The sequence below is a fragment of the Rhinatrema bivittatum genome, chromosome 1, assembly GCF_901001135.1.
Source record: "Rhinatrema bivittatum chromosome 1, aRhiBiv1.1, whole genome shotgun sequence".
Taxonomy (NCBI): domain Eukaryota; kingdom Metazoa; phylum Chordata; class Amphibia; order Gymnophiona; family Rhinatrematidae; genus Rhinatrema; species Rhinatrema bivittatum.
Window position 1 is genome coordinate 245,815,190 of NC_042615.1, and position 72,089 is coordinate 245,887,278.

Here is a 72,089-nt window from a genome sequence, read left to right on the forward strand (position 1 = left end):
CACTTTCTTCTCCATCTCACACGTCGCCGGGAACTTCGACCCACTCGCTCGCTCTTTGAGCATTTTTGCACGGGAGCAGACAAGCTCACTAAGGTCGCTTCCAAGATTTATGGTCTTCTGAACACAGCACCCCCCGCGCTCCCACCCCATCTTCGTCAGTGGGAAAAAGACTTGGGAGAATCGCTGGACCCAAGAGAATGGAGCTCCATTTTTGCGATGGCCAGCCGTTGCTCCATATCGGCGAGGCTCCAGGAAAATTGCTTCAAGCTGCTTTTTCGGTGGCACTTAACACCACAACGTCTGCACACCATCTCGGCTAAATACTCTTCCCTCTGCTGGCGCAACTGCGGGTTCGAGGGTAGCTTTTGGCACATCTGGTGGACCTGCCCCCATGTAGCTAGATTCTGGTCGGACCTGCAGCATTGGTTTGCTGACCTTTTACAGATTTCTGTCACTTTGCTAAGGCGGTGCTTTTGGATGGACGGCTTGTGGGGTTGGATAGAGACCAGCGGAAGTTTGGAAGTCAAGTTTGGATTGCAGCGAGACTTTTGATAGCCAAATATTGGAAGAGCGATCGCTTACCCACGGTGGCAGAGGTCACAGGCCTTGTACGGCATCACAAGCGGTTGGATTATCTCACGGCCCTTCGTCACAAGCGACTTGACTCTCACCGGAGGACCTGGACCTTCCTCCCCGCCTCCTAAGTGCCTCTCATGAGTGTCTACTTTGGTCCTCATTGTAGTTCCCGGGTGGGCGGGTGTCTTCACATTACTAGTGTTCCTTCACTTTATAAGTGTCCCTTCGCTCCGATGGTCCCTTAGTCAGAGCTAGCCATCAGTAGTCGACAGTAGGCGGCCTGTCCTACAATGCACCTGAGTGGACGCTTAGTTTCCTATCCTTACTCTATGTTTCATTTGCTTACTCCTGAGACGTGCCTCTTACTGATATCTGCCCCAATGTATATCCAAAGTTCAATAGCCCTTATCGTGTCTCCCTGGTATTCCTTTTGGAGGGTACTAAATGCCGGGTAGGGGGGAGGGGTGGGGGGGGGGGGATGATGAATGTTGTTTATGACTTTATCTGCGAACAACTGTAATAATTCCAGTTCCATACATTGATGTGGTATTCTGTTTATTTTGGTGTACATGTTCTTGTCACAGTTGGTTCTTATGCTGGTTATGCAAAATCAATAAAATGTTTTAAACACAAAAAAAAAAATAAATTGTTAAAAACTGATAAAAACATAAAGTACACAGACATTCAGAATGAACATATAAAATGAACATGTAAAATGAACATATAAAATGAACAAATAAAATGGTAACATGGAAATTTATGGTGTGAACATGAAACTAATTGAAAACATTGGTAATATATCATGAACATAAAAGTATGCAGTATTATTATATATTATATATTATATATATATTTATTATATATAATAATTTTAAGGCAATATCCAAGTTTTAGGCACCTGTCATTTTTAGATGTTTTTGCTGGTTTTACTGCACATGCTACATTTTTTAAATTTTTATTATTAATTTTACTGCATACTTTTATGTTTATGATATATTACCAATATTTTCAATTAGTTTCATGTTCACACCATAAATTTCCATGTTACCATTTTATTTGTTCATTTTATATGATCATTTTACATGTTCATTTTATATGTTCATTCTGAATGTCTGTGTACTTTATGTTTTTATCAGTTTTTAACAATTTATTTTTATATTATTTAATGTCATTTATTGTATGTTTTTAGCCCCTGATGCAGTCCTACTGAAAAAGGGCAAAACTCGGCTGGAGTCGGGCTTATTGCATATTCTGATTATTGTTGGACATTAGGGGCCTCATTTTCCAATATCGCAGTGGTAACGCATGAGGGGGCGTGTCCTATGCAAATAAGGCATTTTCGTGCAGTAGGGAAACATCACCGCATGCAATGTTTCCGCCATTCACGGAACTGGAGTCGCAAATCGCGAAAACATTGTGCACCACGATGATTCATTGGTTGTTTTATCGTGGTGCATGATATGAGAGAGAGAGAGAGAGAGAGAGAGAGAGACTATGCTCTAGACAGGTATTTGTATCCCTATGGGAGGGCCACCTAGTAACTGGAAGTGGGGATTAGGTATGAGCGTAGGGGGTTGTGGGCCACTTTCACATTCAACATGAGACCTACGGAAAGAACAGTGGTCTCTAGTGAAGATTTGCTGGCCGTCGGAGTGAGGAAACTCACTCCAAGAAGAGATTTGGGCAACGTTCTCTCCACCTAGCTTGTTGTTACCCAGGTAGAGTGTCCATCAAGCTAGGTGGAGAGAACGTTGTCCAAATCTCATCTTGGAGTGAGCTTCCTCACTCCGAAGGCCTTCAAATCTTCACAAGAGACCACTGTTCTGTTCGTACGTCTCACGTGGAATGTGAAAGTGGCCCCAACCCCCTACATTCTTACCTAATCCCCACCTCGAGTTACTAGGTGGGCCTCTCATAGGGATACAAATACCTGTCTAGGGCATAGACATTATAGCAAGGTGCTCTCTCTCTCTCTCTCTCTCTCTCTCTCTCTCTCTCTCTCTCTCTCTCTCTCTCTCTCTCTCTCTCTCTCTCTCTCTCCCCCCCCCCCCCCCCCCCCCCCAATGCTGGAGCCTGAAATAGGCTGTCTAACAATGCAGCTGTTTTGCTGCACACGGTAACTGTTTCTCACTTTACATATGCTCCGCCCCCTGAATTTCAAATTCACAAATCGCGTTAACGGCTGTTAGCGTGAATTTATCGCGCGCGGTAACTCCCTTTGAAAATGAGGCCCTAGGCTGCTTATTGCATATTTCTGCTTCCACATTTTTAAGCCACAGCACCACATAGGTCTTTCTCCTTCAGTAGACATCTGGGTGTAAAGCAAGTCTACTGCCACAGGTATGTTTTGGAAAGCACTCACTTCTGCCCCAAAACCTTGCCACTTGATCAGACCTCACCACCCTGTCTAATAATAGAACAGCACCTGGTTGTTGCATAGGGATTGCTTTGGGGTGGCATGTGTTACTTAAAAGAAAATGGCTTGCCGCCCCAATTTCTGACATCAGATTGGGAAGGAGTAACCAAAACCCATGACAAACCCAATGCTTTAGATTACTGCTGTTGAAATGGCCGCCATAGACAGCCAATTCTCCTCCTTGCCTTTGCCAGCCAGTAGCAAGAGCTGTGATTGTAGAAATGTAATTTCATGCTTCCGTGGGGCCAGTCTCACTGCTCCTATTGTGAGATCGGCCCTCATGGCAGCAGGAGACAGTGTATGCTTACATGCAGCTCTTTCTGCTGGTCATTCTTTCAGCCTCATCTCTTTGAACCACCTACGACCCAGCCTCAGAAGAGTAACGGAAGCCGGTGTTGTTGTACCTGCTAGTCCTCTCAGTCTGTGCTAGCTGGATGAGCATGTTCAAAACTTATTGACTAGAAGGTCAAGATCAGTCTACAGGACTTACAGCCCATGAGTCTTGAATGTGCATTGCCTAGTCAGCATTACGCAGATGGAGAGGACTGGGGGTCAGCAGCAGGGGTTAGCAGAGGACTGTAGCAGGAAGGTGAGTGTGAGAGATAAGAAACGGGGATAATGAAGAGAGAAACTCATAGGGACTGATGGAGGTGGGGAGAGATGGAAAAAGGACAAAACTGATGGGGAATGACTGGGCTAGGGATGGTGAAGAAAGAAATTAGGGGGTACTGATGGGGAGAGGGAGAAGAGAACAACTATAGGGTTAGCCATGGCCAGCCCCAGTGCAAAGTTAGAGGGGGAAAAGTTTTGGGAGGAAGGAAGAAAGAAGGGGACAGTGCCTGGGAGGAATAGCATGAGGGACGATCACAGGATGGGGATGAGAACATTTGGAGCTAGGGATGGTGTTGAGACAAGAGGATAGCCTCTGGATGGAAGGAATGGTTGACAGCATCTGGAAGGAGGGAGTGAGAAAGTTGGAAGGAATAGGAAGGGAGGGAGGGAATTAGAAGGCAAGAAGCACATCTGGAGGGAGGGAGGGGAGTGGGTGAGAAGGGGAAAGAATCTGGAAATAAGAATGGAGAAATTGGGGCGGATTTTCAGAGCCCTGCTCGCCGGTGCGCCTATGTTCAATAGGCCTACCGGTGCGCGCAGACCCCGGGACTCGCGTAAGTCCCGAGGTTTTCTGAGGGGGGCGTGTCGGGGGCGTGTCAAGGGGGCGGGCCCGATCCGCGTGGCGTTTTCGGGGCGGGATGTAGCGTTTCGGGGGCGGGCCTGGGGGCGTGGTTACAGCCCGGGGCGGTCCGAGGGCGTGGCCGCGCCCTCCGGACCTGCCCCCAGGTCGCGTCCCAGCGCGCTAACGGCCCGCTGGCGCGCGGGGATTTACGTCTCCCTCCGGGAGGTGTAAATCCCCCGACAAAGGTAAGGGGGGGGTTTAGACAGGGCCGGGCGGGTGGGTTAGGTAGGGGAAGGGAGGGGAAGGTGAGGGGAGGGCAAAAGAAAGTTCCCTCTGAGGCCGCTCTGATTTCGGAGCGGCCTCGGAGGGAACGGAGGTAGGCTGCGCGGCTTGGCGCACGCTGGCTATACGGAATCGATAGCCTTGCGCGCGCCGATCCCGGATTTTAGCGGATACGTGCGGCTACACGCGTATCTACTAAAATCCAGCGTACTTTTGTTTGCGCCTGATGCGCCAACAAAAGTACGCCAAATCGCGCTATTTGAAAATCTACCCCATTGTGTGAAGGACTTAAGTAAAGGGGTGGGAGGCAGTGCAAGGAAGCAAGACTGAATAGTGGGTAAGAGACAGAGGAAAGGGAAGGTTTATGAAGAGGGTGAGATAATGTGAAAATGGGACTGGAGAGGAGGAAAAAGTGGGAGTAATAGGAAGCTGGGTAGGGGATAAATGGAAGAAGAAAGAGGCTGGCTGGTGAAAGGATGAGAGTCAGAAGAAGAAAGATGATGGCTAAGGAGGGGGTGAGTAAAGTGGTGGGAATTGGGTACCAGAGAGTGGATCAAAGACTAAGTGGGAATAGGAGAGTGGGGAAGGAGATCCAGAAAGGGGACTGTGAGATGCTGGAGATGGGATGACAGTGGGAGATGGAAAGCTAGAGTGAGAGAAGGGGAGAATGAGGGGTAAAATCTAGTTATGAGTAAATAACAGAAGCAGAGAAGAGAGACATGGAGAGAAAGATGAAAGCTAAAGGTCAATGTCAGAGACAGATCTAGAGAAGGAATGGAAGAAGACAGGAGGAGAGACAAGAAGTAAAAAATGATAGGAAATCCTAGAAAAGAAATTAGAAGACAGACAAAAGGAAAGTGGAATAGAGTGACCAGAACCAACCCAGTTAGAAAAAGTGCTCAGATAACATAGGTAGAAAAGAAATATTTGATTTCAATTTTTAGAAATTGTAAATGTGCATCTTTTCTATTTTTGTATTTTGCAAAGTGCAGAAAGAAATGCATTTCTTTTTTTATTTCTCAACTAGCTGTACCCGGCCACGCGTTGCTGTGGCTCAGTCTGGTAAATGGAAAAGAAAGAAAAGAGAAAGCGCACATTTCGAATATGTTTAATTTCACAATGCTTGTATTCTCACTAAATGAACGGTATGGTAAACCACACAGCTCAATTCCAACGCAATGTCACACGAAATAATTAAATCAAAATGAAAATTAATCAAAATCTATGAAAATTCAATTTAACAATGCAATCGGAAACATTGAAATGGAATCGTAAAATATGTAGTCCAAGCCGTTAAGCCCATTAAAACCGGCAAGATTTTTGTCCCCTCTCCTCCTACGTCTTTTCTCTGCTCCTTTCCTCCCCGCCCCCCCCAGCACCACGAAGAGCCAGAGGTGGCGGTGGTGGTAGGAGCTGCAGCGGTGGCCGAGGGGGATCTCGTGAGGCGTAATGGTCCTGCCATTCCAACTCCCTCCCCCTTCCCCGGTGGCAGAGGGACAGGCTCAGACCCCTTTCAATCTATCCTTACAGGCCCCAATTCCTTTGCTCTCCCATTCCCCTCTACACTGAACCCCTTCCACTGTAACCTATAAGTGGAGAGCTGGGGGGGATAGAGCATCTCTCTCTCATATAGCCCCCTACATAGGCTTTCTCTCTCTCTTTCTCCTGCACATACACTCTCCCTCTGTCCCTCACACATGCACGCCCAATCCGTCTCACACACATACACAATCCCTCACATAGTCTCCCTCTCTCTCTGGCACTCACACTCGCCTTCAGCGCACATTACCACACTTCTCTCTCACACAGTTAAAATGGGCAGGATTTTTGTCTCTTCCCCACCTAAGTCTTTGCACTGCACTCACAAGAGCTTGCAAAGTTCTCACACCAGTTGTGTCTGGGAGAGAGAGGAAAACACTCTTTCCCCCCCCTCGCAAAGGGCAGGCAGTAGGCACTGCAACAGATTTGGGAATTGTTGCCTAGCTTACTTTGCTCTTTCTGGGAGACCTGTGTCTTTAAGAAATCTGATCGGGGGCTTGAGAGGGAGGAGGGAGCAGGGCTCTGGCTTTCACTTTCGTCACAGTGCTTTACTGGGAGTGGGGGTGGAGCGATGCCCATGTAAACTCTTCCCGTGGTGGCTGAGACCCACAGGCGGGTTGACAGCACTGCCTTCCCCCTCCCCCCCTCCGCAGTTGCGGGATATTTACTTGGCTTCTCCTTATCTGCGGGACTCAGGGGGCGGGGAAGGAGGGCGAGCTGTTCTCTGTTCAGCTCTTTGCCCTTTGGCTGCTGCAGGCTGCAGATACTTGTGATCTCTTCACAGCCGCTTTCTACTGTATTTGCTTTGCTCTGGCTGTCCCAACTCCCTCCCCCCTTTCCTCAGCGGTGGACGGATTGGCTTGGCGACTCTTCTACCCTGTCCTCCTCCTGTGTGTAACTGTCCGGCAGTCCCTACTCCCTCCCCCCTTCCCCAGCGGGGTAGGAACGGGCTGAGCTGTTTCTCGGAGTGGTGACTCGTCTGCCCTTTCCTCCTCCCCTCTGTGACACCCAGCACATAGCGCAGAGCTCAATGGTCCGCACATGCGCGGTAGAGCTGCTCTCTACTGCGCATTTACAGACCGTCGGTCAGAGCCCATTTATTATTGTAGATAGCATGTGTTGCTTGTACGTCCAACAGATGGTGCTGTTTTTCCAAAAAAACATGTTTTTACCTGTCACAGGTGTGACATCTATATAATCTAGGTATATAAAAACACGCGCGTATTGGAATGCAACGTTGTGTCAAAATTATATTCCTCCCTTTGTTAAAAAGGAGGGACAACTACACTAACCCCGGACCGCCGCCATGCCCCTGGCCCGCCACCATGCCCAAAGCCCCGCCCTTGTACTGCCCATTTTTGAAATCCCCGGGACATAGACGCATCCCGGGGCTTGCACACGACGCCAAGCCTATGCAAAATAGGCTCGGCACACTCAGGGGTAGGTTTTCGGGGGTTACGCGCGTAACCCTTTGAAAATCTACCCCTAAATATATTATTAGAATCAGAATCCATAGTTGCAGTTGTGTCAATCTAGAAAATGTATGAATATGTACTAGATTATGTATTTGCTGTTGTGATGACCTAGAAAATGTATGGATATGAATGAGAATATGATATTGCTGTTGTGTTGACCTAGAATATGAACACAGAGAAAGATGTGAATGTTGACAAACAATTTTAAAGCTGACTTTATAAACCCTTTTGATCTTCTTTGGGAACATGAGTATCTAAAATGCCTACATGCCTAAATAAATAGAAGTTATATGAGTGGATGCATAGTGTGTGTGTCACTGGTATACAGACTGAGAGTAATCCAATATAAGATTAAGATAAATCAAGGAAATTTTTTATTTATGTGAAATAAATTTTGACTATACATCAGTATATGTTGTGGTTTCTGCTTCAATTTTTAATATTTAGTGTTTGTAAAATGATGTTGCACTTTGTACCATATTATATTTCTGGTAATGATTAGGTATTTTTAATCTCATTCCTAATTCATTAAAGATTTATATAGAATATTTTTCTAAGTTATTTGATTCCTTCATGTAATGTATATCTGAATATTAGAATCTTCTCATTAGTACCTTCATGTGATTATATACCTTTATAGTTTAAAAAAAAATGCCATTCAATTTCTAATTCAGTCCATTAGGTTTAATAGAATTAAATCTATGAATCCAATGCAGTTCCCATCTGCTTAATTCTTGATTTAAGTCTCCTCCCCTTGGGTGTTTGTCAACCTTGTCAATCATACAAAAAAGACTCTGTTCAAACTTATGGTTATATTTCAAGCAATGAGTCATTAATGGGACTTCTAATCTTCTGTTTTTAAGACATCTTCTGGTTTCAAGATGTGGATTCTCATTTGACACATTGGTTTGCCACCACTTCTTTGGCATTTGATACCTCTTCCTCCCCACGTTAGTCACTGAGGTATATCTTGGGGGACTTTCGACTACTCTAAATGCTGGGTTGCTCTTCTGCTAGCATTTCAGTTTTTAATAATTTTTGCGACCGTCAGTCTACGACGGCTTCACCCCGCCTACCTTACTCTTCTTGCGGCTCCTCCTGCTCACCTCGGACTACTGGCTGCCACGGCATCTGTCTGCCGACCTCTCCGGCATCCCCGGACCGGCTTTGGTGCTGCTTCCCGCCATGCTCCTCCAAGGTACCATAGGGCGCATGCACACATGCCGCCCTCATCTTTATTTCCTCTTTGGCGCAAACCTCAAGGGCGTCCCCTGAGATGACGTCACACTGTCCGGATATTTAAGCCTTCCTCTTTTCCTAGCTAATCGAGTTAGCAAAGATATGATATGATTTGATTCGGACTCCTTACCGGAACGATTATGGATGGCATTCGCTCTCTGTACTAGGGATGTGAATCGTTTTAGGACGATTAAAATTATCGTCCGATAATTTTAATATCGTCTTAAACCGTTATGGAACACAATACAATAGAGATTCTAATGATTTATCGTTATAAATCGTTAGAATCGTGAGCCGGCACACTAAAACCCCCTAAAACCCACCCCCGACCCTTTAAATTAAATCCCCCACCCTCCCGAACCCCCCCCAAATGAGTTAAATAACCTGCGGGTCCAGCGGCGGTCCGGAACGGCAGCGGTCCGGAACGGGCTCCTGCTCCTGAATCTTGTTGTCTTCAGCCGGCGCCATTTTCCAAAATGGCGCCGAAAAATGGCGGCGGCCATAGACGAACACGATTGGACGGCAGGAGGTCCTTCCGGACCCCCGCTGGACTTTTGGCAAGTCTCGTGGGGGTCAGGAGGCCCCCCACAAGCTGGCCAAAAGTTCCTGGAGGTCCAGCGGGGGTCAGGGAGCGATTTCCCGCCGCGAATCGTTTTTGTACGGAAAATGGCGCCGGCAGGAGATCGACTGCAGGAGGTCGTTCAGCGAGGCGCCGGAACCCTCGCTGAACGACCTCCTGCAGTCGATCTCCTGCCGGCGCCATTTTCCGTACGAAAACGATTCGCGGCGGGAAATCGCTCCCTGACCCCCGCTGGACCTCCAGGAACTTTTGGCCAGCTTGTGGGGGGCCTCCTGACCCCCACGAGACTTGCCAAAAGTCCAGCGGGGGTCCGGAAGGACCTCCTGCCGTCCAATCGTGTTCGTCTATGGCCGCCGCCATTTTTCGGCGCCATTTTGGAAAATGGCGCCGGCTGAAGACAACAAGATTCAGGAGCAGGAGCCCGTTCCGGACCGCTGCCGTTCCGGACCGCCGCTGGACCCGCAGGTTATTTAACTCATTTGGGGGGGGGGTTCGGGAGGGTGGGGGATTTAATTTAAAGGGTCGGGGGTGGGTTTTAGGGGGTTTTAATGTGCCGGTTTTGCGATTTTTAGATTTTTAGATTTTTCACGATTTTTCACGATTTTTCACGATATTTTACCCCCCCAAACGGCAGCAATACGATTCCCTCCCCCTCCCAGCCGAAATCGATCGTTAAGACGATCGAGGACACGATTCACATCCCTACTCTGTACCGTAGTTACTCTGCCACTCCAGCGATATCTGGAACACTTACTGCTAATGGGGTACCTGCTCCTCGGGGGCCTCTTCTGCTTCTTTCAGGTGCTATCAGGAAACTGGTACTTGCTCCTTGAGGGCCCATGTTCCCTGAGACGCTGCCTGCATCTACAATCCTTTCTACTTGGAAGACTTCACTAACAGTTTCCATCTGTGAGTACAACTACCATCTATTCCACAGTACTGCTTCCCTGGAACCAGGTACTCGCTCCTCGAGGGCCTACCTCTGTTCCAGTGCTAGACCTCTCGTCTAGTGGAACTGATGTATGAGTACAATACCACTGAGTCTCCCCCCCTCTAAGGGATCAGGTACTCGCTCCTCGAGGGCCTGCTCGCCATTTCTCAGAGCTTTTCCTATTCTACCTGGGACTCTATATGTTTCTTACTGTGTACTCATAACTCTCAGTCTCTTTCCACTACAGCACAGCCAAGCAGAGGATCCGCTGTTCCAGTGTCCTGTGGGATACTCGCCCAGCCGGGCTCAACATCTACTACTCACTACTGCCACCTCTGGTGCTTTCCAAAACTGTTTAAATAAAGATTCAATCCGTGTTTGTGTGTCCAGAGTCTAGCCTGACACCGTGGTCCCTCACGGGACTGCCCCCCCCCCCCCCCGTGGACATGGTCAGCTGCCACAGTGTCCAAGAATCCACCCAAACACCAATAACCATAACAATAATCACCAGGGACACTGCTTCCACTGCCACTCCAAGCCAGACTTCTTACCTTAGAGTGCTTCCTCCGCTGCTCCAACTGGCTTCATGGTGCTTTCCAAATCCCCTTTCCTCCAATACTTGGCATCTCTTTATCTTTTCCTGGCCATCTATTGCTTTACATGCTTGTTGCACCAGTCCATTCATGCTACTCCAGGTACTGCTTTGCCCCTCCTAGTGCCTTTGGCTTTTGATGCCATTTCTCCTCGTTCTGCCTCATCCCATGAAGTACACATTGGGAGAGGTTTTGGCTAATCTTCTTGTGGTGTTGCTATCTTCTTAAAATTCCTGATTTTAATCACCAATGTCACTGCTGCTGCCATCATTCCAAGCCAGTCTTGGTACCTTACTGTGCTTCATCTGCTGCTTTGGTTGTCTTTTTGATGGTTTTCAAATTTCCTTCCCCTTTGAAACTTGCCAGCTTTTTGTCTTTCTCTGGCCATCCTATGCCTTACCTGCCCGGTTATCTTTAACAGTTTCTTGGATATTTTCTTCAAACTCCCTTCCCTTATGGTTCTTGCAATTGTTTGCCACATCCAGTATTTAGCCTTCAATGGATCATGCCACAGTAAAAGACTAGGTCTGCTAAAGTGTAACAACCAGAACCAGGATCATGCTCCTCAATGATCACTGTTTTTGAGCTAATGGAGGCAGTATTTGCAAAAACTGATTGAAAAGAATAGTCATGTCCTGGATTCCATTAATCACAGCTAGTGACTAAAGAGCATTTGGTGCCTCTAGTCAGTATCACCTTAGCCTCCAGTGAAAACCAGCTTGAAGCCTAGCAGCCATCTCCTTCACCTAATGATGCCATATGGAAATTACATCAGGCCTTCTCTAGGGATTTCATCTGGCATGTTCTTGCCTAGAGCTTTCTACCAATTTGCTTGGTGCCTTTTCCTCTTCATTTGGAGTCTTGAGGTATTCATGCCATTCTGGGTGTTTGCTTTGCACCTCTCATAATAATTTGGGGGTCTTTCTGCCATTATTTCACTTGCTTTCACCTGCTATCACTGATTGGGGAATTGTTTTAGCTCTTTTGGTACCTTGTTCTCCCTTCATTTTGCCTTGAACTACTCTTGCCACACAGTGCCACTTTGCTCCTCTTATATAGCCTTGGAATGACTTTGCCTCTGTTGTTGGTGCTTTTTGCCCTACGTTTGTTAGGGAACGCTAGGAAAGCGATACCATCTTAAGGAGATTGTGTGCCCTTAGGCCTTGGCACAACCCCAGAAGACTCCAGAGTAGTACTGAGGTAGGTGAGATGTGTCCAAACATGGGTGAAGACAGAAGGTCAAACCTTCTACCAGACCTGTATGCTTCTGGAAGGCCAACAACACAATGTTGGTTATTGAATGGTCCTCAGACCATTCCCAGCCCTTTCGGACCTGCCGCTGGGAAACGGCAAGAAGCAGCAGGCTGGACAGAGGACGAGGGCAGGCGGAGGCCTTGGAACGTAGAAGGCTCAACACATAGACGAGAAGACTCTGGACGTGGACGAGGAACTTAAGACTCTGGATGTGGATGAGGAACTTAGAAGGTTCAGACATTGGTACTGTCTCTCAGGGCACCCTACACAGCCCACAATAGGGCGGACCCAGTGTGCTGGTCACAGACCACTCTGTCCCACTGCGCACCCTACACAACCTGAGAAGGCTGGAAACGGACCACGCAGAGAGCAAGACAAGCACAGGAATGGAACCCAGCCAGACGAGACTCCAATGACAGAAACAGGAACCGACAGAACGGATTTACCCAACAGGATGTCATCTGGAAGACTCGAGGAGCTGGAAGGACAAGAGACTTGAAGGATCTCTGAGCGCTAGGAAGACTCAGATGAGAACCTGGAGCAGGCAAGGAGGGGTGGAAGCGAGGAACATCAGAGCGAGGAACATCAGGACATCGGGGCTTGGAACAGGCAATGAGGAGCGGAACCTCGGAACATCAGGACATGGAACATCAGGAAGCCACGAAGACTCAGGAATCAAGACAGGACCTGGAGCTCCAACGAAGAAGGAAGACCTGACAGAGCACTGGAAGACAAACCTCCAGGGATGAAGAACTCCAAAGCAAGGCAAGGCAGGAGTGCTGGAGAAGCCCTTTTATAGAGCTAGCAGGAAGACACCCAGGAAGATGTCATCAGGTGGGGCCCAGGGCATATCTGGCCACGGGCCCTTTAAATGCTTTGAAGAGGCGCGACCACGTGCCTAGAGGCAGGCTGAAGCAGAAAGAGACTGTCGGCGGCATCTGTGCCATGAGGGATCATTCAGAGGCAGTCCCAGGCCGCAGGATAGGCCTGAGACAGGTGTTAGTGGCTCACTGCCGCTGAAGAGCAGCTGACTCGCAGCTCCCTGCGAGTCAGCTGCCGTGAGTGATGGCCCCAAGGGCAGCATTCCAGGCTGCGATGGCGCGGCGGCAGCGGCGGCCTCCTGGCCGCTTGGGAAGAGCGTGGGAGCACGAGCAGGGCCGTGAAGGGGACGTCAGCGGCACTCGGCTGCGTGGGCAAGGCCTCAAAGGCGGATTCATGCCGCGGAAGTCAGTGGCCTCAGCCGCGTAGGAGAAGGCAGCGCAGAAAAGTAAGAGGCCTGCTCGCAGGGGGAACTCCGTGGGCATGAATTGCAAGAGTACCCCCTCCTCAAGCCTCATCTCAACAGCTAGAGATGACGAAGGTATCAATCCATACCGACAGGGGGAGGTCAAGGGTCCAAAAACAGAAGCTGGAAATTCCGGGGACTGGAGTGAATCAAGAACAAGAAACTACAGACATGCAACAAAGACAAACAAGGAAATGAACAGCACAAAAGAGACAAAAAGAGCAAAATAACACAAACGAGACAGGCAAACAAACAGCAACAAAAACAAGCAAACAAGAGACAAGTGGAGCAACAAAACAACAAACAAGGAACAAACAAACAAATCAAAACCAAGGCAAAAAACAAAACAAGCAAACAAACAATCACAGAGAGACAACAAAACAAGGAAACAAATGGAACAAGGGAAACACAAGGAAAAAACAAAACAAGGAAACGAGACAAGGAATAAATGAAACAAAGAGCACAGGAATCCAGACAAGGAGCACAGGAAACCAAAGAAGAAGCACAGGAAACCTCAGGAAAGACCTGGGAGGGATCCAGGATGGGAACAACCGGAACCAGCAAACCAGGTAGGGTGCAGGCATCTCCTGCAGGATGTAAAACCTCAACCTGGAAAAGGGTGGAAAAGATGTCTGGACACAGGCTCCACCTGCAGGTCGTGGAATCCAGACAGCTGGTACCTCCAGCAAGTCGTGAGAAGGAAGTCCAGAACCAAAAAAAAAAAAAATTGGATCCAAATACAAGTCCAGGAACAAACCCAAGATGAAGACTCTGAAGCAGAACTCCAGGAACAAGGTAAGCCCCATCAAAGGAACACGTTCACCAGACACATGGCCTTGCATTCTGTTAGGGAACGCTGGGAGAGTGATTCCATCTTAAGGAGACTGTGTGGCCTTAGGCCTCGGCACGACCCCAGCAGACTCCAGAGTAGTACCAAGGTAGGCAAGGCATGTCCAAGCATGGGTGAAGATGGAAGGTCAGACCCTCTACCGGACCTGCATGCTTTTGGAAGGCCAACAATGCAATGTTGGTTATTGAATGGTCCTCCGACCATTCCCAGCCCTTTCGGTCCTGCCGCTGGGAAAAGGCAAGAAGCAGCAGGCCGGACAGAGGACAAGGGCATATGGAGGCCTCAGAACGTAGAAGGCTCAAGACATAGACGAGAAGACTCTGGACGTGGACGAGGAAATTGGAAGGTTCAGGCATTGTCACTGTCTCTCAGGGTGCCCTAGACAGCCCACGACAGGATGGACCCAATGGGCTGGTCACGGACCACCCTTTCCCACTGCGTGCCTTACACAACCTGAGAAGGCTGGTAACGAACCACGCAGAGAGCGAGACAAGCGCATGAATGGAACCCAGCCAGACGAGACTCCAATGACAGAAACAGGAACCAAAGGAATGGATTTACCCAACAGGTTGTCATCTGGAGGACTCAAGGAGCTTGAAAGATAAGAGACTTGAAGGATCTCTGAGTGCTAGGAAGACTCAGATGAGAACTTGGAACAGGCAAGGAGGGGCAGAAGCTCGGAACATCAGGGCGTCTGAGCTTGGAACAGGCAATGAGGAGCGGAACCTCGGAACATCAGGACATAGAACATCAGGACGTCTGGACTTGGAACAGGCAATGAGGAGCATAACTTCGGAACATCAGGACATGGAACATTAGGAAGCCATGAAGACTCAGGAATCAAGACAGGACCTGGAGCTCCAATGAAGAAGGAAGACCTGACGGAGCACTGGAAGACAAACCTCCAGAAACGAAGAACTCCAATGCAAGACAAGGCAGGAGTTTTGGAGAAGCCTTTTTATAGGGCTAGCAGGAAGATGCCCAGGAAGACGTCATCAGGTGGGGCCCAGGGAATATCCAGCTGCGGGACCTTTAAATGCTGTGAAGAGGTGTGGCCATGCACCTAGTGGCAGGCTGAAGCAGGAAGATACTGTCGGCGGCATCTGTGCTGCGAGGCATTGTTCAGAGGTAGCCGCAGGAAAGGCCTCGGACAGGTGCTAGTGGCTCACTGCCGCTGAAGAGCAGCTGACTCATGGATCCCTGCCACGAGTGATGGCCCCAAGGGCAGTGGTCCGGGCCATGATGGCGCGGCAGCAGCGGCGGCCTCCTGGCCACTTGAGAAGAGCGTGGGTGACACGAAAGGGGTCGCGAAGGGGACGTCAGCGGCACTTGGCCCCGCTGGCAAGGCCTTAAAGGCAGCTCCATGCCGTGGAAGTCGGCGGCCTCTGTCACGTAGGAGAAGGCAGTGCAGAAAGGTAAAAGGCCTGCTTACAGGGGGAACGCCGGTGGCAGGAATCTCAACAACTATTGCAGCCTTGGGTTAATCTGGTCACTTTTACTGCTGTTTTACTCCTCTAATGGTGCCTTGGAGAATTCCTGCCCCTGCTGATACTTTTTTTGCCCCATTGCTTGACCTTGGCTCTTCATGCCACTTTTGGTGCCTAGCTGACATAGTCTTGAAGCTTTGTCAGGCCTTCAACCTCCTGGAGATGTGTACCACCATTTTCATTAGAAATAATTAAAAATCACAGTTTGGAAGCCCAAAATAGCCTGCATTGTTTCCCCCATTGACTATAAAGGTGAATGAATGAATAAAACAAAAAAAAAATAAATATACTTTTTTAAAATTTTCATCAAACCAAACAAATGACTGTGATCTACAAAACAAATGAATGAACCAAATAAAAGTTTTTGACTCTGCACATGCCTACTATTTAGGTCCTTTACTCTTATTTCATATTGTGTTTTGAAACAGACCATGCATGTTGCGAGTGCCTGGTGCAGTGGCTTGCTCAAGAGAGAGTGAGCCTTTGAACCACAGTGCAACCTCAGGGTGAAGTTCAAAGGTAGACACCGTGGGAGACGAGAGTATCCAGGCACGGGCTGGGATTGGAAGTTGGATCAAGGCTGGGAGCTTGGAACGAGTCATGGAACTTGGAACAAGGCACACTCGGGCCTCCGCTGAACCTGTACGCACAGAGTGAGATCCAACAACGCAATGCTGGTCTCTTGGGTAGCTCTCTGTCAACTTGATAGCCTTTTCAGACATGCCGCTTGGGAATGGCAAGTGCATCAGGACAGACAAAGGCTGAGAATAGGACATGGCATGATGAGGAACTTGGACGAACACACTAAAGGCTAGGAACTTGGACGAAGACTAGGAACATGGATGTAGGCTCTGGAGATGAGGAACATGGATGAAGGTTCAGATTAAGGATAGAGTTCGGCTTCCTGGGGCACTGCACCTCAGTGCACCCTACAGAGTCCCCAAGTGGGCTGGCCACAGAGCATGCTGTCCCACTGTGTGCCTTATACAACCTGCCACAGATTGCTCTTGGACCACACCAGGAGTGAGACAGGCTTAGGACTGAGACTTGGATAAGGACAGAAGCCAAGACATCCCTTGGAATGAGGAGTCATGGCGTGGAATGAAGAATCATGGTAAGGAACAAAGATCAAGGCATAGAACCATAATCAAGGCTTAGAATGGAGATCAAGGCTTGCAACAAAGATCCAGGAGATCTGCTGGCTGAACAAGCTCCACGAGCCCTGGAACTAAGAACATGACTAGGGAATTGAGACTTGACTAGGAACTTGACTTGGAACTTGGAACTCTAAAAGCATGGATGGACTCCAAGGAATTGATTCAGTGAAGATGGAATTGGAAACAGGCCCTGTGTCAGGAACCACCCTACACAGCTCCCCCTTGGGTTAGTCATGGACCTCGATGCTGGCACACCTAAGGAAGGACGATGGAGAATCCAGAAGACTGACGTTGGAACAAAGACCAGACTTCAGGAACTTGATTGAAGATTCGGACAAGACGAAGATTCAGGAAATTTATACGAAGCTTTGATGATAGATCAGAAACATGGAATGAAGAAGGTATAGGTGCTCCAACGAGGAACAAGAAGACCAGGAACATCCAACTAAGAGCATGAAGACCATTAAGACAAGGCGACAACCATGGAATACCATGCAGGATGAAGAGTCATGGATGACCATGAGGATCAAATGCAAAGGCCCTGAGGAAGTGGCAGAGAAGCCCTTTTATAGAGCTGAAGGACTGATGAGGTGGTGATATCATCAATGACCGCTGAACTTTTCCTGCCATGGGCCCTTTAAATCCAGAAGAGAGGCACATGCATGCACCTAAGCAGAGCTGGTGGGAGCTGAAGACAGTGGCATTCAGGCCACAAAGAATCAGCATCGGCAGCACTCCTGCCACGAAGATGGTGATGGTGGTCCTGCTTCAAGAAGCAAAACCTTCGTGGTGGCTCCCATTTGCAAAGAGTAGGAAGCGTCATTGGGCCCGCCGCAAAGACAGCAGCAGTGGCAGTAATGGCACTCAGACGCTTAGAAGCAGGCTGCATCAGCAGCGGCAGTGTCAGCAGCATCTTGGCTGGCGGCTCAGGGCCACAAAGATAAAAAGAGCTGTGGCGGCTCGAGCTGCAAGGAAGGCCGTGTTGGTGGCGCTCCCAGGAGCAGTAGCGGTGGCAGTAGCGGCAATGGCACTCCATGCCTCAAGGAAAGCATGGGGCCAGTGTCAGGACAGTAGTGTGACAACAGGCTGGTGAGAGGCCTCTTGCGGGCTTTTCCCATGGCAGCATCACAAGAATGGACCATTTTGGTTGTCTTTCTGTGTGCCCCCTTTAGCTTATCATTATTCTTTTTGCGATATGGCCACTAGTATTGAACACAGAATTCTAATTGTACCCTGACTAACAACATGTATTGGGACATTACCCCCTCCTTTTATTTGCTGGTTATGCCTCTATATGAAGCATAGAATCCCTCTAACCACCATTTTGTCACACTCTTTTGCTAACTTAACATCATCAGACACTATCAACCTGAGGTCTCTCTCTTGGGTGGGGCATATCTTTTTCTCACTCCCAAACTTGCACTGCTGCTTTGGATTTCTATACCCCAAATACTAGGGATGTGCATACACAATTTCATTTTTTGCATTGAATCTTAATTGCTAAGCATTTAACCATTCTCATTTTTTTATTCTTTTCATTCTAGATTCTATCTAAGGAGTGTCTACTCTGCTGCATATTTTGATTTCAATCACAAAAGGATAAAGGTTTCCCTCTTTCTTTTTAAACTTTTTATTTATTAATTTTCCTTTAAGAAATACAAGAATACATTATATAATAAATATACAATAAACTTGTTTATTGTATATTTATTATATAATGCTGTGACAGTGAGAGACTCAATAATTCCTACTATTAGTAGGTATGCAGGAGGGCGCATATAACTAGGACATATAACAGAACAGGATGCAACTGGCAATTCTTCAAATGGACTAGGCCTAGTACTCAAAAGGCTGTAAGCTGAGGGGGCTCAAAAAAGACATAAGTGTTTAATATAATGCATTTACAAGGATAATTTAACCAAAATACTAGGGGTGTGCATTCATTCCCTACGAATTGGGAATCTGCAACGTATAGGGCCCTATTCGCTGTGTTCATGGGGAAGCGAAACGTATCGCGATTCCCCATGAATACAACAAATATTTGCTGAATTATTCAGCAGCCTAAAGGAGCCAATTTAAACAAACTCCCCACCCTCCTGATCCCCCCCCAAGACTTACCAAAACTCCTTGGTGGTCCAGCGGGGGGTCCAGGAGCCATCCCCTGCACTCACACCCTCGGCTGCCATTTCAAAATGGCGCCGATAGCCTTTGACCTACTATGTCACAGGGGCTACCGGTGCCATTGGTCAGCCCCTGTCACATGGCCATCAGCACCATCTTGTGCTCCTACCATGTGACAGGGGCTGACCAATGGCACCGGTAGCCCCTGTGATATAGTAAGGGCAAAGGCTATCGCCGCCATTTTGATTACTGGCAGCCGACAGTCCGAGTGCAGGAGATCGCTTCCGGACCCCCGCTGGTCCATCAGGGACATTTGGCAAGTAATGGGGGACCCTCCTGACCCCCACAAGACTTTCCAAATCCAGCAGGGGTCCAGGAGCGACCTCCTGCACTCAGTCCGTTGGCTGCCAGTAATCAAAATGTCACTGATAGCCTTTGCCCTTACTATGTCACAGGGGCTACCGGTACCATTGGTCAGCCCCTGCCACATGGTAGGAGCAAAAGATGGCACCGATGGCCATATGACAGGGGCTGACCAATGGCACCGGTAGTCCCTGTGACATAGTAGGTCAAAGGCTATCGGCGCCATTTTGAAACAGCAGTCGAGGGTGTGAGTACAGGTGGACTTCAAAACTTCCATAAATAAAACACTTAAAAAAGCTACTTGTGAAAAATGTATAAATCACATAGTCTTATTTCTAATTATATTTTACAAACACTCCATTTTATTGTAAATCACTAAATTGTCTTAGCACCAAATGTAAATTATTCTGAATTTTCCCCTTGTAAGATTCCATAGCATCCAAAGATTTCTTTTGTTCTATGGCTTCCAGTTCCTTTACTTTACCAGGAATTTCTTGAAACTGACAGGAAAGGAGCTAAAACTGGCCTGACAGGGGCTTCTTCAATGCTAAGATAGCTTCCCACATCCCCTCCAGGCTAAGTCTTAGGTCTTGCATAATAGGTTTATTTAAACGCTTTTATCTCTTAGCACATAAACTGTGTTGGAAACAGTTTCAGCAATTTATTTTGCAGTCTCCAATACTCTGTCCTTTGTGGTCACTGGCACCTTCACAGAATAATTAGTTTTCAGTCTCTCTTTGTCTTGTTCTCAGCTAGGTATGTACACTGATATTTTTCTCAGTCCATGAAACTTCTATTCTATTTCAGGAAAGATAAAAGGTTTGTTAAGCCCTTCGCTCTTCTGAGGCCTAGATGCACATCATCATGTGATGGAAATATAATTTTTTTTCCCCAGCCTTTTTGAATAGCTGTTCACTACAACCTCCTTTCTGGTCTCAAATTGAGTAATTTAGGCACTTTATACTTTTATAACAACCAAATGAAATGTAAGACTTGTATTAAATTTCCTTCATTTTATCTGTTTTCTGTTGGTAGTCACTGCATCCTATATCACTAACAGTACCTAGAGGAAAAGTTATGTGAAGCCTTACCTTTACAGCACATCATCAGGTCTTTTAATGACTAACACTGGAATTCTGAGAACCTATTACCTCAGTCATAGAAGGTAATTTCAGTACTTGGTTTTCAACATTGAAACCCATGAATATGATATTTACTGCAGTATGCCAAATGGCATCAGATAAACCATTACAACTATTTGTGGGAAATGGATATCATTGTTCCCCTGGAGAGGGATTTTTTCTTATGGTAATTTGTGTTGGATCATGGAAAACCTGTCATGAAATATCATTGATTGCTGTTCATTTTTCTCTATAGCATGTACAGGGGGAAAAAGAGAAAACAGTGAACCTTATGAACAATGAATTTTTGATTTATTAAGCTTTGGCTCTGCTCCCATAGGCTGTTTGATCTATGTGTCCAGTTGTTAATCTGAACTAAGCCTTTCATTTTAAGCCACAAAGGCAATCCTTACAGGGTTATGTTATAAAGGATTGAGAATAGGGATGGGAAGGGGGAACATTTTTTTTGTTTTTTGTAACATTTTGGGGGGCTTTTTCCCCAAAAAATTTTGTTCTGTGTAATGTTTATTTCATTTCTTTAGTTCTTAAAAAATGAAATAAACATTGAATAAAAAAAACCCTAAAACAGAAAAATAAGAAACATGGCCTCCCAGAGCCTTCTGTGCCCCCCCCCCCCCCCCCTGTTACTTAGAACCAGAAAATTGCCGGGCCCTGGATCCTCCCCGACCCTGATTTACAAACGTTACATTGACTACATGTTCATGATGTGGAGTGGTACAGAGGAAGAACTTGTGTCTTTTGGGAGATGGATTAGCACATGCAATGAAAAAATCCAATACTCAATGAATTATAGTTTAACAACAATTTAATTTTTAGATTTCATGAAACACAAGATAGATATGGGAGAGGTCACAACAAGTGTTTATAAAAAAAAAGGCTACAGACAGAAATACTTTATTGCACTACTCCAGTGCGCATCCATTACACTTAAAAAAGTTTGTTGCTCTCCCAATTCTTTAGATATAGATGTAATTGTTCTTATAAAAAAATCTTTAAAGAAAAATCCAAACAACTAATAGATGTTGCGCTTGGAGGTGGACCCTTGTCCTGGAGCAGTGGAGAACGGCTCCCTGGTAGGGACCAGGAAGCACCTGCCCCCAGTGGGTGGAGCACTGGAGGAGACAGAGGCTAGGATGAGCTTCACCACTGGAAGCCCGCGGTCCCCCCAGGTGGAGCCTGTAGGGACCCGTGCCCTTGGACTTAGGTGGGCCTCGCAGGGTCTCCTGGAGAGGTAGTAGAGATGCGTGCCCATAGACAGCAAGGGAGCGCGGTCGGACTCTAGGTTGTAGGTCTGGAGGAGCAAGGAAGACAAGAACAGCATAGGCGATGACAAGGCAAGGGACAGAGCCAGAATCAGGAGAAGTGGTCAATGGTAGCCCAGGTCAGAATCCGAGGATCAGTCCGAGGAGTAGTCAACAAGGCAGTGGTCAGGTTCCGGAGGTCACAAGGCAGGCAGAGGCCAGGATCCAGGTAGCGGACAGAATGGTCAAGGAGCAGGCCGAGGTCAGTACCAGAGAGACCGTCCGAGGGTACTACCTGGGGAGACAGGACATACAGACGTTGGAACAGGACACTGGAACAGAAGGATGCTGGAAGGCTGGAACAGTAGGACGCTGGAACAGTAAGACGTTGGAACAGTAGGATGCTGGAACAAGGCTGGAGCAAGACTATGAACACGGAGGCAAACTAGTACACTTACAGTGCTGACCCGATTGCCAAGGCAAGGAAGTGCAGGCAGGGACTTCCTTATATCGTTCGATCAATCAGGGCGCGCCGCGGAGTTAGGACCCGCCCCATGCTCTACAAGAGGCTGGGCAGTCCGCACGTGCATAGGGGCGTGGCCAATGCCACTGGAGATGCCAAAATCTGGCGTGAGGCCTGGTGCGCAGTGGACGCCGAGGCCTGGAGGAGCTCGCAGATGCCGCTGGAGAGGTCAACCCAGCTTGCCAGGTTCTTGATGCCTAGGTTGGCCACTGTTAGAGACAGGATGCTGGGCTTGATGGACCCTTGGTCTGATTCAGTGTGGCATGTTCTTATGTTCTTATGAACATAAAAGCAGTCTATGGAATGCAAAGGAAACAGCACCAATAGTGCAACATTGTTTAATTAAAGAATATCAGATTAAAGATCTATGGTGGTTTGTGATAGACCATGTCAGGCAGCATAATAGAGGAGGAGACCGGAAACGTATATTGTATTATAAAGAACAGCAATGGATTTTCAAATTAAGAACAGAGGAACCATGGGGATTGAATAGCAAAATCAAGTGGAATAGTTTAATTTAATTTGATTGCAGATTTGTGCTAGTATCTCCTATTAAGCATAAAGGAGGTTATTTTCCAAGCTGCATTATGGGCTTTTCGCATGCGAAAAGCATCATAACACATGGTGCAATGCTAATTTAGAAAAGGGGTGGCATTTCTGGCCAAGTAGGCTGGCTTCTCAACTTGCAAAGCCATATTGCACAGTTTTAATGTGGCAATAACTACACCTATTTCATTTGCGTTAAGCTGTGCGGCATGGCTTCATTGCAATGTGCAATGTTTTTTCACATAGAATTTTCAGTCTTTTAAGAAACTTACAACCACTTGGGGGGGGGGGGGGGGGGGGGGGAAGGAAGGAAGGAAGGGAGAGAGAGAGAGCACCTAGCTATAAGGCACTCATAGTAGTTAGGTCTTTATACCTCTATAGGAGGCCCCCCTAGATACTCAAAGTGAGGTTTATGTATTAGTGTAGGGCTTAGGGGCCACTTTGACATTCAGTGTGAGATGTATGAACAGAACTCTTGTGAAGATTTGAGGTCCTTCGGAGTGAGGAAACTCATACGAGATTTCTACAATGTTCTCTCAACCTAGCTCGATATCACCCAGGTAGAAAATCCATCAAGCTAGGTTGAGAAAAAATTGTACAAATCTCATCTTTGTGTGAGTTTCCTCACTCCGAAGTCATCAAATCTTCAGAAGAGTGTAATGTTCTGTTTTGTACGTCTCACTCTGAATGTCAAAGTGGCCCCTAACTCCTACACTAATACCTAAACCTCACCTCGAGTATCTACTCGGGCCTCCTATAGAGGTATAAATTAGGGATGTGCATTTGTTTTTGCCGTATTAGCGATCCGCAACGTATATTACACAATTCGTAGTATTCGTGGGGAAGCGAAACGTATCGCGATTCCCCACGAATACACAAATCTTCCCCGAATTATATGGCCACCTAAATAAAAATTTAAACAAACCCCCCACCCTCCTGACCCCCCAAGACTTACCAAAACTCCCTGGTGGTCCAGCGGGGAGTCCGGGATCCACCCCCTGCACTCACACCCTCAGTACCGGTTTCATCATGGCGCCGATAGCCTTTGTCACAGGGGCTACCGTGCCATTGGTCAGCTCCTGTCACATGGTCATCGGTGCCATCTTGTGCTCTTACCATGTGACAAGGGCTGACCAATGGCACCAGTAGCCCCTGTGACATAATATGGGCAAAGGCTATCGGCACCATTTTGAGTACTGGCATCGGACAGCCGGAATGCAGGAGCTCGCTCCGGGACCCCCGTTGGACCCCCAGGGACTTTTGGCCAGCTTGGGGGGGCCTCCTGACCCCCACAAGACTTGCCAAAAGTCCAGCGGGGATCCGGGAGCGACCTCTTGCACGCCGGCCGGCCGATGCCAGTACTCAAAATGGTGCCGATCTCCTTTGCCCTCACTATGTCACAGGTACCGACGGTCGGCCCCTGTGACATAGTGAGGGCAAAGGCAATCGGCGCCATTTTGAATACTGGCAGCAGATCGCCTTTGCCCTCACCATGTCACAGGGGCCGACTGTCGGTACCTGTGACATAGTGAGGTTTCAAAACAAAATGAAATTCCAATGAAATTCTATTGGAATTTATCTCATTCTGTTTTTAAAATGATCTGAAACAAAATAGGACATTTGTTTCATTTCGTATTCATTTTTATCAAATGTCCATCCCTAGTTGAGAATATAATCAGGAGCAACTTTGTAAATGACAAAGTAGGATGTCTTTCAAATAGATGGATAAAAAATGAATTGCAGTTACAACTGTAAATATTAATACTGATTGTAAAGTAGAAGTGCAGTGTTGGGCGTGAAAGAGGAGAAGAGAAAACCAATGATGATTCATCACTAGAATGATATCAAGTTGGTAACTGGGTAAAAGGCTGAAACAGAGGTTAGGACCAAATGGTCAGAATTGGTACTACAATCTGTGCTACTTAGTATATTCATAAATTATCTGGAAATGGGAATGCCAGTGAAGTGATCAAATTTGTAGATGACACAAAATGATTCAAAGTTGTTAAAATGGCAGCAGATTTTGAGGAACTGCAGAAAAAGCGTGCGAGGCTAGGAGACTGGGAAACTGAATGGCAGATAAAATTTAATGTAGAAAAGTGCAAAGTGATGCACATAGGGAAAATAATCCCAACTATAGATGTACAATGCAGGGATCTGTAATGGGAATCACTACCTTGGAGTCTTTATGGATAATATGTTGAAATCTTCTGCTCTGTCCATGGTGGTGGTCAAAAAAGTAAATGCAATCATAGGAATGATCCAAAAAGTAATGGAGAATAAAACAGAAAATACATTGCCATGATATGAATACACCTTCAGATTGTGTCCAGCTCTGGTCACTCCTTTCAATAAAGACATACAGAAGTAGAAAAGGTGCATAGGAGGGTGATAAAAATGATAAAGTGGATGGAACATCTCACCTATGATGAGACTATATACCCTTCTGCTTGGAAAAGAAATGCTGAGAGGGGACATGAGAGAAGTTTATAAAATCATGAATGGGGTGGAACGGGTAAATAAAGAATGGTTAGCCTTTCAAATAATAGAAAACAAGGGGACACTCCATGAAACTAACAGCCGGCAGATTCATATCAGATTGTAGAAAGTACTTTTTCACTCAGCATACTGTCAAACTTTGGAATCTGTTGCCAGAAAACATTATCAAGGTGACTAGCATAGTGGAGTTTAAAGAGGTTTGGACACATTTATGAAGGAAAAGTCCATACTCCATAATACATTATTAGCCAGATAGACTAAAGAAAGCTATTGCTTTCTCCGGGAGTGAGTAAGAGGAATTAAATCTATTTTATGGGATCTGATGAACACTTGTGACCTAGACTGGTCACTGTTGGAGACAGGAACCTGAGTTGGATAGACTTTGGTCTAAACCCAGCATGGCAACTCTCATATTCTTATGTTCATAGGAGAAAAAGAAAATTAAATTAATTGCAAAATTTAATTTGAATTTTGGACCCTTTTAAAATGCTGCTGGAGACACTCCAGTGATGATGGAAATTGTTGAAATATTATTATACAGCTCTCTGGAGAAACAGTGTATAAATACAAAGAAGAGGGCAGATCCTGTCATTTGAAACACTGATGATGACAGATTCTGTATTGAAGAGTGGATAATTGTCGGGGGCTTGTTACTGGTTAGTTTTGAATGACTTTTAGATTTAAATCCACTACTTTTAAGTGTATATATTGACAGAACTTTGATTTCTGCAACAATTGTATTAGACTTTACATTCTTTTAAAACAAATCTTAATACAATATAGTTATAAAAAAGAATCAGTGATCCAAATTAAATACAAAAATGAATAAAATTCTAGCAAGCAGACTAAATTTGACCCATTAAAAAGGCAGGTAGTATTGCATGCTACATTTACAGTCTCTAATTGGTTTAAAATCTTCAGAACTAGAACAGGAGTTGCATAACTCCCAGAACAGTATATGAAACAAAAAGTGGTGAAGAAGTTCATTTCCATAACGAAGATAAAATATATATATCCATATGGCATGGGAATGCCCTAAGTCTAATAACCCTTGGAAAGAAAATGATAACTACACAGAAGGGTATTGTTAACAATAATATTCCCTTAACCTTAGCGCTGTGTATTTCAATTTTAAAAACTGCTACAGACACGTACAGATCTATGGGGAAAGCATTGGATGAAGGTTTAATGATGGCAACAGCTGATATGGAGTAGTCTAGAAAGATATTGCTATTCTGGAAAATCATGTTTATTTCTTCTTAATGTTTCAAAGTTAAATAATTACAGCAGTGCTTATTTTTGTTTAGATATTTACGAGAATAGCTTTAAAAGTGATCACTGAATAATTAGTAGCAAAACTGTCATAAAAATCATTACAGCCAATTTTATTTACTATATCCAGAGGGGTAGAAACCACATGAAGTACTGGAAAGCAGAAGGTAAAAGAAAATGTTTGCATATAGCAATGAAAGCAAAACAAACTCTTAGGGCTTATTGTTCAAAACTGCCATTGGGATCTGATCATTAGCCTAATAGTTCTTAGAGTAGTTGTCCTTTTGGCTTTAACTTTCAGATTGGATGTTTGACTTTACAGCGTTAACAACTAGCTTATTACTAGGTTGTCAGTTTATTATGATGTTGCAAAGTTATCAAATATCAATCTCTTATTTTTGCTCTACTCATCTGATTGTATTATAGACTTCATATACTAATGTACATATTATCACAAACCAGTCTCTTTCAGCAACTGGATTCATACCATATCCCTTATACAATATACACTCCATGCAAATAGCAATGTCCATATAACAAAACAGGGTAGGGACAATATTCAAATCCTGACTGGCTAAGTAATTTAGGCCTGGATTTAGCACAATACACGTGATAGGAAAAGGAATGTGTTTTATGGTAATAGGCAGTTTATTGCAATTTGCGCTAATACCTATGGGGTGGATTTTCAAAGGGTTATGTGCATAGATTACGAACGCAACCCCCGAAAACCTACCCCAAACCCCCCCTGCACATAGCGGGCATAGGCTCGGCGGCGCGCGCAAGCCCCAGGACGCGCGTAAGTCCCGGGGCTTTCCTGGGGGGCGTGTCGGGAGCGTGTTGTGGCTGGCGCATCATTGGGGGCGTGTCGGGGGCATGTTGTGGCCAATGCGTCATTGGGGGGATTCCAGGGGTGTGGCCGCGGCCTCCTGACCAGCCCCCGGACCGCACCATGGTGCGCCGGCAGCCGGCCCGGCGCGCACAAGTTACACTTGCCTCGGGCAGGTGTAACTTTCGCAATAAAGGTGGGAGAGGAATTTGTTAGGGCTGGGGGGCGGGTTAGTTAGGGGAAGAGAGGGGAAGGTACCGGGGGGTGGAAGGAAAGTTCCCTCTGAGGCCGCTCCGATTTTGCGCAGGCTGCCAATTTTGTACAGCCTTGCACGCGCTGACCTCGGATTTTAAAAGATGTGCGCGGCTACGTGCGTATCTATTAAAATCCGGCCAACTTTTGTTTGCGCCTGGTGCGCGAACAAAAGTACATGTGGGTGTAATTTTATTAAATCTAACCCTTTGTGAAGTGCAAATTGTGATCTAGGTAGAGAGTCCATCAAGCTAGGTTGAGAGAACATTGCACAAATCTCATCTTTGGGTGAGTTTCCTCACTCCGAAGTTCATCAAATCTTCACAAGAGAGCACTGTTCTGTTCATATGTCTCACTTTGAATGTCAAAGTGGCCCCTATCCCCTACACGAATACCTAAACCTCACCTTGAGTTACTAGATGGGCCTCTCTTAGAGAGGCCCATCTAGTGTGAAGGCATTACAGTTAGTCTCTCTCTCTCTCTCTCTCTCTCTCTCTCTCTCTCCCCATTGGTTGTAGGAGGGCCCTGATAGCTAGGCTGTCTCGTGCTTTCACACACATTAAAGGCATTTTTTGCATGCAAAAACGCCATATAGCACTTGGATAAATGACCCCCTTAGCTGGATAACATATTTCTGGTTAAGTTACAAGGATATTCTGCGGCATGGCTATGCCTCTGAATATCCACATACATATTGCAACTGAGCCAGATAAGTTATATCTGTCTTAAATTTAGACCTGTAATTGAGGAGGTCTAAATTTAAGACAGATATAACTGTCTTAAATTGATTCTTAGCCAACTTATTTGGCTAAGAATCAATATTGCTACTTAGCCGGATAAGTTATCTGGCTAAGTTGCACTGTCCCAATCCACTCAATGCCTGCCTATAATATTGTCCACCAAATAGCCAGATAAGTGACTTATCTGGCTATCTAGTAGATGCTGAACATGAGTGGATATTTAGCAGCTGCTAGTTAACCTGACAGGTACTACTTATCAGGCTATCGTTTGAATACTGGGTGCAGTTATTTTTAATTAGTAATAGTTTCTTTCAAAAACAAATTGAGGTCCATATTCCAAAGGGTTTGTCTGGCTAAGTTTAGGGCTTAACCGGACAAGCCCCCAGTTTTAGAGATCCCCCTGCTGAACAGTTTTGTTTTAGCTGGGGAAGACATTATCCAGTTAAAATTTAGCTGGATAAAAAAAAAGAGAGGCAGGATGGGGGCATTCGAGAGGTGGAGCTTTACTTTATCCAACTGTGCATTATGCAGATGGACTGCTATAAAGTAAGTGAAACTAAGAAAAAGGGGTTCCCACCATTCAAGATAGAGCTCTCCCAAGCGACAGAGTACACCCCGTGTTCTAGAAGACGTCTGCCTGCACCTTAGCCTGATCTCTGGAGTGGAGAGACACTGTCTGATGCCTGTACCCAGCTAAGCCACCAGACCTGCACACAAATATGCACAGACGCAGATACCTTCACAGAGAGAAGCTACCTTTCTCCTTTAACTGCTGCTTACCAGCATGGTGAGAAAACAAACTCTTAACTTTTACCTAAAAGGTCTGAAATTACCTTTAGTTTGTGGGTAGATACTTCTGATTGCTCTGAATTCAATCTCTGTAAGCTTCTGGTCAATAAGCTGTAGTGATACTTCAGAAAGTTTAACTGTCTCTAACTTTTTTAATCACCTAAATGATTGTTATATCAATAAATTATATTTTAATTGATAATATTCTCAATAAAACCTGTAAAGTTAGACGTACTGAATGAGTCCTTGTTCTGATTAAAGTGAACTCTGATTGACCATGGTTGGAGTAATTAATAAAATCATAAATTCTATGCATTATGCAATGAAGGTGCCAAAAATATGATTACTCTATATTAGCAGTGATACCATCTTCTTACAGGTCTTCCAGTTATTCCAGAACTTAAACTTCAAAGACAGGAGATTCCCCAGGAAGCCCAAGCCCAGAAGACTGGGGAGGGGGGCTTTGGAGGAGATTCCTGTTATGTTTGGCAGCTCACAGGAAGTTTCCATGAGCTACCACTCTCACCCTCGTGTCTTCTCAGGGCTTGGATGTGGCCCACATCAACTATCGCCCAGAGCAGTCCAAAATGCTGTCATACCACATCACCTCCTGTTCTTCCTAGGCACACAAATACCTGACCTGCCAGCATTTAAAGGGCCCATGGTGGGAAAAGCCCAAGGCACTCTAAAATGATGTCAGCAAGCTTGCCCTACTTAAGGTTTTCCCAGACTTCCCTGTCTTTCCTCAGCAACAGGTCCTTCTACCTCGACAGTACATGTTGTTTCTGTTCCTGCTGTTTCATCCAGCTTTGCCATTCCTGCCTGCCTCATCATCCTCAACCAGCTCAGCCCAAACTTGTCTCTCCAGCCTGCTCAGCCTTGTCTCGCCAGCCTGCTCTGCCTCATCATATTCAACTCCTCCTGCCTCCTAGCCCATCCTGCTGTGTAGTCCCTTCTACCTCGTCCTTGACTTCTGTGCCAACTTGACTCCTGGATCTCACTTTCTCCTGGATATTGATTAAGCCTGATTGCCACCTACCCTTTGCCTGGATTATGACTATACTTGATTGCTGCATGCCACTGACCGCTTGCCTGGACATTGAGTTTTCTTGCTTGCTGCCTATCTCAGACCCTTGCTTGTCTCTGAACTATTGCCTATTCTGTTCTCAAAGAGACTCTTGCCTAGTCCTGCTCACCTCCAGAACCCAAGGGCTCAACCTGCAGGGAAAGGGGCTGGTATAGGTGAAGCCCTATACCAGTCTCTCACCAGTGAACCTCCGCCAGATGTCCATGAGGACCTATGGAGTTCATCCCATAGGCTGCATTACCCTCATCACAGCTGCAAGGTCCACACCTATTACAGGTCATAGGGGTGTGATGTGGAGCATCATATAAACAAAGTGAGGATGACTTTCAACTACATATGGCAGCATATACATGTGTATATGGCCATGCGTGGATTTATCATGGTATTTTATAATCTGTGCATATGTTATATGTGCGTTTTATAAAATATGCATATCTCCACCCCACTTTTATGCGTGCCGTCCGCAGCAGATCCGAGGCACGGCACCCTCACCTCTCTGCAATGACTCCAGCTCCAGGTTCCTCCTCTCTGGTTGTGGCGGGCCACCAACTCTGTCCTCAGGCCTCCCCTAGTGCCTCTGGCTCAGCTGCTGTCCCTGGCATTTCCAGTCCAGCCATCACATCCATTGCTTCACGATGGGCCTCTCCACATGGCCTGCAGAGAGACACTGCTACTCTGCACTGCACCCCTCCCTAGGTGCGTGCGTGCGCATCCGCAAAGCTTAAGTAGGGACTAGGGCGGGAACTTCGCCGCGGCCCCAGATGTTGACATTGGTGGAGCACTGGTTCTTAAGCCCAGGCTCCACTTCCTAGCCTTGCCTTTGCAACAGGTCTCCTCGCTGGTCGAGTACTCATTGCCTCCTCAAGAGATTCATCTTGTTCCTGTGTTCCTGTTCCTCATATGATCCTGGTTGCTGTCTCCTTGTTCCTGCATTCCTGTCTTGCACCTTTCTACAGATTGCCTACACGGACTTTGACTCTGCTTTTCCTGACCACGCCATTGACTCTCTCCAAGCCCGGACCTCTGCTTCGCCTGACCACACCATTGACTCTCTCCAAGCCCAGACCTCTGCTTTGCCTGACTATACCATTGCCTCTCTCCAGACCCAGACCTCTGCATTGCTTGACTACACCGTTGCCTCTCTCCAGATCCAGACCTCCGCATTGCCTGACTATGTCATTGCCTCTCTCCAGACCCAGACCTCTGCATCGCCGGACTATGCCTCTAGACTATCTCTGTGATGAGACCTCAGCCTTGCTTGCCATTGCTTCCAGTTTGCCACCAGCCCTGATTCAAGCCTGTTCCCCACGCCTCATCTGCTTACTTCCTGGACTTGGACAATTCAGGCTTTGGCCTGCTCTTGCTCGGGTGCCCCCTGTCTGCCCTCGCTCCTTAGGTGCCCAAGTCTCCAGGACACTACCTTGTCCAGTGTAAGACTATACCATCTCTCTCCTGCTGTCTCTGTGCTGAACTCTTCATTGACTACATTGACTTCATTGACTACATTGACTATCTCTTCATTGACTACATACAGAGGCCCACCTAAGTCCAGCCGGCCCCGGCACCCAAAAGCTCAACCAGCAGGGAATGAGGGCTGGTATTGGTGAAGCTCCAGCTGGCCTCTGTCCTTCAGCCCTCTGTGCCTGCCAACAGTGGGGAACCGTAGATTCCTATCTACTGGTTGCGTCAACCCCGCCTCATCCCAAGGGTCCACCTCCGGCACAACATGTTGCAAAGGCCATGGACTCGGCGGAGCCATGTGCCCTCCAGGCCATTTCTGGCCTGGCATCCAAGGTACATAAACAGCAGCAGTTTCTCGAGGCACTGGCCTCCTCCATTGATCATCTCCACGCCCGACTTGATGCCCTTACCAGTAATCCAGTTCAAATACCGGCTCTCCTCATCCACAGCCATCATCTTCTATGCCTCGAGCTTTGTTGGCCTTACCAGTGCCCCCGCGCTTCAACGGTGACTCCAAGCTCTGCAGAGGTTTCATCAACCAATGCTATATGCAGTTTGCTCTGCAACCCTCCGTCTTCCAGGATGAGTTTTCCAAGGTCACCTTTATCCTGTGTCGGCTTGAAGGGAAAGCCCTGGCCTGGGCTTCTCACCTATGGGAACGATTGGACTCCTTCCTAAAAGAGTTGTCTCAGTTCGTGACTGTGTTTTGATGGACCTTTGATGATCCAGGGCGGCATGCTGTGGCAAGCACCAGTTTGTTACATCTTCATTAAAGTCAAAGAAGTCTTTTTGACTATACTATTGAGTTTCGGTCTTTGGCCTCTGAACTCGCCTGGCAGGAAGATTGCCTGCGAGCTATCTACCCGGATGAACTTTCCTCACAGCTGAAGGATGAGCTGCCTGCACGGGAGCTCCCTTCCTCCCTTGAGAACCTTATAGATTTGATGGGCCGAATTGATCATCTTCTCAAAGAGCGTCACCGGGAGAGTCGGTGTTGCATTCATGCCTGTTCTCGCCCTCACTCCACCCTCTCTACCTTTGTGGCAACTCCCTTCGGGTCTGATGGACAGATGCTGCCGTGGCTTCTTCTCGCCGTACTTCCTGGAATCCCCGGGCTGGCCTGACGCTGCGGATCCACCATGTTCCTGATGACGTAAAGGCGCGCGCGTGCTCCAGAGTTTGTACTGACAAGGGCGCGAACCTCGGGGGCGTCCCCCCGTAGTGATGTCATCCACTTCCACTTTAAAAGGTCTTTGCTTGCTACTTTGAATCGAGTTAGCAAGGGGAATTTTTCTCTGCTGCTCTGCCTCCACCACCTTACCCAGGGGTACCCACTCCTCGGGGGCCCCGCTCTCTCTCTTCTTGATTTCAGATTGTTAAGATGGACTCCTGTACTCGCTCCACGAGGGCCTACATCCCTGAATGCTCAGAAGACTCCTGACTACCTGGAAGCGATCACAGACGTGAACACAGTGAGTTCTATTACAGATAGAAACCGGTACTCGCTCCACAAGGGCCTATGTTCCTAATCTCTGAAGACTCCCTTCTGTCTAAGACATTATTGCAGGTACGAAGATTGTGAGTCATTATTGTAAATTGCAGATGGGAACCGGTAATCACTCCATGAGGGCCCATGTTCCTAAATCCCTTCTCAACTCTCTTCTATATGAGAAGTTATTATATACCTTTATCTGGTATATTACTATTAGATTGCAGATAGGAACCGGTACTCGCTCCACGAGGGCCTATGTTCCTAAACCCTCCAAATACTCTCTTCTATTCTACAAGCCATCTCCTACACAGATAATGTGAGTTCTCATTTCAGACTGCATATAGGAACCAGCATTCGCTTATGGCTCCTGTTCCTGAATATACTGAAACTCTGTTGCATAGAAGCCATTACAGATATCTACAATTGTGAGTGTATCATCTTCTACTGGTTATGTATCCAGCATACCCTGTCTACTCACTACCTACAGTCTCTCTCTACAGCTCAGCAACCCAGAGACCACAATTCCAGTATCAAAAGGACTTCAGCCCTGCTGGGCACATCAGCTCACTACTGCCACCTCTGGTGGTTCTACTTCCTGTCTAATAAAGAACTATCTGTGTTTGTCTCCATATTCCAGCCTAGCCGGTGGTCCCTCTCAGGATATCCTCCTGAGGGCACTGTCATCTGCCATCGGCCCAATTCATCTCAGTGTCATCCTTTACACTACTAGAGCGGTATTATACAACTGCCACTCTGTGGGAACCCAATCCACCACAGATCATTAACTCCGCCTACGGAGTATTACAATTGTTAGCTCTCCCCCTTGGCAGGGTGATCCATAACAGATTGCTAACCCTCTGACGGACTTATAACAAATTTCCACTCTTAGTAGCAGGGATTGATAACAGATTGTTAACTTCTCCCTCTCCAGGAGGAGATCCATAACAGACTGCTACTCCTCCCCCTACAGGAGGAGCTCGATAACAGATTGCTAACTCCGAGCAGCAGAATTACAAGCGATTGCCAACTCCTCCCCTCTGGAGGAGCAGATCACATCAGATTGCTAACTCCTCCCCTCTGGCGGTGTGATCCACAACAGTTGGATGCCCAAGAAGCCCTCTCAGGTTCGATCCCATTTTCCACCGACCACCAACCCTGACTCTGATAAGGTTTCTATTGTGGCCAAGACAGAAGAGCCCATGCAGCTGGGCCATGGGTGGCTGACCCTGTAAGAATGCCTCCGGCGGAGACAAACCGGTATGTGTCTTTATTGCGGAGCACCTGGCCTCCACCTACAGACTTGCCCCATCCGTCTGGGAAACTTCCTGGCTTAAGTTCAGTAGGTGTCCTAAACTTGGGCGCAACATCTCCGGCCCCTCAACTGTCTGTCCTGGTCACCCTGATCTGGGACTCCTGGTCCTTCCCAGTTCTTGCTCTGGTGGATTCCAGTTCAATTGCTGGGTATAAAAACCCGTCCTCTAGAGACTTCCTTGTGCATAGCTTCCATTTACAGGGACCCGTTACCCAGTCGAATATTCCTCACCACTGAGCCAGTTTCAATTACACACTGGTGCTCTCCACATGGAAGAAATTGAATTGCTAGTACTGGAGAAATCCATTTATCTGATGGTCTTAGGACTACCCTGGCTCCAATGTCACTCTCCCCAATTTGATTGGAGTTCACTGCAACTGGTGGAGTGGGGTTCCACCTGCCACCAGTCCTGTCTACATAAAGTAGAACCGCCACCTGTTTTCCTTTGGCTGCTGCTTCTTCTGGTATACCCGCTCCTTATGCGGATTTCGAAGACGTATTTTCCAAGCAAAAAGCAAACCTTCTCCCACCTCTTCGGAGGTTTGATTGTCCCATAGACCTCCTACCTGGGACCATGCCTCCGCGAGGGCTTACTTATCCTTTGTCTGTCCCAGAGACAAAAGCCATGATGGAATACATTCAAGAAAACCTTGCGAAGGGATTCATCCACCCCTCTACCTCTCCTGTCAGGGCAAGATTCTTTTTTGTGACCAAGAAGGATGGTCTCTCAGGCCGTGTATTGATTACCATGGCCTGAACTCCATTACCCATAAGGATAAGTACCCTCTGCCGCTTATCTCAGAACTATTCGATCGCCTGATTGGAGCTTCCATATTTACCAAGCTGGACCTACGTGGGGTGTATAATTTGGTATGAATTCGCCCCGACGACATTTGGAAGACTGCGTTTAACAGTAGATATGGGCATTACGAATACCTGGTGATGCCCTTCGGCCTCTGTTACGCGCCTGCAGTTTTCCCATGAATGATGAACAAAATTTTCAGAGATTTGCTGTATACCAAGGTTGTGGCGTACTTGGCAAACATCGTTGTCTTTTCTAAAGATCTGGCCACACACTGCACTGATGTGCAAGCGTAAATTGGGCACGCTAGTTGACTGCCAGTGTGAGATCCTCCGGCACAGCTGCTGTGCCGGAGTCCTCGGCAACACCTCCCACCCTGCCCTCGAACCACCCTGCCCTGGACCACCATGCCTCCGGACCTTCCGCCCCGCCCTCGTCGCACCCATTCATAAAAGCCCCGGGACTTACACGCGTCCTGGGCCTTTTGAAAATAGGCCTGGCACATGTAAATCCACCTGGATTTACGTGCATAGGGCTTTTAAAATCTGCCCCTTTATTTACGTGCCTGGGTGTACATCCAGGTCCAGTGCCACAAAACTTTATTTCTGCTATGGAGGAGGTATAACTTAAATACAAAGTAGGAATTCCTGAGTGCTTTAATGGGTCTGGTGCAATTGGGTGGAATGCAAGCTAAGGAATCAGGAGAGTTGGTGAAACTGGTTGTAGTGTGCATGTGCACCTGTTATAAAATTCCCCCACTTGCACAGCTCATACCCAGATATGCATGGCTGTGTGCACCCAGTTACAAAATAGGGCGTACCCATACACATGCCTAGGCTATTTTATAAGATACACGCATATGTTATAAAATTGACATGCCCCACATGCCCCTTTGAAAGCTATCAGCTCTAAAATTGAAATAATTGAAACATTTTTTTAATAATTACAGTTTATGGGTATAATATAATATTAAATATTGTAACAATGTGTCTGGACTTTACTAATATTTTTATGGGACATTATCAAAATTGCACATCAGCACTTATTTACCCATATGTGCTGTTTTCTGTGCTGGTATCTCTGTATTATTATTATCCCAAATTGCCTTTATCAATAACACTTCACAAATTAATATATGTTAGTAAACAATTACTCTACATTCACCATTATAATTCTTACTAGGCTGAAAAATCATTTGCGGTTCACTCAGATTTTACTTTTAACTGATATTACCTTTCAACTTATCTTTGGATAATATCACAAATATTTCTAAAAATACATTTCTCAGTCACATTTTCAGTCATACCAGTGTATAAACACTTTATTTATGTTTTATATTACTTTAGACACAAGACCAGCCTCTGTAAAAGAGGAATTTAACATCAATTCTGCTCTCTCTGCCTTCTGTTCTCAGTGTTCTATATCTGTCAGTCAGTCTTACTGTACCAGGATATCAGTACTATTGCTGATGTCAAACTCACCAAATAGCCCTAAGGGATAATCTAAAGTGGGCATTAAAACTTTAACAAGCATCTCAAATTTTATTCTATTATTATTATCAAATAGAAATGGGAATTTTAATATCCTTATCAGATAATCTTTTCTAGGAATACATTCAGGTCTTTATCAACATATCCCTAACACTAGATACTTCACAACATTTTTTTCTACCAGGCAGTTTGGTTTCTATGGTGATGGCTGTATCTGATCACTACAATCTGTTTGTAAATTTTCCAACTTGAGTTTTTCCCTGAAAGTTTCAGGGAAATTTGGACTGGACCACATAATGTAACTGTAACGGAGTTAAAGTGAGCATAAAATATAAAATAATTTCTGATTCAAAAACCATTCCCTGAGTTCCCAAAAATGTGCCAGATTAAGTTATTGATGGATTTTTCATTTATTTAACTCTTTATTTATACATTTAAAGTGATTCACATACCAACATATTTCTATTTTTTTTCCTGTGGTTTACACAGTAATATTACCACCCAGTTCAGAGCAAGCCAGAAGAGGAAGGATCTGCTCAGACTAAGGCAGTTCCAGAGGAGCCTGAGAGGGAAGTGGCAAGAGATGATGAGCTTTGTTGGAGGATAAACCCTTGCCCACCTATAGTAAACTAATGGCTAGATTTAATCATTTTGCTATACATTTTGCATGAATAGTGCATGTGATAAAAAGGGGTGTGATTAGGGAAATGTTCAAGATACTACAATACACATTAAGTTTATTTCATGAGAGAGAGGGAGGCTCTATATAAGGCTTTTATATAAGTCAACTATTTATACTAGTGTAGGAGGGTCAACTAGTAACTCGAGGTGAGGTTTTGGTGGTGGCCTCAGTTTGGGGTGGGGGCAGTTTTACATGCACAGTCAGAGATACGAACAGCACAGTACACATCAGTAAAGATTTGATTTGATTTTGAATGAGAAAAGGTACACAAAGATGAGATTTGAACTAGACCTAATTTGATGCACTCTACCTAGCTGCTATCAAGCTAGGGTGAGAGTACATTGTACAAATCTCTTCTTTGTGTACATTTCCTCAACACATAATTAAGCTCTGGAATTTATTGCCAGAGGATGTGCTTAAGGCATAGCTTATCTGGATTAAAAAGGTTTGAACAAGTTTCTGGAGGAGAAGTCCTTAAACTTCTTTTAGTCAAGATGATTTAGAAAATAGTCACTGCATATTACCGACATTAGTACCATGGGATCTATTTACTGTTTGGGTACTTGCTAGGTACTTCTTTCCAGGATTGGTCACTGTTGAAACAGGATGCTTGGCTTGATGGAACCTCGGTGTGACCCAGTATGACAACTTCTTATGTTCTTATGTTCTAATACAGAGCTTTCCAAATTGTGTGTCGTGACAGGTTAGTGTGTCGCCTGCAGTGCAGGTGCGTCGCACAAGCCCGGTCAACTCCGATGCGAGTTTGGGCTTTTTTTTTCTAGCGATTCACTTTTTTTTTCAGTTCGTGGGTTGCTTATTATTGGGAGACATTTGCTCTCAATTGCAGTTTTTTTGGGCTTGGTGGGTGGGGCTTGAGCCCAGATGTCCCTGTCATTGGCTGCTGCTGAGGCCTGGCCACGAGGATTACTGACTGCAAGCAACAGTGTCTGGTGGTCAAGGAAGGTGTTATGCACCACAGTAGGCTTGAACCCTGAAGGGAGTGAAGCACTTAACTGGCAACAATCAAAAAGAAGAGGTAAATGACCGTGGGGCCAGACATGTGCTGGGGGGGGGGAGAGATGAGTGTGTGGGGGACAGACATGTGCTTGGGGGGGAGAGATGAGTGTGTGGGGGCAGACATGTGCTTGGGGGGGGAGAGATGAGTGTGTGGGGGACAGACATGTGCTGGGGGGGGGAGAGATGAGTGTGTGGGGGACAGACATGTGCTGGGGGGGTGAGATGAGTGTGTGGGGGACAGACATGTGCTGGGGGGGGAGAGATGAGTGTGTGGAGGACAGACATGTGCTGGGGGGGAGAGATGAGTGTGTGGGGGCAGACATGTACTTGGGGGAGAGAGATGAGTGTGTGGGGGGACAGACATGTGCTGGGGGGAGAGATGAGTGTGTGGGGGCAGACATGTGCTTGGGGGAGAGATGAGTGTGTGGGGGACAGACATGTGCTGGGGGGAGAGATGAGTGTGTGGGGGACAGACATGTGCTGGGGGGGGAGAGATGAGTGTGTGGGGGACAGACATGTGCTGGGGGGATGAGATGAGTGTGTGGGGGACAGACATGTGCTGGGGGGGGAGAGATGAGTGTGTGGGGGCAGACATGTGCTTGGGGGAGAGAGATGAGTGTGTGGGGGACAGACATGTGCTGGGGGGGGAGAGATGAGTGTGTGGGGGCAGACATGTGCTGGGGGGGAGAGATGAGTGTGTGGGGGACAGACATGTGCTGGGGGGGGAGAGATGAGTGTGTGGGGGACAGACATGTGCTGGGGGGGGGAGAGATGAGTGTGTGGGGGACAGACAATTTGTTTTATTATTGTTACTCATAAATTATAACATTAATCTTGGAATATTATATATCAACCTAATAAACGAAGGTTGACCGACGTGCCGCAAATGCGCAGTAGAGAGCAGCTCTACCGCGCATGCGAGCACGTCGGTCACAGTGTGCCTCTTAAAAATGGCGCTGCAGGAGCGGCGGTGGCACCGGCCCGAAGACCAGGAGCGGCAGGAGCGGCGGCGGCCCGAAGACCAGGAGCGGGCGGCGGCGGCACCGGCCCGAAGACCCGGAGCGGCGGCGGCGGCCCGAAGACCCGGAGCGGCGGCGGCGGCGGCGGCAGCGGCAGCGGCCCGAAGACCCGGAGCGGCGGCGGCACCGGCCCGAAGACCCGGAGCGGTGGCCCGAAGACCCGGAGCGGCAGGAGTGGCGGCCCGAAGACCTGGAGCGGCGGCCCAAAGACCCGGAGCGGCGGCGGCGGCCCGAAGACCCGGAGCGGCAGGAGCGGCAGCGGCGGCCCGAAGAGCGGCGGCGGCGGCACCGGCCCGAAGACCCGGGCAGGAGCGGTGGCAGCGGTGGCCCGAAGACCCGGAGCGGCGGCAGCATGCGCGCGAGGGAGGGACAGACGGACGGAAGGAAGTCTGTCCCTCCCTCGCGCGCATGCCGCCACCGCTCTGGGTCTTCGGCGGAGATCGACTGAGGGGAGGAGGGAGAGAGGAGTGACTGAGGGGAGGGGGGAGAGAGGAGGGAGGGAGGAGTGCCTGAGGGGAGGGAGGAGTGACTGAGGGGAGGAGGGAGGGAGGAGTGACTGAGGGGAGGAGGGAGGGGGGGAGAGAGGAGTGACTGAGGGGAGGAGGGGGGAGTGACTGAGGGGAGGGGGGAGAGAGGAGTGACTGACTGAGGGGAGGGAGGGGGAGGGAGGAGTGACTGAGGGGAGGGAGGAGGGAGGAGTGACTGAGGGGAGGGAGGAGTGACTCAGGGGAGGAGGGAGGGGGGAGAGAGGAGTAACTGGGGGGAGGGGGGAGTGACTGAGGGGAGGGACTGAGGGAGGGAGGAGGGGGGAGTGACTGAGGGGAGGGGGGGGAGAGAGAGGAGTGACTGAGGGGAGAGAGGGGGGGAGGTGGGAGGGAGAATGAGGGGGAAGGAAATGATCCAAAAAAAATGTTAATGTAGCCCGTTTTAACGGGCTTAACGGCTTGTTTTTTATATAAATGAAAGATTTTCATGAGATAGGTTGTGCCGTGAAACATTTTATTTATGTATATATTTAAGGAAGCACACATAAATTGTTGAAATACGTTTCGTTCGTTTAACCTTTAACCTCTGGTTTGCTAGTAGACTGAATTACTGTGTCGTGAAATTATGTTTGTCTAAAAAGTGTGTCACCAACACAAAAAAGTTTGGAAAGCTCTGTTCTAATAGAATGACAAACCTCCTTGTGGGCAAACAGCAGGACAAAGAGGATCTCAGTTACGTGGTGCAGGGTTTAGGACAGGTGATGCAGGCTGCTGGTCAGGTGCTGAGCAAGAAAATGCAGACCATGACTTCTTTATGTAGTGAAATGCTTTAGCAAATGCATTCATACCAGTCGCATACAGCATGGAAGGCTCTCCTCGCCACAGCATCCCTGAATGCGGCCTCACCCTGCATTTGTACTACCACCATCACCATGGTTTGTTCCTCCATCAGCTGTAGTTTGGAGAGTCCAAAGGGAGGCTCCCCCTATGTTTTCACCACCACCGCATATGATGCCTCCTCATCCTATGGCTCTAACAACTTCAAGGATGCCTCCTTCACCTATGTCTCCCCACCATCTGAAGAGGAAAAGCATGCCAGTTCAGCCAGGCCTTTATCTTCTAGCACCGCCCCCCCCCCCCCCCCCCCCTTAGACATCAACTTTCAAGAGCCTCTCTTGCCCTCCAGAGCCCTCCTGCCGCTATCACCTGTTGCACTTCATCCATTGCCTCTGAAGATACTGTCAATAGTAACTGTACACCTCTGCACAGAAGCACCAGGCTTGGGCCATTCACCCTCCAAAAGAAGGGAACAGCTCAAGAATAATTAAGTTTATTGAAATTCACAAATATCACTTAACCTATTGTAAATATATGCAACAGTATAATAAGGTTGCTCTGATGCCGACTACGATTTTAAAACCCATGCTGAGCCCATCTTTATTCTCAGGATCCTTCCCAGCTCTGCCAACCCTGTCGGGAGATTTTCCCATTGAGCTGAAATTTCTGGTGGGCTGAGAGGATATAGGTTAGGGGACAGGAGCCTGGCACCATGGTATGGTGAGGCTCCTGATCACCTTATCCTGAGGCCTACTTCAATTGTTAAAAATGCAAACATATTTTAAACAATGGCATATTCTAATATTATAACTTAAGCAAACTGCAATAACAATTAGGAAAGAGGAACATCAGGGTGAGGATGGAACAGAGGAGTTCAATCCTGACACTTTATTTTGCCAAGAACAAATTCTGATTTGTATGCAAAATACAAATTTACTATGCATCTGGTATTATTATTAGAGATGATTACATCTTTAGAGGCAACACATTTTTTCATAATTTATTTTGACTCTGAAGTTGTCAGTCAGAGTAGTATACTTTAAGTATTTTCTTCTTCCTCTGATCAAATGCTCCTGAAAACAATTATTTATGTACAGTATTAAGAATTTCCTTTTGAGGCACAGGGAATCTCTCTTCCCTCATACTTCACTGAGGATTATCACACAGTCTTCGTTTTTAATCAGATTTATTAGGAAGCAGAGCTAAGCCAAGCCATTTAGTGGTCCCTCTTTCCTCATCACTAAATCTAATAGCTCGACACATTTCCCGCAGTAGTTAAATGAATCAACATAATAGTAAATCATGGATTGCATTTATTTCTGTTTTCAGCAATACATTTAAAATGCTAATAGAGAATAACTTAAAAAGAATTGCACCCTATTTGTTATATATTCACCTGCATTAATTATAACATAAGAAAGTGTACAATGCACAACCTCAAAATATGTTTACATGTTCATCAATATTTCAGGGAGAAATTGCCTACCTTACCTGGTTAATTGTAGCAGACTGAACACACTCTGTTTTTAAAGTTTTTCAGAGTTCTCTAATGGAGGTGATTAGTGTTCCTTCAATTCTCTATCCTAAAGTCTAACAGCTATTGATATGTTTTTCCAAAACTGAGTGAAGTTTTATTTTTAAAATTACTGTAAACTTCCTGATGCATTTTTAAGCAGTTGTTATTTATCAAAACATTGGGCCAGATTTTAAAAGCCCTTCGCATGTAAATCCAGCTGGATTTACGCACTCGAGGGGTTACACGCGCCGAGCCTATTTTGCGTAGGCCTGGCGACGCGTGCAAGCCCTCGGACGCGTGTATGTCCCAGGGCTTGAAAAAAGGGGTGGGGCGTGGGCAGTCTGGGGCGGGGCAGGGGCATGGCCAGAGACCTCCGTAGGGCCTCTAGGCTGGAGGATCACGCGCCGGCACTCGGCCGGCATGCGCAACATATGCTAGGGCAGGCACATCTTCTTTAACAAAGGTGAGGGGGTTTAACTAGGGCTGGGGGGCAGGATAGGTAGGGGAAGGTGGGGGAAGGTGGGGGGGGGGGGCAGAAGGAAAGTTCCCTTCAAGGCCGCTCTGATTTCAGAGCAGCCTCAGAGGGAACGGGGAAAACCATCGGGGCTCCCCTAGGGTTCGATGCCTGCAAGGTGCACAAGTGTGCGCGCACCAACCCCGGATTGTATAACATGCACGCAGCTGCGCGCGCATGTTATAACATCGGGCGTAGATTCGTGCACGCCGGGTTGCATGCACAAATCTACGCCTGCGTGTAACTCTTAAAATTCGGCCCATTACTCGCATTTGTGTTTTCTAATTTGTAAAATTGTATGTATTAAAACAAATGCTGTACTCAAAAATTAGCCAAGGAGAGGGAAAATTAATCTCCCAATCAAATATTTGCTCAGTTCTAAGAAAAATTCTCATATTAAGTAGAAACAGTATCATAGAATTAAAGTGCCTCCGATTTAATCCACTCTCACCCACAAATGGCCCCAGGCAGATCAGCCTTTATGGCACTATAAATTATAATCATGTACTGTCTCCCTTATATATTTTTTTTATTTTTAAATTTAATTTTATTCAATTTTATTCAATTCTATTTTAATCTTAATTACTTAAAAAAGAGTAATATTTTATTGTAAAGCACTCATGACTCAATAAATTCGCTAAAAATCAGCAAATACTTAGCTCCTGTAATCCGGCATTCAGTTGCACTATTCAAAAATGTATCAATCCTGTTAATCAAAAAATGTTCCCAAAACGGACCATGATTCAGCTAAACAGCCTTCATCAGGGCATATTTTTGAGTACATAGATTTGGAGAGGAGTTGGTTTCTGTGTTTGTGATTTAAAGCAAATGTTAACATGCTGGTTGACAGTGATAGAATATTCACATCACTGATTTCAGTACACGCTCAGGATATGAGAGTGAAAATGAACAGAACCTAAAGTCAACCATGAATCCATGGAACTCTCATTCTTCAATGCAGCATGGCAATGACTTTGCATACTTTATAAGAATGATCAGCAGTAGATTTCAAAATGATTTTTGATTGTTTTCTTTCTTCCATCTTTCCATTTGTTTAAAAATAATTTTTATTATGCTTATGTAGGTTGTATATTGAAGGAGTTACATGTGCAAAAACATATTGTAGCAATTTTCAAAAGTTCATTTGTGCATGTTAAGTCCATTTATGCATGAAAAATCCAATTTTACCCATGTAAGTCCTTTTGAAAATACCTCCAGTTTGTCAGAATAGTGCAAGAAAATGCTTTCCACAAAGACACAGAACAAACTATGAGGGTCATTTACCAGATGGATCGAACGCGATACCAAGATGAGGGCAGAATCGGCTCCGGAAGAGGAGGAGTCGGGGCGTCACCAGGGCGACAAAAGGTAAGGGCCTTTTTGCGTCCTACTTTGCGCCCAATAGCTACACCTTCTATGGTGGCGCTATTAGGTGCGAAACCGGCAGCAATCGCACCGCGGCAGTGCGATCGCTGCCGGCTAGCACAGGACCGCCCCCCCCCCCCCCCTGTTTCTGCCCTCGCCCCTCATTACCTAAAGTATTGCAGGCCTGCGATACTTTAGAAAATGAGGCCCTATATGACAGAACTCAGATCTGATCCAGTCACCATAAATGATACCTACATCTGAATGTGAGATATTAATCCCTTTGCAGACGACACCATAGCAACAGGAAAAGAACTTGCCATTGGATCGACAGAACAATACAAGTTATAGCAGGAACTGAGAGCAAGAAAATGTAGTCTACAATATAGAAATCTGTGCAACAATGCACAGAAGGCAGCACAGCGACAGTGTAACAGCAAACCAAGTAGCTGACTGTTTAGTATTATCATTAATCCAAATTCATTTTATTAATATGTTCTAAGCAATGTTGAATACAGATATATGAAGCTTTTTAGTTTATTTTGTAGATGTTTATTCTTATAATGGACTTTAAACATATTTTTCCAGGCATGGGTGGGAGGAAATTATATCCATTCTTATAATAATGCTGTTGAAAGATTTTCTGAAAACAATTTATTTGTTGTAAGTCACCTTGAGTGTCATTTTATGCTAAGGTGGTTGAAAACTATAAATGATAATGATGATGGCGGTGATTAATCAGTTTTGATCAAATGTTTTTCTTTTCTTCTCTGTTTTCATTAACATGACCATTAGACATTTTGCCAACTCGATTATCCCTACCTTGAGGAAAGGTGAGATGATTAATGCATGCCGGAAGTGGGAAAGGTGGTTGCAGGTTTTAATGTACAAATATCAAATTTGCAAGCTCAATGACTCACATAGAATTATGGAAATTTTACATTTTCATCATAGCCATCCCCTACCTGCCAGATTGGTCATTGTCCATATTTTGGGTATCATTTCAGATAAAATAAGTTATAGCTAGATAATCAAAATCAAAATCAAATCGAGGTTACTGCAGCCCAAAGCAGTGTCCACAGTCAGTTTTGGCCACCAGATCATTTGATATAAATTTAGTTATGAGGTAATACCTTTGAAATACGAATTTCCTAATTATATGCCACAACTTGGTAGAGATGTGAATCGTGTGATCGATCATCTTAACGATCGATTTCGGCTGGGAGGGGGAGGGAATCGGATCGTCGCAGTTTGGGTTTTTTAAATATCGTGTAAATCGTGTAAATCGAAAACAGGCACACTAAAACATCCCTAAAACCCACCCCGACCCTTTAAAATAAATCACCCACCCTCCCGAACCCCCCCAAAATGCCTTAAATTACCTGGGGTCCAGTGGGGGGGGGGGGGAGGGTGGGAAAACCGGCACACTAAAACAACCCTAAAACCCACCCCGACCCTTTAAAATAAATCCCCCACCCTCCCGAACCCCCCCAAAATGCCTTAAATTACCTGGGGTCCAGAGGAAGGGTCCCGGTGTGATCTTTTACTCTCGGACCTCCGTGCGTTGTAGAAATGGCGCCGGCGCTACCTTTGACCTGTCATATGACAGGTCAAAGGTAGCGCCGGCGCCATTTTGTTTTTTTGTCCCCCGACGTCAGGAGCGTAGGAGATCGCTCCCGGATCCCCGCTGGACCCGCAGGGACTTTTGGCCAGCTTGGGGGGGCCTCCTGACCCCCACAAGACTTGCCAAAAGTCCAGCGGGGGTCCGGGAGCGATCTCCTACCGCGAATCATTTTTCCATACGGAAAAACGATTCGAGTTTAGGAGGTCGTTCCGGACCCCCGCTGGACCCCCAGGGACTTTTGGCCAGCTTGGGGGGGCCTCCTGACCCCCACAAGACTTGCCAAAAGTCCAGCGGGGGTCCGAAACAACCTCCTGCAGTCGAATCGTGTTGCCGTATGGCCGGCGCCATTTTCCGTACGGAAAAACGATTCGCAGTAGGAGATCGTTCCGGACCCCCGCTGGACTTTTGGCAAGTCTTGTGGTGGTCAGGAGGCCCCCCCAAGCTGGCCAAAAGTCCCTGGGGGTCCAGCGAGGGTCCGGGAGCGATCTCCTACGCTCCTGACTTCGGGGGACAAAAAAACAAAATGGCGCCGGCGCTACCTTTGACTTGTCATATGACAGGTCAAAGGTAGCGCTGGCGCCATTTCTACAACGCACGGAGGTACGAGAGTAAAAGATCACACCGGGACCCTTCCTCTGGACCCCAGGTAATTTAAGGCATTTTGGGGGGGTTCGGGAGGGTGGGGGATTTATTTTAAAGTGTCGGGGTGGGTTTTAGTGTTGTTTTAGTGTGCCGGTTTTCCCGCCCTCCCCATTCCCCTCCCCCTTTCCCCAATTTATGGTTTTTTGACGATAAATCGGGGGAATTGTTATTGTATCGCGGCTCTAACGATTTTTGACGATTTAAAATATATCGGACGATATTTTAAATCGTCAAAAAACGATTCACATCCCTACAACTTGGTGACATTATGTTGAAACTGTATTGGCCAGTCTCCTCCTTTGGGGATGTTAGGTCATATTATAATGCATACCAGAACTCTAAGACTACAGTGGTTTCACTTATAGGATCTAGTGCTAAGCATGGTACCAGCTCTTTGACCAATCTTATGGGGAGGTGAGGGTGCATTACCATCATATGCAAAGACAATGAGCTGATTGCACATGTTTACTGCCCCATTGCTAAGGCCTTGGACATTTCCCATCTTGCCTTCACAGCATCCTGAAATGCATTCAGATGTATATGAGTCCCTGTGTCCAGTAGGTATAGCCTTCTGGTTGGTAGAAACTTCAGAAGTAATTTTTAAATGAGTTACATTCGTAAATGTAACATATTATCATAACAATTTTCGAAAGCCCACTTATGCACTTTAAAGTGAACTTACACATATAAAACCTAAGGACAATGCAATGCCATATATTGTAGCAATTTTCAAAAGCCCAGTTACATGAGTAAAGTGCTTTTGCACATGTAAAACCCAGTTTAATCATGTACATCCTTTTGAAAATTATCTCACCCCCCAAAGAGTAATGAATGTTCAAGTCAAATGTAAAGGCCATATACTGACAAAACAATCCTTCTGTTTTGGAATTCCAAAGATATCCTTCTTAATCCTTCTGATGAAGCTTATTTCATTTATGGTGCAGAGGTTACCAGGTGAGTGTGTGCATGTGGAGAGATATGTGTGTGTGATGGGAAGTGCACCACTGCTATGTCAAATCTTGGTCTGCGTGGGTTTTCTGGAATAACTTTGTACTTCCCCCCCCCTATAGCAGCAATGAAGACACATCAGGCAGGTTTCATGGCAGGCAGGAAAAAATGCTGGGCACACCTGAGGGTCCCCTTTTTATTGTGCATACATTCAAAAGCAGATGATGTGTCATCACATGATTGGCTCCTCTCCACATAGCAACAGACGTATCACCACACTATTGGCTTAGCTCAGGGGGTGTGAACGGATCATTTCATTGGCTGCTGAATCCTATACCTCCTGTCTTTGTCCTGCCTCTAACTAGGGGCAACTAGCCCTTCTTTCAGGCAATCAGGGTTAATTATAAGCTAGAGAAATACATGACAGTCAGGTATCCTCTCCTAGGCAGAGAGGTTTAAGCACAAGTAATGCTTTATTCAGCGCATAGGCCAGGGAAAAGGGAAAGTGTTAAACCCTGACATGCCTGCCGGCGAAGCTCATAATTCCCACACCCCCCCATATTTTTGCTTCATCCTCGTTATGTTTCTCTTGATTTTCAAATGCTGTTGCTTTCTTCCCTTTGTGTGCAGATAGATTCTCAATCATTCCTTCTATTTGTGGGAACAATATTATGAGTGGGTGGAGGAAATTTCAACAGCCCCCGTCTCCCCATTTTCAAAGGTTAAGAACTGTTTATTTGCAAAAAATGGCTTTGAATATTGCTCTCCAAATGGTGATATTTGATGAAGCCTTATGTTTGGGTAAAAGAACTGCATTCTTTTGGGATTTGGGTTGTAATTCATTTTATGTGGAAATTAAAACAAAAAGAACAATATCTTACATGTGCTAGATCTACCCATAACATATTGGGGGCGATTTTAAAAAAATACGGGTGCACGTTCATGTGCAAGCGCTACCCAGCGTGCACCCATGGATGCATAATTTTATACCATGGGCGCGCTCATGTTATAAATTTCTGCATCAGCGAGTGCAAGGGGGGGAATAATTTAGCAAATTCGTGCGGTGTCGCATCGGGGCCTTCCCCAGTTCCCTCCCAATCCGCTCCAATTAAGGAGCAGACTGGGAGGGAACTTCCCAACCCTCTACCCTAACCTCCCTTCCCCTTCCCCTTCCCCTATCCTACCCTCCCCCTATCCCTATCCTAGCCCCCCCCCCCAATTTCTTTAAATCACATTTTGCTCCTGCAAAGGAACCGGAGCAAATTGCACATGCCGGCACTCAGTCGGAGCACGATCCCCCAGCACAGTGGTAAATGGTGGCTGTACCGGGTGCCTCTAGCCCCGTCCCGCCCCGTCCCGCTCTGTCCCCCCCCCCAAGACCACCACCTTTCAAAGCCCCAGCACTTACGCACATCCTGGGGTTTACGCGCATGGCCTGCGATACTTTAGAAAATGAGGCGCCTGCTGGGGGGGGCGCTCTCGCGCTAAGACAAGATGGCTGCCTAAACCTTCTGCTCCGTGATACTCCCATCCATTTCGCTTCACATAGCCTATATTTTTGGCAATATTCTCAGGTTTTTTTTCTTATATTTACACATAAGATGTTCAGCTCGAAGTCTGGTAAGATTGAAGCCGCATTCGCTGCCGCAACGGGCACAAAAAGGGCTAAACAAGATCCGTTCACTCCGGACAAGGCCCCAGCATCGAAATCAATGGCGTCCGCTGAATTAGTACTCGTCGAGCTTAAACAACTAAAAGAAATGATACAGGTTAATATCGATGCAACAGCAGCGATTCGGTCTGAGTTACAGCCGGTGACATCGCAAATGGGATCCTTTCAAATTAAATTAGAGGACTTGGAAACGCAAACTGCGTCATTGCTAGTGACTACTGCACCATTGCCGCGCATCACTAAAGAGGTTGAAAGATTACAAAGAGAGGTTGAAGATTTATCAAACAGGAATCGCCGGAGCAATGTGCGGATTCTGGGAATACCAGAAGGAGCCAAAGGTACAGATATGATTACCTTTCTCACTGAATGCATCCCGACTTTGCTTCATATTACTTTTGAACACCCCTTCGAAATTGAGCGCGCTCATCGGGTTCCTTCTCGAACCCCACGCACCTCAAAATTTCCTCGGCCGATTATCTTTAAGACTTTAAGATACCCTCAAGCTTTGATGATATTAACTACGGCCCGCAACAAAGCCCCACTTACGTATCAAGGGCAATCAATATTGTTCGTGCCTGATTTGGCGAAGTCAACTGCGGACCACCGGAAGGCTTTTCTTGCTATGAGGCCGCGCTTACAAGCTATGGGAGCAAAATATGGGATTCTATACCCTGCTCAATTGAAGATCACAATCTCTAATCAAACAAAACTTTTTCATACAGTACACGACGCTGAACAATTTTTGGCGGAACAAGATGCAACTGCCGAAATGATAACTTGATTATGCACTGCACTGTGTCTTACTATTTCTCATTCGGCCGTTGATATTGGTCTCTCGGTGTCTTATTTGATCTTCAGTGATCAGAATCACTGGAGATGCTTTATTTTTTCTTTTTATTTTTAATGGACCATCTTAAAGACCGTCTCTTTCGTAGCCCGTCACGTTTCAAAATGGAGAATGTCTGCAATGAAGATTTTTGCTTTAATTATATTACAATTTACCTTCTCTAGATTGCGGTATTTTTATTTTTATTTTTATTGCCATGCTACTCGAATAATACTGACTAAAGGTGTCTGCTGCACTACCTGGTTCATTTTAATGTAGATATTTTTTTTTTCTTTTTTCTTTCTTTATCCTACGTTATTGACTTTATTAAGTTGGCTATGTGATGAAGATATTAAGCTTTCTACTCAGACGAAATGGATGCGGGAGGTTGGGAGCCTTTTGTCTGCAGAGAGGCTCATTGACTTGTACTGCTTGCTGTGTTTTCACTGCTTTGCTCAAGCTATTGGCTTCTTCACCCAAAGTTCTTATCCTACTTGGCTAATCCAGGATTCATGGGTAGAAGCTATTATTCTACTTGTTTTCACTTTTTTCTACATCCTCTGCTTTCTTCCTGTCTCAATGGCCCACTATATCAGGTGATATTTTCATCTTTAAAGGATGGACAAGCTACACTGTTATTCAATCCAATTTTATATTATGGCGACTACAATCTCCAATTTTAAATTGGTATCGCTCAACGTCAATGATTTCTCTCATCCCATCAAACGGAAGAAAATTCTTACTTACTTAAATTCACTCCAGGCTGATATAGCACTGATCCAAGAGACTCACCTAACTTCAGTGGAATCGAAAAAACTACAACAGCAATGGGTTGGTCAAGTTTGCTTCAGCCCAGCAGTAAAGAAAAAACGGGGTACGGCTATTCTGTTGAATAAACGATTGGGAGCACAAGTCATCCATCAGCAATCCGATCCGGAAGGACGATGGAATCTTATACAAATTCTACTGCAAAATGAGAAGTTCACTATCTTAAATCTCTACTAGGGATGTGAATCGTTTTTCAACGATTAAAATTATCGTCCGATAATGTTTATATCGTCTTAAATCGTTATAGAACACGATACAATAGAAATTCTAACGATTTATCGTTAAAAATCGTTAAATCGTGTTAGTGCGCACTAACTCGAGTTAGTGCGCACTAACTCCCCGTTAGTGCGCACTAACTCGATTTAGTGCGCACTAACTGAAAATGATACAAATAAACAATTTCCAGGTCACTGAAGGTCAGTTAGGAATGAATATGTGTTCCTATTGGCTGGCTGCCCTCTTATCTATTGATATTACCAAGGTTACCACTGAGGTGATGGTTGGGGGGATGGGAAATGGAACTGGAAACTAACGAACACCAACAGAAAATGAAACAAAGTGTTCACACTTCCCAGGTCAGTAAAGGTCACTTAGGAATGAATATGTATGTATGTATTCCTATTGGCTGGCTGTGCTCTTATCTATTGATGTTACCAATATGGTTGGGGGGATGTGAAATGGAAACAGTTGGAAGCTTGACAAAAAAAGTAATGTAATGATCAGCACTCACGTGACTAGAACTTGTTTGTTTATTATTTTTGTTAGCAGGCACCTGAAATACTAGTGCATGTTGAATTTGCCAATCACTGTGCATTTTAGAAAGGTGGTCCTGGCTGGAACAGTACACAGTTCAAATATATGTAATTGATTGTTGGTAAGTGTATTTTTTAAGTAGCCACACTGGCACCAGTATGTTTACTTTTCCTCCTACTTAACTCACTAGCTCAGCTTTGTAAGAAGGGCTTCTCTGCTTGTGTGTTGTTTTTGTTTGGTGTGAGGAGAGCAGAAACATCAGATCTTTATTCAATCTACTACAGTCATCTCTTACAGTGCCCTATCCCTATTAATACCAGGAGTGTTGTGATCTTCCTGCACACAGTGCCCTAACCCTGATACCAGTCTGAGACAGCTCCCTCCCTGCATTACTAGTGAGAGGCTGGCTTCACAGACAGGGGGGAGCTGCCTGACCCTCACTCCTGACTTCCCCCATGTCCCAGCTAGTGAATGGTGTGTGGGTGAGGGGGGGGGGAGGATGGTGAAGTCTGAGACAGCTCCCTCCCTGCATTACTAGTGAGAGGCTGGCTTCACAGACAGGGGGGGGCTGCCTGACCCTCACTCCTGACTTCCCCCATGTCCCAGCTAGTGAATGGTGTGTGGGTGAGGGGGGGGGGGGAGGATGGTGAAGTCTGAGACAGCTCCCTCCCTGCATTACTAGTGAGAGGCTGGCTTCACAGACAGGGGGGAGCTGCCTGACCCTCACTCCTGACTTCCCCCATGTCCCAGCTAGTGAATGGTGTGTGGGTGAGGGGGGGGGGGGAGGATGGTGAAGTCTGAGACAGCTCCCTCCCTGCATTACTAGTGAGAAGCTGGCTTCACAGACAGGGGGGAGCTGCCTGACCCTCACTCCTGACTTCCCCCATGTCCCAGCTAGTGAATGGTGTGTGGGTGAGGGGGGGGGGGAGGATGGTGAAGTCTGAGACAGCTCCCTCCCTGCATTACTAGTGAGAGGCTGGCTTCACAGACAGGGGGGAGCTGCCTGTCCCTCACTCCTGACTTCCCCCATGTCCCAGCTAGTGAATGGTGTGTGGGTGAGGGGGGGGGGTGGTGGATGGTGAAGTCTGAGACAGCTCCCTCCCTGCATTACTAGTGAGAGGCTGGCTTCACAGACAGGGGGGAGCTGCCTGACCCTCACTCCTGACTTCCCCCATGTCCCAGCTAGTGAATGGTGTGTGGGTAAGGGGGGGGGGGGGGGGGGGGGAGGATGGTGAAGTCTGAGACAGCTCCCTCCCTGCATTACTAGTGAGAGGCTGGCTTCACAGACAGGGGGGAGCTGCCTGACCCTCCCTCCGCGGTATTGTGATCTTCCTGCACACAGTGCCCTATCCCTGATACCAGGGGTGTTGTGATCTTCCTGCATGCAGTGCCCTATCCCTATTAATACCAGGAGTGTTGTGATCTTCCTGCATGCAGTGCCCTATCCCTATTAATACCAGGAGTGTTGTGATCTTCCTGCATGCAGTGCCCTATCCCTGATATCGGGATGTGTGCAAGAAGATCACAACACCCCCGGTATCAGGAATAGGGCACTGTGTGCAGGAAGATCACAACACCCCCAGTATCAGGAATAGGGCACTGTGTGCAGGAAGATCACAACACCCCTGGTATTAGGGATAGGGCACTGTGTGCAGGAAGATCACAACACTCCTGGTATTAATAGGGATAGGGCACTGTGTGCAGGAAGATCACAATACCCCTGGTATCAGGGTTAGGGCACAAGTTCTAGTCACATTGACTGATCACATTACTTGTTTTGTCAAGCTACCAACTGTTTCCATTTCCCATCCCCCATATACTGTCAGTAGGAAACTTGGTAACATGAATAAATAAGAGGGCAGCCAATAGGAATACATATTCATTCCTAAACTGACCTTAACTGACCTGAAAAGTGTCAAATTGTATCATTTTCAGTTAGTGCGCACTAACTCCCGTTAGTGCGCACTAATCGGAAAAAAAGATTTTTAACGATTTTTTAACTAAAAAATCGTGCCTAAGACGATTTTCTTGCCCTGCCACACGATTTCTATCGTTAAGACGATATGGAAAACGATTCACATCCCTAATCTCTACGCACCTAATCAGGACGATCCCAGTTTTTTCCAAACAGTTTTCACTCACTTATTAGATCTGGAACCAGCTCCATTCGTCATTGGGGGTGACTTCAATCAACCCATGGATCCATTCCTTGATAAACAATCGACTGCTAAAATCTCAAACTCCAAATCCACACAGGTTCTCAAACATCTGGCTCATACCTATGGTCTCTCTGACCTCTGGAGGTTATTTAACCCTACTGCAATTGATTTTACCTTTTTTTCATTTCCTCACGCATCTTACTCGAGGATAGACTACTTTCTAGTCTCAAATACTCTGATCTCTAGGATCCGAGAACCTGTAATACATCCCATTCTCGTCTCAGATCACGCGGCAACGACCTTTACTTGTGCTTTCCAATTTCCTATACAGATAGATCGTCAGTGGCGGTTTAATCCCTCTCTTCTGGCTGATCAGACCTTTGTCACCTCCCTTCAAACTAAAATTGAGGAATATTTTCAACTCAACCTTACACCGGATATCTCTATCCCTACCATCTGGGAGGCTTTTAAGGCTACTATTAGAGGAGAAGTTATCAGCTATACCAGCCATAAATACAAACTTCACAAAGCTGAAATGAATGATCTTTCTCAAGAAGTAGACAAGCTGGAGAAAGCCCACATTCAAAATCCTTCTCCAACTACTCTTAAATCACTAATCACTGCTCGATATCAGTATAATCAGTCCCTCAGTGCTCAAGTGAAACTTCATCTATTTCATACTAAAGCTCGATATTATGCAGAAAACAACAAATGTGGTCATCTTCTCTCATCTCTCTTAAAAAAGAAGACGGACAAAAAGAAAATTGTAAAGATTCAGTCACCGCCTCACAAAATAGTGACTTCAGAGGATGACATATTGCAAGCGTTCAGAGACTTCTATGCGACTTTGTACCAATCGGAGATTGACTTTTCTCCAACACACTTAACTAATTTTCTCCAAGCACTGCCATGTTCAACCTTTTTCAGATGCTCAATCAACACAATTGGATAACCTGATTCATCTGTCGGAAATCACTGCAGCTATCTCCTCTTTGTCTTCAGGAAAAGCTCCGGGACCAGATGGTTTCACCACTGACTTTTTTCAGGCCTTCAAACAAACCTTAGCTCCTTATCTTCACATGTATTACTCTTCCATGCTAGATCACCCACAATCCTCCTCTGTATTCACTGAGGCCTCAGTGATAGTGCTTCCAAAGCCAGGAAGAGATGATTCCATAACTGCTAATTATCGCCCAATCTCACTTCTAAACACCGATTATAAAATTTTTGCAAAAATCTTGGCTACAAGGCTATCCACTATTCTACCGTCCGTCATTCATCTGGACCAATCAGGTTTCATTAAAGGTCGTTTGATTACTAATAACTCTCGGCTCTTTCTCCATCTTAATTATTCTCAATTTCACTCACTTACACCAGCAGTAGCCGTCTCATTGGACGCAGAAAAGGCGTTCGATAGAGTCGAATGGCCCTACTTATTTAAAATTTTACAATGGTATGGCATAGGACCAAGGTTTATATCTTGGATCCAACATGTCTACCATCATCCTTCTGCGTTTTTATACATCAATAATATGAGATCTACTCATTTCCCATTTTATAGAGGAACAAGACAAGGTTGTCCCCTCTCTCCACTACTTTTCAACCTGGCTTTGGAACCGCTACTCACAGCCATTCGTAATGATCCTGCTATTACTGGAATAACTGTGGGTACGGATGAGTTTTAATTGTCTGCTTATGCTGATGATGTTCTCCTATTCCTTACAAATCCCGATTCCTCCTTACCCAAACTTCTTTCGGTTATATCAGAATACTCTTCTCTCTCTGGATATAAAATTAACTGGCATAAAACGGAACTGTTACCACTTAATTACGCTGGCTCAGTGATAGACCTTACAAAGTACCAGATTCAAAAGGTCAAAAATGGTCTGAAATATTTAGGGATTCGTTTTCATACGGATCCTGATGATACGATCACACATTGTGCAACAGCCATTCTGCAACAGCTTAGAGATTCCACACTTAAATGGTCGCCTTTGTATTTAACCTGGTGGGGCCGTCTGGAAACGATAAAGATGGTACTCGCTCCTAGAATCAATTATGTCTTGGCCATGATCCCAATTTTTTTCCCTGCTGACTTTTATTTACATGTAGATAGGATCCTGACTTCATTTCTTTGGCATTCTAAAACGCCCAGGATAGCTTTACGTAAATTGAAAGCAGGCAAACAGGAAGGAGGAGTCAATTTTCCTGACTTTTATAAATATCACCAAGCTTTTATTTTGCAACCTGGCTTCTTCTATTTTACCCGTTTTTTCCGTTCATTAGTAGGCCCTAGGTGGCTAGACCTAGAACGAAATTTCACAGCTCCCCTCCCTATGGAATGTTTTCCGGGTATTTTATTATCCTTTTTTAAAGACCCCAACCCTATATTGTGTTCGCTACATAAAGCATTTGGGGAGATGGAACAACTATGTCCGCCTCAACAATATACTTGGAGATCGACCAGATATAGTCCAATTTGGCACAATTCTCTCATTTGTATTAATAATCGGCCATTTCACTGGCCTCTCTGGAGCAGGGCATCAATCTGGTCTTTGTCAGATGTTTTTGATGGCCTTGTCTTTCGTTCTTTCTCACTTATGCAAGACCATTTTGCTTTGCCCTGCTCTCAATTCTTCGCATGGTTACAGCTCAAACACATTTTTTCATCAGTGCAGAGCAAAACTATATATCCCAATAAAACCCCGTTTTTACTAGAGATTTATAGAGAGCACGGTCCTCAAGGTCATCTGGCCTCCAGATTATATAAACTACTCAAACACTTGTCTTCAGGCCCGTCCCAATCTACGTTATCTAATGTATGGTTGGAGGACGTAAATATTTCCATATCTCCAAATTCTTGGAAACACATCTGGAATGTTATGATGCGCATTTCCTTATCCACTAGTATGACACAATCAGTGTTCTTTATTATGCATCAGGCCTTATGGACTCCGTGGAAACTTCACCGAGCCGGAGTTACCTTACTACATAATTGTTGGTCCTGTGGCTCTCCCAAGGCCACTTTACAACATATGCTATATTATTGCCCGCACACGCTTTCCTTTTGGCAACAAATTTGGCATATTATATCAGCTGTTCTCGAGGTGGACATTCCATTATCTTACTCCCTCACCATTTTAAAAGGAACTCATCCGGCTCTTTCCCTTTCACCTGCTCAATGTAAGCTTTTAGATTTCCTCCTTACAGTTGCGCATCATAATATTCTCTCTAATTGGAAAAGGAGTGATTTTTTTATCTGAGTCTCTTTGGTGGAACTCGGTTTGTCTTTTTGTGAAATATGAAAAGCCATGGCAATTAAAGTCAGACGCTTAGCTTCATGGTCACAAGTGTGGAAACCATTAGACGTTTATCTTACCTTACATCCTAAAAATTCCACATGAAAAACTAATGGCCAGCTTGTCCAAATATCATTTACTGGGTCTCTTTTCTCGTTATTTCACCTTTCTTTCCTTTCTTTTCTTTCCTTTCTAATTTCTTTCTCTTCTATTCTTTTTCTTCTGTCTTTTCCGTCTTGTACATGCTACTAGTCTCCTTCCTTCGCTTTTCTCCCCTTTTCTTGCTATTTCCTTTTTTCTTGTGCCTTCTTCGACAGTGGTTACCCTCGCTTAAGCACCTTGCTGATAATACACTCTTTTTTATGCTCACATTATCATTATGGTATGATCTTTATTTTTGCTGTTTGTATTTACTCGCCGTTTTTTTCTGACGCTCAATTTACAACTGTTGTACACTGTATATAATGTATGATTCAATATTTTGTATGGCACTCTTTATAAACAAATTCCTAATAAAAGATTTAAACACAAAAAAAAGAAAATGAGGCGCCTGCCATCCAGTGCTCCTAGCATGTGACAGGGGCCGGCCAATGGCACGGATTCCCTGTCACATGGTAAGGGCAAAGGGCCATCGGCGCCATTTTTATTAACGCAGCCGATGGCCCGAGAGCGGGAGATCGCTCCCTGCGCCCCCACTAGACCACCAGGTAATTTAAAAATGTTTTTTTGGGGTTCGGGAAGTTGGGGGAGGGTTTTTTTGTTATCGGATCGGGCGCAGCCGATAACAAAAAAAAATCAAGCCAGACGATACAAATTTTAAGATTTGAATCAGAACCGGAACCGGAACCGATCAGATTCCGGTTCCGATTCACATCTCTAATAATTTTTATAATTTGTAGGAACATGCTGTAGCTGGATTTGTAAAAATGAAGAGAGGGAAAGAAGACCCTGCCACCAGCTAGAGAGGTACAAGGTGGGAGAAAAATATTCAGTACCCAAGACCCAATCCCGAATATGTTGCATCATGCAAGTCAAATTATAAGTTTGAAAGTCTGGGCAAGCCAGGCCTCTCTGCTCTGTTGGTTTAAATAAATGTTTTAGGGCCAATCATGATTTCTTTCCCCTCCAGACAAAGTGTCTGATTATGCCATTAATGGAATGCAAATAATGGCCTTTTAGCCAAATTGGAAGCATCTGTAATAGGTATAGCCACTTGGGGGAGCTCTACCATCTTTAGTAAATGTATCCTCCCTGTAATTGAAATGGGTAACAATAACCATTGATCGAACCTCTTCTTCATTTTGGCAAGCATAGGATAAATATTGGCATGGTAAATAGTGTCTATGTGACTAGGGATAAGTACCCCCAAGTATTTGATGATTCCTGTTGCCCAACGTAACGGACATTCTGGGCCCCAGGATTGTGTTAGGTTCCCATAGACGTCTAATGCTTCGTACTTATCCGTATTGATTTTTAAGCCCGCTAATTTTCCATATGCAATTTGGTAAGCTAACACTTTTGGGAGGGAGTCCCATGGACGAGTGATAAAAATTAAGATATCAAATGCGAAGGCCGTTACTTTAAAAGGAGCTTTAGAGCTCTTGAGATGGAAAATATCCTTATCCGCAGAGATAAATCGGAGCAAAGGATCTATGGCCATTATATATAGTAAAGGTGAGCGTGGACAGCCCTGATGGACACCTCACTGTGGGATGAAGGCTTATGAGGTTTGGTCGTTAGCTAAAATATGGGAAGTGGGAGAGTTGTAGAGGAGGGATATGAAGTTACACACATTGCCTTGTAACCCAAAGTGTCCCACAACTGAAAAAAGGTACCTCCACGAGACCCGATTAAATGCTTTTTCTGAGTCAAAGCTGGCCACCATAGCTGGTATATGATTGTTCTGACAATAAGCAATGGCTCTGGCTGTGATGAGCTTTGCAATATGTGAGCTAGCAGATCTTCCCTTAACAAAACCCACCTGGTTATCTGAAATAAGCCCCGGCAAAACCGAACCTAGTCTGGAGGCTAATACAATTGCCAAGACCTTCAGGTCACAGTTCAACAAGGAAATGGATCTATATGAGGCTGCTTGTGTGTGGTCCTTGCCGGGTTTAGGGAGGATAGTAATGTAAGCTTTGTTGAAGTCTGGAGGGAATTGTTGAATATCAAGTGCATGCTTATAAAATGAGCAAAGGGGCTCCACTACCTTGTCCCCCAGAATTTTATAATAGTCATATGTGAAGCCATCTGGGCCTGGGGCTTTCCATGACTTGCTGGATTTGATGGCTTTCCGGATTTCCATTTCCGAGATGGGAGAAATTAGAAATTTTAACTGTGAAGTGGTGAATTTAGGGACAGTCACCTTTTCAAAGAAGGAATTTTCCTCCTGTTGGCCTCCTGGTCTATCTTCCGTATAGAGTTTCTCATAGAAGGCTTTAAGTACTTCACAAATCTCAGTACTATGTACCGCCCATATCCCCTGTGGAGCTTTTAGTCTTTCTATATATGTCCTACTCTGGCGGAGCTTCACCAATTTTGCCAGGGGTTTCCCAGATTTGTTACCATATTTAAAATGAGTGTTCCTTAAATTGATAGTCCTTAAGAGCTTTTTGGTGTAAGTAGGACTGTAGGGAACTGAGAACTGCATGATAGTTGGTCATATGGGCAGAGGTGGGGGATCTGATCATATCCCGCTTGGCCAATACTACCTCATTGCTTAATTTTAGGATTTCTGAATTAAGTGACTTGTTTCTACTCTTCACATAGGAGATTATTTCCCCTCTTAGAACAGCTTTTCCTGTTTCCCATAGTAAGGTGGGATTATCTTTATGTTGTGTGTTTGTTTCTTGGAAGTTGTCCCATTTGTCCCGGATAAAATTCTGAAATTTGGTATCATTCTTTAAGTGGGCTGGGAATTTCTACCATGCACCAGAGGTTATCCTCTCATCTAAATTGAGCTCTACCCAAATCAAGGCATGATCAGATACCCCAGGTTGACCAATTTCCGCAGAGCAGACTAGAGGGAAAATGGTTGATGATCCTAAAATGTAATTGATCCTGGATAACGTGCCATGGGCCTTGGAGACATGTGTGTAATCACGTTCATCACTATGTAGAAGCCTCCAAAAATCAGTCAGCTGCAAAGTGCGACAGAGTAACGTGTCTGTTTTTTTATTAGCCTGTGCAATTTTAAATGGGAGCGCCGATCTATCTAAAAGAGATCATGAACACAGTTGAAATCGCCGGCAAGGAGAAGATAACCTTTCCCATGGGTTAGGAGCAAATTAGTGATATTTACAAAGAAAGCTGAAAGAGTATTAGGTCCATATACATTACCTATAGTAAGTTCCTTACCATTAAGTTTCCCTGTGATAATGATATATCTGCCATCAGGGTAATTAATTTCAGAAGTTAACTGGAAGGACACATTTCTATTGATGAGAATAGCTATGCCAGCCTTCTTTCCTTGTGCTGATGAATAAAAGTTGCACTCAACCAGTCTCTCTGTAGTTTTTTTCTCTCTTCTTGAGTAAGGTGAGTTTCTTGAATGCATGCTATATGTGCTTTGGAGCATTTAAGAAATTGTAATACCTTAGTTCTTTTTATGGGACTACCCAGACCATTAATATTTAAACTAACCAGTTTCATAAAAACTTAGGTAACTCCTAGGATTTCATTTTGTATGACCAATATAGCCGATGCAGTGCAACTGCAGGTTTCCCAGCCTAAACCTAGAGTTCTACCTCGTTGGAACTGCTTTCAAAGCTTGGGAGAGATATCGTGAGCGATGAACTTATGAAATATTTTACCGTTTCCCCTCAGTGTGGATCCCCATGCACAGAGCAAAAAAAATGTAACCCAAATCCCCCCTACCTCCCACACCCACCCTCCCCTTCCCTCCCCTTGTCATTAACTTCAGCATATCTCCTAGAGAAAGAAAAACAAAAGGAGATATAAGGGACACGTTAGTGATGTGCTGTGTCATCACTCTCCCTCACCAGCACCTTTTTACAATATCTTATTCACTGGAACAGCTTATGAGTCCAACAATCATAGAGTCCCAAAGAAAAAGGACAGCATAGTGAAAAGGAAAAGAACAGATAGAAGGATGAGAAAAAGAGAAATCTCTATGTGGAGCAGTTATAGCAAGGTCAATGTTACCACAGGAAGTTACAGCCTGAAGGTTTTCAAATCTGTTTGTTGGCATTGGGCTCGGATAAATTGAATGGAGTGCAGAGGTCACAAGCCCAGGCTAGCTGTTGTTCACAAATGATGATAGTTCGGGCGCAATCCCACTTCCCGTCAAAATTTATCATCAGCACAGCAGATCATAGATAGTGCTGAGCGTCGCAAGTACCAGCAATGTTAATAAAAGTAAAACTGTGACGGAACAGTATTTGAAGTCAGAGTTGTAGAAAATCAGTAAATGGTTGGAGTAGTGTAAAATGTAATATGGGACCTGTGCGCAGCACCAGCATAGCTGTGGTAGGGTGGTGAATGACAGCAATATGTCAGGTCCCATGGGTAATCAGGCCTTTGTAACTGTCGCCGTGCTTTGGCAGCTAATGTAGCCATCTTCGAGCGGGGAACCTGAGGACTTTTCCACTTACAAAAGACTGACGAAATGTCCATTCACAGCGAGGTCAGAAAACAAGGACGACCATTAGTACTCCAGAATGGGACCGTAAGTGCAGTCGGCAGCAAGAAGGGTGGGCAAACCCAGGACCACTTGGACTGCTCCGCTTAGACGTGAGAAAATAAAAAAAAGAAAATGTGGAGAACAACAGGGCGGATCACCTCTTTAAGTTAAGTGTAGATTGTCGGGCTAAGATACCAGCGATGGTAATAACGAGAAGACTGTCAGTTAGTGTTTAGCTCGGCACAAAATGTTTTGCGGATTCCACTTCGGAGAAAGTATGCTCAGTCTCTCCATGACGAATCCTTAGGGTAGCTGGGTAGATTAATTGGAAGTGGATACTCTTTTGAAAGAGGTTGGTACATATTGAGCTGAAGAATTTACGTTTCTGAACCACTTGTGCTGAGAAATCTTGATAAATCCGAATTTCATTGATCTGGTACATGCACTTCTATAGTTTCTTGTAAGCTTGTAATATTTTTAGCTTATGAGTCCAGTTTAATACTTTAGCGATGATTAATCTTGGTCTTTGAGACCCATTAGCTTTCCTGCCAAGCCAGTGGGCTTTTTCAATGCGAACGGTCTCAGCCAGATCCTGTAGGTGGAGAGCCTCCGCAGCCATGTTTCGAGAAAAGCTTCCAAATTCTTTTCGCCCACTGTCTCTGGGAATCCTGTTAGATGAATATTGTTTCTTCTCGCCCTGTTTTCTAAATCATCGATTTTCTCGGCCTGTGCACAAGTTAGTTTTTCTAGTGCTGTTATTTTATTTAAGAAGCTGGCTGAGTTATCTTCTAGGCCTGAAACTCGGCCCTCCACATGTTTTAGCCGCGGTCTAAATTCTGCCAGCACTTCTCTTATCTCCTTAAATTGGGAAGAGAGCTCATTAAAGCAGCTATCTAATGCCAGAACAACCACATTGGTAACATTTAGAGTTAACTCTTGTTGCTGGGTTGTTATATTGTTAGGAGCGGGTGAAAGGGATTGCCACAGGGAATCCGCCATTTTAGGTCCAGCACTAGCTGATTTTTCTTTGTCTTTTTTTGTTCCCTTAATGGGCATGCCGCTTGCAGCTTTTACTATACAAAGGGTCAATAGTTAATCCCTCTTCTATCAAAATAACTATACACAAGAAGAAGACATAGTTTATAATTTTTATTTGCATTACCCACATATGCCTATCTAACATTAAAAATACTCTCTAACTCATACATCCATCACATACACACCACCATAAAATGCCATATCCCAATGATTTCAATATCAAATAATTTACGCTTTGAAAACATTTTTTAACATACAAGGGAGAGAGTGCTGGACTGTAGGGCTGTGGAGGTGGAGGTGTTCTGGGTGTTAGGTTGCTGCTGTTGGCCATCCTCCTCCAATGATGTCATCCGGGGGCGGGTTCTTGCGGCAGGCAGGCATGGTCTGGAGCTGCAGGTAGGCCGCAGGTGTGAGGTGGGTTCACTTGCTGTTAGGGCCGCTCGAGGGCCAGGCACCCTAACTAGTTGAACTAGTTAGCAATGTTACAATCCACCACAATCTTCTGCAGTCAATGCCACATAATCACAAAAATCAATTGTTCAAAAGCTGCCAAAAGATTGGAGACAGAACTGAAGAAACCATCCTAATTTCTTCCTCTTTTCTTCATCTTTTCTTTTCATATAATTTTTCTTCCTTCCCTCCTCTCTTATTGTTGCATTATTCTTTTTCTTCTACATTAAAGCTGATTGAGGATGTATTTGTTTTTATGGAAATGTTATTAGATGGTTAAAAGTCATTTGTGGTTTAAAACAAAAAAGAATCCCAGAAAATACCATCATGGATAGAAGGAGGGATCTATTGAATTTTGAGGAATGGTCTAAGTTCTGGCAACTAAGTTTTAATACAAGAAACTGCAGAGTAAAGCATTTAGGATGCAAAAGCTCAAGAAAAGGCTCCAGTATTGGAGGTGAAATTCTTCTAAGCACATTAAAGGGGGGGATCCTGGGGATAATTGTAACTGATGATCTTAAGATGACCAAATAAGAGAATAAAGCAATGGCAAAAGTCAGAAAAATGGTTGGCTGCATAGAGAGAGGAATGATCAGCAGAAAAACGGAGGCAATGTTGCCCCTGTTTAGGTCCCTCACTTCGAATTTGGGTACAATTCTGGAGCTCACACCTTCAAAAGGAAATAAGCATGAATGATTCAGTCCAGAGGGTGGCAACTAAAATGGTCAGTAGTCTTCGTTCTAAAACGTATGGTGATAGATACATATCTAAATATGTATACCCTAGAGCAGTGGTCCACAAACCTGTCCTGGAGGGCCACCAGCCAATCGGGTTTTTGGGATATCCTCAATGAATATGCATGAGAGAAAATTTACATGTTATGGAGACAGTGCATGCAAATTTTCTCTCATGCATATTCATTGAGGATATCCCAAAAACCCGACTGGCTGGTGACCCTCCAGGACAGGTTTGGGGACCCCTGCCCTAGAGGAAAGGCAAGATGGGGAGATATGATGGAGACATTCAAATATCTCAATAGTTTCCATGCACAGGAGGTGAGTTTTTTTTTTTTTTCAAAGGAAAGGAGACTCTAGAACAAAGGGTCATGAGAGGAGTTTGAAAGGAGGTAGATTCATGAGTAATCTTAGGAAATATTTCATTACAGAGAGGGTGGTGGATATGTGGAACAATCTCCCAGTGGAAATAGTGTAGACAAAAAAAAGTATCTGAATTCAAGAAAGTATGGGATAAATATAGGGGATCTCTAAAGAAGTGCTGAGAATTATAATGCTAAACTAATTGGACGGATGGGCAGACTGGATAGGCCATGTGGTCTTTTTCTGCCATTAACTTTCTCCAGGGCTCCAGGGGCGATCCGGGAAACTACAGACCGGTTAGCCTGACTTCAGTGCCAGGAAAAATAGTAGAAAGTACTCTAAACATCAAAATCACAGAACACATAGCAAGACATGATTTAATGGAACAAAGTCAGCATGGTGTTAACCAAGGCAAGTCTTGCCTCACAAATTTGCTTCACTTTTTTGAAGGAGTTAAAAAACATGTGGATAAAGGTGAACCGGTAGATGTAGTATACTTGGATTTTCAGATGGCATTTGAGAAAGTTCATCATGAGAGGCTTCTAGGAAAAATAAAAAGTCATGGGATAGGTGGTGATGTCCTTTCATGGATTACAAACTGACTAAAAGACAGGAAACAGAGAGTAGGATTAAATGGACAATTTTCTCAGTGGAAGGGTGTGGGCAGTGGAGTGCCTCAGGGATCTGTATTGGGACCCTTACTTTTCAATATATTTATAAATGATCTGGAAAGAAATACGACAAGTGAGGTAATCAAATTTGCAGATGATACAAAATTGTTCAGAGTAGTTAAATCACAAGCAGATTGTGATAAATTGCAGGAAGACCTTGTGAGGCTGGAAAATTGGGCATCAAAATGGCAGATGAAATTTAATGTGGACAAGTGCAAGGTGATGCATATAGGGAAAAATAATTCATGCTATAGTTACACAATGTTAGGTTCCATATTAGGTGCTACTGCCCAAGAAAGAGATCTAGGCGTCATAGTGGATAACACATTGAAATCGTCGGTTCAGTGTGCTGCTGCAGTCAAAAAAGCAAAGAGAATGTTGGGAATTATTAGAAAGGGAATGGTGAATAAAACGTAAAATGTCATAATGCCTCTGTATCGCTCCATGGTGAGACCGCACCTTGAATACTGTGTACAATTCTGGTCGCCGCATCTCAAAAAAGATATAATTGCGAAGGAGAAGGCACAGAGAAGGGCTACCAAAATGATAAAGGAAATGGAACAGCTCCCCTATGAGGAAAGACTAAAGAGGTTAGGACTTTTCAGCTTAGAGAAGAGACGGCTGAGGGGGGATATGATAGAGGTGTTTAAAATCATGAGAGGTCTAGAACGGGTAGATGTGAATCAGTTTTTTACTCTTTCAGATAATAGAAAGACTAGGGGGCACTCCATGAAGTTATCATGTGGCACATTTAAAACTAATCGGAGAAAGTTCTTTTTCAATCAACACACAATTAAACTCTGGAATTTGTTGCCAGAAGATGTGGTTAGTTCAGTTAATATAGCTGTGTTTAAAAAATGATTGGATAAGTTCTTGGAGAAGAAGTCCATTACCTGCTATTAATTAAGTTGACTTAGATAATAACCACTGCTATTGCTAGCAACGGTAACATGGAATAGACTTAGTTTTCGGGCACTTGCCAGGTTCTTATGGCCTGGATTGGCCACTGTTGGAAACAGGATGCTGGGCTTGATGGACCCTTGGTCTGACCAAGTATGACATGTTCTTATGTTCTATGTGATCAAAAATATGATGAATTTGTAGATAATGTAATACTAGTAGTAACTGTTGTGATCAATGTACAGTGGACCCTTGGGCCGGCCTACAGGAGACTTAGGGAGGACTTCACTGGTCTTGACTGAACAGGCCGGGAGGCAGACCTCTGGCGGACAGGTGAAGATGGTTTCACCCTGGAAGCTGGTACTCCCCTGGGAGGAGCCCTTGGGTGTCCAGCCGCTGGGACTTAGGAGATTCACCCTGGAAGTCGGAGCCCCCCGGGGAGGAGCCCGTAGGGGCCTGACCGCTGGGTCTTAGGCGAGGCTTGGAGCTGGACCTAGGATAGGTACGACAGCCAATGGAGTGGAAGCAGGCGAGTACCAGTCTTGGACGAGGCAGGCAGGATCCCGGCTTGGACTGTAGACAGGCAGGAACCCGGCTCGGGCGGTAGACAGGCAGGAACCCGGCTCGGGCTGTAGACAGGCAGGAACCCGTACCAGAGAGCAAGACGAGTACCAGCACGACAGGCAGGCAGGCAGGAACGGAGTGGCTAGAACGCTAGCGGACTCCAGGACTCAAGGCAACGGGGGACCGAGGGAACCCTGTTGCAAGGTGCTGATCAGGTGTCCGCGGTGATCCTAAATAGGCCGCGGCGTCTGACGTCAGACCAGGGGCGGAGCTACCCTCGGGCGGGAAACTGCCTAGAAAAGTGCGGGGCAGCCACGCGCGTGCGCCTAGAGGCAGGTCAGCACTGGCGTCTCCCCCACGGGGATGCCCAGGACCCGACTCCACTTCGTTCCCAGCTGGAAAAGACCCTCGAGGTAAGGACCGAGACGCGAGCTTCGCGGACCGGACCGCAAAAGTACCCCCTCTTTTATGCCTCCTCTTAGCAGGTTCGGGTTTACCTGGGTGGTCCTGGTGAAAGTTTTTATTCAGATTGTTGTCCAAGTTATTGTGGGCGGGTTCCCAGGTATTCTCCTCGGGGCCACAGTTTTCCCAGGAGATCAAATATTCCCATCGACGCTGATTAAACCGGACATCGAGGATCTCTCGGACTTGGTAGATCATATCTCCTGGCACCGAGGGATCTGATGTATCAGGTGCCTTCGGGTGGTATCTAGAGAGGACAAGAGGCTTTAAGAGGGAAACATGAAAAACGTTATGGATACGCATAGACGAGGGCAGGCGCAGCCTGTAGAGATGGCTCCGATGTGCTCGGCCACTCGGAAGGGTCCACAGAACCGCGGGTAAAGTCTGTGAGACGGGGCCCAGAGCTGCAGGTTTTTGTTACTCAACCATACCCGATCCCCGGGTAAGAAGACAGGAGCTGGCTGCCGATGTTTATTGACCCACACTTGGGCAGCATGGGTGGCTTTCTTCAATTTCTTCTGGGTTGAAATCCATAAAGAACGTAGCTGGCGAGCAGAGAGTTGTACGGCGGGCAAGGAGCTAGGGTCCGGCGAGGGCAGAGGAGGTCGGAGCTGCTTCCCATAAACTAACAGGAAAGGGGAACTTCCCGTGGCAGAGTGAATATGGTTGTTGTAGGAGAATTCTGCCCATGGGAGCTGTTCAGCCCAGTTATCCTGCCTCTCATTCACGAATGAGCGTAAGAAGGTCTTGAGGGTGCGATTCGTGCGCTCCGTCTGCCCGTTGCTCTGTGGGTGAAATGCGGTGGACTGGCTAAGCTGAACGTGGAAGTGTTTACATAGGGTTCTCCAGTAGCGGGCAGTAAATTGCGGGCCTCGATCAGATACAATATCTTGAGGGAGGCCATGAAGCCTGAATATGTGTTGGGAGAAAAGCTTAGCAAGTTCCGGAGCAGATGGCAGGGCTGGCAGAGGAACAAAATGAGCCATTTTAGAAAAATGGTCGACGGTGACCCATATGACCGAGTTCCCCATAGACGTAGGAAGATCTGTGATGAAATCGGTGGAGATGTGCATCCACGGCTCCACCGGGATGGGCAATGGCTGGAGGAGCCCTTGGGGTTTACCCGTCGGTGGTTTCTGCAGCGTGCAAACAGGGCAAGAGTCCACAAACAGGCGCATGTCCCGTCTGACCGTAGGCCACCAATAGAATCGATTGACAATGTCCAGGGTGGCCGCTCGACCAGCATGACCCCCAGTGAGGGACTCGTGAGCCCAAGACAAGACTGCTCGGCAGGAACGCCGAGGGACCACTATCTTCTGTTCCGAGTGTGGTGTCGTGGAAGCTAGGCCGACCTTCCGGGGATCCAAGATAGATCGGAGGGCTCCCAAGGATTCTTCAGGCTCTGAAGGTCGGGACAGGACATCAACGTGAGCCATCTGGGCTGGGTTCTCAACTACGCACTCTGGCGTAGTGCTGATTCCAGGCAAAGACAAGGGGTACACACGACCCCGAGAGGGGGTAGTGTCTGGCCGAAGGTCACTGGGGCGATACTGCGGTGGCCTCTCTGCTTCTGTCTTGAAGAAGGCATTTGTGACCTCCTCACAAGCAATGGGTGGAGCGGGTGGAGCATGCGACAGCCAACGGGCGGGCAGCCTAGGGAGTTTCATGCAGTGTTTAATACAGAAGGGACTCTAGTCGGTGATCTGCATAGTAGACCACTGGATGGTAGGCGAGTGTCGCCAAGCCAGGGTAGTCCAAGGGGGTGGATAGCCTTCTCCAGCACTAAGAAGGCTATCTCCTCCACATGGATCGCCCCTGTGCGGACCGTCAGCGGGACCGTGGAGGTCAGGATTCATCCGGGTAGACTTGTACCTTGAATGGAAGTAATCCGTAAGGGAACCTCTTGTTCCACGGTAGGAATCCCCAGCTGTGTAACTAGTTGTTCCTGAATAATGTTGCCCTCTGCACCAGAGTCCAGGAAGGCCAAAGTCTCCAAAGTCTCCCCCCCCCCGGGTATTCCAGGACAACTGGCAAGGTGCAATGGGGAGCAGTAATACAGCCTAGGAGGAGCTCCCCCCGACCTCCTAGGTCTTGGTGTTTTCCGCCCATTCTTGGCAATGTGCCAACAAGTGACCCTTTTGACCACAGTATAGGCATAAGCCTAGCGAGCGTCAACACTGTCTCTCCTCCTTGGAGAGCGGGGCACAGCCCGATTGCATGGGCTCGGAAGCAGGAACCTCAGGGCGAGGAACCCTCTGTGGCGGAGGCAGTCGTGGTGAAGTGCGTGGCGGGCTGCGTCTCCTCTGGCAGGACTCCTGTGCCTTTTGTTGTAAGCAACGGTCGATCCGGGCGGCCATCTCTATCAGGGCACTGAGATCTTCGGGGAGCTCTCAGGCTGCGATCTCGTCCTTAATCCGTCCAGAGAGACCTTCCAGGAAGATTGCTCGGAGGCTACCATCATGCCACCCCACCTCTTGGGTGAGGGTTCTAAATTCCATAATATATTCGGCCAGGGGATGAGTCCCTTGACGCAGCTGCAGGAGATCAGAGGTGGCAGTAGCCCGGCAGGCAGGTTCATCGAATGCCTGCTTAAAGATGAGGATGAACCGCTGTAGGTCATTCGGCACGGGGTCATTATTCTCCCAAAGGGGAGAGGCCCAAACCAGGGCCCTCCCATCGAGTAGAGACAAGATGTATGCAACCTTGACTGAATCGTCAGGGAACTGTCGAGGCAATAGAGAGAAGCGGATGAAACATTGGTTTAAAAATCCTCGACAGGTCCTGGTATCTCCTGCATAGCGTGAGGGTGCCAGCAGTTGGATCATCGAGGTGGCAGCCAAGGAAGGGCCCGAGTCCACCACCGGCCGGGATGGGGCATCCAAAACATCCATTCTGGCAACCAGTTGCCCCAGGGAACTAGCAAGTACGTCCAGGTACTGCTGTTGTTGCTGCAATTGTCCCAGGATGATCCTGGGACACTGGGGCATCTGCCGAGTCCATGGCCTTGCATTCTGTTGTGATCAATGTACAGTGGACCCTTGGGCCGGCCTACAGGAGACTTGGAGAGGACTTCACTGGTCTCGACTGAACAGGCCGGGAGGCAGACCTCTGGCGGACAGGTGGAGATGGTTTCACCCTGGAAGCTGGTACTCCCCCGGGAGGAGCCCTTGGGAGTCCAGCCGCTGGGACTTAGGAGATTCACCCTGGAAGTCGGAGGCCCCCCCCGGGAGGAGCCCGTAAGGGCCCGACCGCTGGGACTTAGGCGAGGCTCGGAGCTGGACCTAGGATAGGTACGACAGCCAATGGAGTGGAAGCAGGCGAGTACCAGTCTTGGACGAGGCAGGAAGGAACCTGGCTTGGGCTGTAGACAGGCAGGAACCCGGCTCGGGCTGTAGACAGGCAGGAAACCGGCTCGGGCGGTAGACAGGCAGGAACCTGGCTTGGGCTTTAGACAAGCAGGAACCCGGCTCGGGCTGTAGACAGGCAGGAAACCAGCTTGGACTGTAGACAAGCAGGAACCCGTACCAGAGAGCAAGACGAGTACCAGCACGACAGGCAGGCAGGCAGGAACGGAGTGGCTAGAACGTTAGCGGACTCCGGGGCTCGAGGCAACGGGGGACCGAGGGAACCCTGTTTCAAGGCGCTGATCAGGTGTCCGCGGTGATCCTAAATAGGCCGCGGTGTCTGACGTCAGACCAGGGGCGGAGCTACCCTCGGGCGGGAAACTGCCTAGAAAAGTGCGGGGCAGCCGCGCGCGCACGCCTAGATGCAGGCCAGCACTGCCGTCTCCCCCGCAGGGACGCCCAGGACCTGACTCCGCTTCATTCCCAGCTGGAAAAGACCCTAGAGGTAAGGACCGAGATGCGAGCTTCGTGGACCAGACCGCAACAGTAATGATGATGATGGTGATGAAAACAATGATAATATTTGTGTTCATATGACTTAGTCTTCCAAATATGTTTGAATGAACATAATTTAATAATAGGAGGGTAATAAGATTTTGCTGAATAATAGCTATTTCAACTACATGTTTCACTAATCAAAATTGAACAAGTGATAGAAAAATGTTTGGGCCAGGTAGAAGTAGTGGCCATCATGGACATTTCCTTAATGTTTTAAACTCTTTTCATAGATCCCTTTCCTAGGTCTGATGTACTTATGTTTGAAAGCAGCATGTTTTTGAACCCAGATTCCAATTTTTCTCTATATAATTATTTTTGCTTTGAGGTTAAATAAATCTGGACTTAATGGTTGTTACTGCCATGTAAATAGAGATGTGACACATTTATTGATTGGAGTTGTCTGTCTTTGTGAAGCTCCATTTCTTTTTCAGTGGGCATTAGGCACAATTATTACTATCCCAATTAATCCTCATTTTTTATTATTTCTATAAGCATCCCTCTTCTCTTGTTTTATTTGAAATGAATTTTCAAAGCAGCCCTAAATTGTATATATTTTCTTTTTTTTGCTGCATCTTTAGACACTTTTTAGAGGGAAAGTGTTGATTTTAGATTTAAAGGATATTCACTTTTAAAGAAACATTCTCTCTTTTCTACATCCCTCTGTCCTTAATAAATAATTATGTAAACTTCATATAATATATATATTTCAATAACCTACTCAAAATCTTATACTTCATCATCCCAGAAGCCTATTTATCCCTATTTAGAAAGTCAAAACACTTTTTATAACTCACTTTTGCCCATCATATGCTCTCAGTTTCTAAAATCCAAGTCATATTAACATGCCTTTATAGTAACACACTTTCATATTCCATACATTTCCTCGACTAGGATACTAATTTCCTTATTTATAACTTATCTATCACTATCCTAAATAATCTTGCACTGATCCTTGTACAAACATTAACCTTTAGCAAATATTTGAGGTAATTTTCAAATGGATTTACACACATGAAAATGAGTTTTATGTGAATAAATGGACTTTTAGAAATTGCTACTTTTATTTATGTAATTCTTCTGAAAATTCCCTCCATAGCGCTATATTTTCAAAATATTTTATGTGCATTAATAGGCATTTGAAAATTGTTATGATATATGCTATTTTTATATGTGAAACTCCTTTGAAAATTCACTCCACTGCCTTCACTGTTACATCTAACAACCTGCTTATAATAAACAGCCATCAGAAATCCAAACACATATTTGCACTGTTTTTTTACATTGCCAGTTGTTTTTGCTCATTCATTAAGCACCCATTCAACACTTGCAAATCATTCTCAAGCACTCTTCAAATGCTGAACATTCATAACAGCTCATCAAT